We start from the raw sequence: 69,984 nt of genomic DNA, 5'->3' as shown, positions 1-69,984 counted from the left end.
AGTTAGCCGGGCGTGGTGGTGGGCGCCGGTTGTCCCAGCTACTCGGGAGGCTGAGGCAGGAGAATGGCATGAACCCGGGAGGCGAAGCTTGAAGTGAGCCGAGCATGCCACTGCACTCCAGCCTGGGCAACAGAGGGAGACTCTGTCTTTAAAAAAAAAAAAAAAAAAAAAAAAAAAAAAAAAAAAAAAATCTGACAGTAGAGGACAGATTAAATAAAAAAAAATTATTCTCTGGAGAAGTGGAATAATATCAATTGATTGCATCAGTGACAGTGTCCTAGTTGTGGTATTATACTGTAGTTCAACCATCATTGGTGTAAATCAGGTAAAAGGTAAACAGAATCTCTCTCACTGTATCGTCTCTTACAACTGCATGTGAATCTTTATCTCTATTCTAAAGAAAATTCACAGATAAAAATTTCCTGAATATTCTTGCACAAACATTTGTGAATGACTGTAGTTGTGTCCTTCAGATAAATTTTGAAGACCAGACTTTTGAGTCAAAATCAGACTTTTTAAGTGTCTACAGTACACCAAACTCTGTGATATTAGCACAAAGAATGAGAGAATAACTAAAAGGACACAGCTGCTACCTGTATGTTTTTTATCACCCAGCCGGGGGGGAAACTGAATAGAAGCAGCTCAGGGCCGCCTGTGATCACGGATTGTGGAGAATTCCAGGTGATATGCCCTGAGAGGTGCTAGGAAGGGAACATCATTCTGACAGCACCCGCTCGGGTAGGCCATTCTTACCTTGCTATCAAGAAATCCCTGAGACTGGGTCATTTATAAAGATTATATTGGCTCGTGGTTCTGAAGACTGATAAGGAAGCATGGTATCGACATCTGGCATCCCACTTGGCTTCTAGGGAGGCCTCAGGAGCTTTTACTCCACTTTACTTGGAAGGTGAAGTGGGAGCAGGCATGTCCCACATGGCAAAAGGAGGGGTAAGGTTGGGACACAGCGGTGGCGGGAGGTGCAGGGGGGTGCCATGTACTTTTAAATGACCAGATTTTGCAAGAACTCACTCACCATGGCCAAGACAGCACCAAGCCATGAGGGATCTGCCTCCATGACCCAAACACCTCCCACCAGGCCCCACCTCCAGCACTGGGGGTCACCGCTCAACTTGAGATTTAGACGGGGCAAATATCCAAGCCCACGGATGTTGAGTTACAACCAATTAATTCTGAATTCACAGGTTCCATGTGTGGGTAAATACAATTTGTTTTATAATTTGTATTTTTCTAAGAATGTTTGATGCAAAGGGAAGACCAATAGGGTAAGGTGAATTGATGCTTCTCTGCTGGGCCATCGTGGCTTGAAGGACAAGTTCAGAAGTAAAATTCACACTCCCCTCAGACGTAAAAGGAAGCAACCTCAAAACAACTGTCGGTATGCACAAGCATCACTTGGCATTTTGGCCATTTTTGCCAGTCAGTGCTCCAGCACATGTGGAAATATGTGTCTATGTGTACATGTGCGTTGACATCAGCAGGGGTACCCGGGACCTGATGTGCGAGTAGAAGACACACTTGCGTGGGCGTGTGTGGGGTTGATGTGCCTGCTCTGTCCCCATAGTTGTCTTGGCGGCAATGGGACCCATGCAGGGTGACCATCCATATACAGGGAGGACAGCTACACAGTCTACAACCTGTTAATACAATGTAGACCCCAGGAATCTCTGAAACACTCTCTCCCAGTGCCCTCTGACTTCTGATTGTTATAGATATGGCCTGAGAGCAGGTGTGCCTTATGAGGTATTTTCTTTTTTTTTTTTCTGTGGCCCAGGCTGGAGTGCAGTGGCCAGATCTCAGCTCACTGCAACCTCCGCCTCCCGGGTTTACGCCATTCTCCTGCCTCAGCCTCCCGAGTAGCTGGGACTACAGGCGCCCACCACCTCACCCGGCTAGTTTTTTGTATTTTTTAGTAGAGACGGGGTTTCACCATGTTAGCCAGGATGGTCTCGATCTCGTGACCTCGTGATCCGCCCGTCTCGGCCTCCCAAAGTGCTGGGATTACAGGCTTGAGCCACCACGCCCGGCCGAGGTATTTTCTAATGTAGGCTGTGCACCTAGAAAGACCCTAGCTTCTCATTTTTATCCTCCTCTCTCCCCTAAACCAACATCCTTCCGAAAAAGCACCCCTTGAGAGGAAGAATCATTTACCCATCTTAAAATCAAGGTTCAAGTGAGTTACCTTTTATTCATTAAGCGATTAGTGTTTATAAGACAGGACTACTTTCCTTGCCCCTAAATATTCTCACTATAACAGCTTATCCCAGTCATCCTTTCCAAAGAGCTGTGGGGGTTTCATACAGGGATATCCCTCAATGTACTCCCCATTGACCAAGTCTCTCTTCTCAGTGTTATCCACGTGCCCCTTTGACAAACTGTGTAGCGCTTTCTGTGTGCCCTGCTCTTCTAAGAATCCGATGGTACAGAAAAATACCTCCGGGAGCTTAACATTAGTGCTTGATATTAGAATGTGGTTTGCCGAGGAAAGGATTCATTTTTTAAGTGGAATCAAACACCACCTATCTTTAGTCTTTTCCCTAGGCCTGATTTTCATATCACAGCCAGAAAGTAGACGGTTTGACTATGTGACAAGGTTGTCAGCTTTGTGAGGCTTGTAAGAGTGGAGTTTGAGCAAACTTCTGTGTCATCAAAGGTATAAATGTTTTCCAAGTAATCAATACATTGAAATTTGTTCTGTTTACTAGGTTTTCTTTGAAGCTGACAGCTTCAGAGTTTTTTTTTTTCCCCACTTGTTTTGCGTGCACAGTGAGAAGCAATGTGGTTTGATTTTGAATATGAGTTCTGGATCTAGGAGAGTTGGCAAATTTTTTCTGTAAAAGGTTCGGCAGTAAATATTGTGATTTATGGGCCACATATAGTTCTGTATTTTTCTTTTTATTTAATTATTTGGGTTATTGTTGTTTTGTTTATTAAAATGACATCTTTTTTTATTTTTATTCAATAGATAACAAATTATGTGCTTATTATGTACAACATTATGTTTTGATACGTGTTTGCATTATGGAGTGATGAAACCAAAGTGAGTAACACATCCTTCACCTTACTAGTTATTTTTGTGATTAGAACATTTAACATCTCTCAGCAATTTTCAAATACACATTGTTATTCATTATAGTCACCAGGTTATAAAACAGATATGCAGAATTTATTCCTCCTCTCTAGCCTTTGTAGCCGTTCATCTCCCTGTTCCCACCCCTGTCCAGCCTCTGGTGACCATCATTCCACTCTCCACTTATATGAGTTGAGCTTTTTGACACTTACACAGGTGAGATAATGCAGCTGGACCTTTCTATGCCTGGCTTATTTCACTTAATATAATGTCCTCTAGGTTCACCCATGTTATCACCAATGACTGGATTTTCTTGGTTTTTAAGGCTGAATAGTATTTAATTGTGATATATACCACATTTGCTTTACCCATTCCTCTACTGATTAACATGTAGGTTGATTTTTTTTTTTCCCCCTTGGGTATTGTGAATAATACTGCAGCAAATTGGGAGTATTCCTTCCTCTATAACTTTTTGGAAGAGTTTCAGAAGTGGTATTTTGTGAATATTTGGTAGAATACAGCAATGAAGCCATCATCAAGTCCTAGACTGTTCTTTGATCAGAGATTCTGTATTACTTATTCAACCTTTTTACTCATTACTGATCAGATTTTTCTGTTTATTCATGATTCCATCTTGGTAGGTTGTGTGTTTCTAGGAATTAATCTTCTAGGTTATCCAATTTTGGGGGCATCTAATTGTTCATTGTAGTCTCATGATTCTTTGTATTTCTGTGGTATGAGTTGTCTCCATTTTCATTTCTGGTTTCATTGATTTTGAGTCTTCCCTTTTTTGTCTTTCAAAGTCTCATGGTTTTTCAATATTGTTTATCTTTTCAAAAAATCAACTCTTAGTTTAGTTAATCTTCCCATATTGTTTCTCTAGTCTCCATTTATTTTTACTCCGACCTTTATTCTTCCTTCCATTTACTATGAGCTTCATTTGTTCTTTTTCGGGTTCTTGAGAAGTAATGTTTGTTTAAGGTCTTTCTCCTTTCTTAATGTAGGTGTTTATTGCTATAAACTTCCCTCTTAGAACTGCTTTTCCTGTGTTTCTCAAGATTTGGGATGTTGTTTCCTTTTGCATTTATTTCAAAATATTTTTAAATTAAACTTTTAACTTCTTCCTGGACCTACTGGTACATATTATCATGTTGTTTAATTTCCACATATTTGTGAATTTACCTAAATTCCTCCTGTTATTGATTTCTAGCTTAATACCACTTGATTGAAAAAGATGCTCGATAGGATTTCAGTTGCCTTAAGTTTCTTAAGGCCTGTTATTTGGCCTAATATGTTATCTGTCCTGGAGAATGTTTCATGTGTGCTAGAGAAGAATATGTATTCTGCTGCTGTTGGGTACAATGCTCTGTATACATCTGATAGGTCCGTTTGGTCTAAAGTAAAATTCAATTCCAGTGTTTCCTTATTGATTTTCTGCTGAATAAGTTGTCCTTTGTTGAAAGTAGGATTTGAAGTCCCCTTCTATTATTGTATTGCAGTCTGTCCCTTCAGATCTCGTAATGTGTGCTTTATATATTTACCTGATCCAATGTTGGGTACATACGTATTTACAATTGATACATCTTCTTCATGAATTGATCCCTTTATAATTCTATAATGACTTTCTTTGGCTTTTCTTATAGTTTTTGACTGAAATTCTATTTTGTCTGATATACGTACAGTTGACTCTTGAACAACATGGAGCTGGGGCAACAACCCACCATGCAGTCAAAACTCCACGTTTAACTTTTGACTCCCTAAATATTTACTAGTCTGCTGTTGAATGGAAGCCTTATTGATTACATAAAGTCGACTAACACATATATAGAATGGTATATGTGTTATGTGCAATACTCCTACAATAAAGTAAGTTAGAGAAAAGAAAATGTTATTAGGAAAATATGCCGGGCGCGGTGGCTCATGCCTGTAATAGCAGCTATTATAGCAGCCAAAACGAACTAAGACAACTGTATTGCTGAGACACAGTGAAAGGTCATTCAAGATCGGGGGTGGCATCTTAAGTCCTAGAAGTCAAAAGTCTAAAGTGGGTCTCACTGGGCTAAAACCAACAAGTTGAAGACTGTGTTGCTTTTTGGAGGCTCTAGGAGGAATTCTTTTTCAGGCTTTTCCCAGCTTTTAGAGGCTTCCCAGACTCCTTAGCTCCTGACCCCATCCTGCTTTTTTTTTTTTTTTTTTTTTTTGGATACAGAGTCTCACTCACTCTGTCGCCCGGGCTGAAGTGCAGTGGCACCATCTCAGCTCACTGCAACCTCCACCTCTCAGATTCAAGCAATTCTTCTGCCTCAGCATCCTGAGTAGCTGGGATTACAGGCGTGCACCACCATGCTCAGCTAATTTTTGTATTTTTTTTAGCAGATGGGGTTTCATCATGTTTACCAGGCTGGTCTCGAACTCTTGACCTCAAGTGATCCACCCGCCTCGGCCTCCCAAATGCTGGGATTACAGGTGTGAACCACTGAGCCCCGCCCCATCCTACACCTTTAAACCCAGAAAAGACAAGTCAGGTTCTTCTTCTATCACCTCATTCCCCACCTGTTTCTGTCATCACATGTTTCTCTTCTTCAGAACTCCCTCCTCTGCTTTTAAGGAACTTTGTAATTGCACCAGGCCCACCTGGATAATTCAGGGTAATCTCCCTGTCTGAAGGGTGGCTGGTTAGCACCCTTTAAGTTCATCTGCAACCTTATTTATCTTGCCTTGTCACATAACACATTCCCAGCTTCCAGATGTAGCATGTGGATATGTTCTGCCGGTAACAGGCCTGTCCATCAGACTTTCCTGAATAACTAGAATGTACCCACTCCCCTATAACAATGGTCCTTTTTCCTTGCTAATCTTTTTTTAAATTTGGGGCTCCCTATAATTATATACTTTATAATGGGATTAATGAAAGCCTGTATCCAAAAAAAAAAAACATTATTCCCCTGAAAGCACACAAAGAGGAAACTAAAAATTACCCTTATTTATTTATTTATTTATTTACTGAGACAGAGTCTTGCTTTTATCACCCAGGCTGGAGTGCAATGGCACAAGCTCGGCTCACTGCAACCTCTGCCTCCTGGGTTCAAGTGATCTCCTGCCTCAGCCTCCTGAGTAGCTGGGATTACAGGTGTCTGCCACCACATTCAGCTAATTTTTGTGTTTTTAGTAGAGATGGGGTTTCGCCATGTTGGCCAAGGCTGGTCTCGAACTCCTGACCTCAAGTGATCCACCCGTCTTAGCCTCTCAAAGTGCTGGGATTACAGGTGTGAGCCACTGTCTGGCTGTAATTACCCATATTTATACCATCCAAAGATAATTCCTGTTAACACTTGGTATGTATGTTTACTGTCTTCCCCTCCACCTCTAAGCATGTGAGTGTTTTGTTTCAGGAACATTGAATCCTATTAGTCATGTAAATGAGGCAAAAACTCTCCAAATCATAGTTTGTAAAAGAAATCCAGCCCAGCCATAGGTCACATTATGTCTGTGTGCATGTGGAGAGAGGAGAGATGCCAGTCATGTTTCCTTGCTTTGAAAAATTAATCATTGATGAATATGAAAATACTCACTGGATACCTTACAAATATGGACTTTAGAAACATTCCCAAGGTTATATGTGCAAGTGACAAATATTGACTGTAACATTTCAAAGGTATATGAAATAAAATGAGATAGCACTAGTTTAAAATGTTCTTTTTTTTTTTTTTTGAGACAGAGTCTTACTCTGTCACCCAGGTTGGAGTGCAATGGCACAATCTCGGCTCACTACAACCTCTGCCTCCCAGGTTCAAGCGATTCTCCTGACTCAGCCTCCTGAGAAACTGGGATTACAGGGACCCATCACCATGCCCGGCTAACTTTTGTATTTTCAGTAGAGACAAGGGTTCACCATGTTGTCCAGGTTAGTCTTGAACTCCCGACCTCAAGTGATCCGCCCACCTCAGCTTCCCAAAGTGCTGGGATCACAGAAGTGAGCCACTGCGCCCAGCTAATAAGAATCTTTAAACTAGGCCGGGTGCGGTGGCTCACGCCTATAATCCCAGCACTTTGGGAGGCCGAGGCGGGCGGATCACGAGGTCAGGAGATCGAGACCATCCTAGCTAACAAGGTGAAACCCCGTCTCTACTAAAAATACAAAAAATTAGCCAGGCGTGGTGGTGGCGCCTGTAGTGCCAGCTACTGGGAGGCTGAGGCAGGAGAATGGCGTGAACCCGGGAGGCGGAGCTTGCAGTGAGCCAAGATCGCGCCACTGCACTGCAGTCTGGGAAACACAGGGAGACTCCGTCTCAAAAAAAAAAAAAAAAAAAAAAAAAAAATCTTTAAACTAGATTTTTAAAGGAACTATCATGTCTGTCTCCCTAATTAAAAGGAAATAGCAGACTTGTTACTTTTATGAAAATGGATTGAGATACGTTGTTGATTTTTAATAATAACAGCTACCTTATCTTAATTGTTATATATGACTGTGTGTTTCATGTAGATGATGCTGTTCCAACAATCATACATTGTACTATCTTTCTTGCAGTTTTACCAGTGAGGAAATTTTACCACACTGTGAAGTTAATAACTATCAGAGCTCAGATTAATACCCTCAAATCAGACCACAGAGCCTGTGTTAATTTCGCCAAAACATCTCTGCTCAAATTATATGTACCTTTTTAACCTACCCTTTTCACTTGTTGATTCATCAGAACTTTTCTCAATTAATGAGTCAGTATTATTAGAAAATGTACTTTATGTGTCATTGTATAACAGACCATGATTTAATCTGATTTTCCTTTATCCTCCACTGCAAGATTTTCATTTTTAAAAATTATTCTCTACTGGGTGCGGTGGCTCACGCCTGTGATCCCAGCACTTTGTGAGGCCAAGGCGGGCGGATTACCTGAGGTCGGGAGTTCGGGACCAGCCTGACCAACATGGAGAAACCCCGTCTCTTTTAAAAATACAAAAAAAAAAAAAATTAGCCGGGCGTGGTGGCGCATTCCTGTCATCCCAGCTACTGGGGAGGCTGAGGCAGGAGAATCGCTTGAACCCGGGAGGTGGATGTTGTGGTGAGCCGAGATCGCACCATTGACTTGAGCCTGGGCAACAAGAGCGAAACTCCTTCTCAAAACAAACAAAAAAAACATTATTCTCTAGAAATTCTGGGTAACGTCAGTGGATTACATCAATGTTAATCTTCCGGTTGTGGTATTATGTACTACAATCACCAGCCGGGGTAACCAGGTGAAAGATACGAAAGATCTCTCAATTTTATTTCTTGTAACTACATATGAATCTAAAGTCTATCTAATTAAAAGAGAAAAACATTTTCAGAAAAAAAGTATTTTGTGAATATACTTCAACATTGTGTACGACTATAGCTACTTCCTTGGCATAAATACCAAAAAGTGGGATTTTGAGTCAAAATGAGACTGTGGTTAAGTACCTGCAACATCCTGTAGACCCTGTGACATTAGTACTTGGAATGAGAGCGTGACTAACCGGGCATAACTGCTGCCTGCCCATTGTTTACAATCTAGCAAGCAAGGGACACCGAAAAGCAGCTCCGGCAGCCTGTGCTAGCTGGTGGCCTGCAGAGAATTCCAGGTGATGCTCTTGAGGGGCTAGGAGAGGATACCCTTCTGAGGACAGCCATGGCTCGCCCAGCATCACCCCACTCAGAGGCCAGACAGGGTCCCAGCTGGGGTGACACAGCCCGTCTCCCAGTCGGGAAGGGGCGTCTGCAGGGAGCAAGATGGATTCAGTGTGGGGCTGCCTGCCTGGAACGCGCCCTAAGGCCCTTGCCTAGGACCGTCCCGGACTACGTTTCCCAGAGACCATCCAGGAGTACGCCGTGCTGCATGCTGGGACATGGGGCTTGGGGCTCTGGTCCCGTGTCCTCCTCCAGCCTCACCCCCTCAAGAGACCCCAGCATTGGGGGACCACTGGGTGCGTCTGCTGCTTTGAGAGAAGCAGAGGAGGGAAAGAGATGGGAGGGGTGCACACACACGTCTCAGTGTGTAAGCGTGTTGGAGTCTGTGCACGCGCACATGCGTGTCGGGCTCCATGCACACATGCGTGTCGGCGTCTGTGCGTGCGCACACGCCTGTCAGGGTCTGTGTGCCCACACAGGCACCTCAACGGCTGAGCACACTATGTATCCGGGGTCTGTCGTCGCTCACATACGTGTAGGGGTCTGTGCACACATGCGTGTCCGGCTCTGCTGCCGCTTGCGCGCTCCGGCAGCTCAATGCGCGAGGCGCCGCCTGGGTCCGGGGTGCGCATGCGCGCTGGCCTCCATGGGTGGCGGGACCGAGTGTGTGACGCAGTTGCGTGGGAGTACGAGGCTGACGCGGCGGCCCTGTCCCCGTAACTGTGACACGGGTGCACGCGAGCGTCATTGGGGGCAATGGGGGGCGTGCTGGGTGCGTGTTTGCACCAGTGACGCAACCGCTGCATCTCCGCCAGTCCGCGCAGGTGAGATTGGCGCCCAAGGCTCCCAGGGGAGACGGGCACTGAGCTTCTGACGGTGACGCACTTGCTGGAGAGTGTGGGGTGACACAGCCGGGCTCGCCCCATAACTGGTGACCGGGGGTGCTTCGGAGGCTTTGGGTCGATGGAGCCCACACCTGTGAACCTCGGCGGTGCGTCCCGGGGACTCTGCTCTGTGAGGTGCACTCTGGGGGTTGTGTGGGGCAGCGGTCAGGACGGGTCTCCGTGGCCCACGAATGCACCTTTGCACTGTGTGGGGTGGCGGGGCCCACAGCGTGGCCGTGCTGGGCGTTAGTGGGTATGAGGGGCGCAGATGTGTCTCGGGACAGCGTGTGCTGTGGTGAGGCTGCGCCGTCCGTGCGGGCTTGTGCTGGGATAGGTGATCGGGCCTTCTGGGTGACGCAGGTGTGTGTGACAGCACAACCTGTGGCTCCAGCGCCTCTACTGCTTCACCTCCTAACCAAGTGGTACCTGCCTGAGAACAAGGGCCGCAGAGGGACGTGAGTGCCTGAACCTCGCCGGAAAATTCACCAACAACAAGGCAGAAACAGCCATGAGGTGACGCTTTCAGAGCCAGAAGTGCTCTCCATGCAGGCCTCATGAGTGACAGGAGATGGTGGCCTCGGGAGTAGAATTCCTCCTATAGAGGAACACGTGCCTGATGTGGGAGACAGGGGGAGGGGCAGCTCCACACTTCATCATCTCAGTCATCTCAGCTTGCTCTTCAGGAATCTCCCAGAAACTCCATCTCGGGGCCTTGCATTTCTCTTTGGTTTTATTAGCTATGGCAGGTGTTACCCTTCTGGTTCTGTTTCCCCCAGGCCAGCATCCTTCAGGAAAAGCATCCCCAAGGAGGAAGACGAATCGTTAAACATCTTAAAGGGTCAGGTGAGTATCCTTTTTCTTTTTTTTAATTAAATGATATGTGTTTATAAAACTTAAGACCAAACATTAAATGTAGATGACCAAGATCTGAGTCCTGTTTCTGCCTGTTAGCTTTTTGAGCCTTCTGAAGATAGGCTTGTGAGGAGGGTGAAATGCGTTAACATGTGTAGAACCCATAGACCCGCACACTGGAGTGTGAGTGCGCAGCAAGTGCTGCTGTTATGTGCTGAGCCTGGATGTCTGTACATCAGGAGCAACGTACATATGAAGGTAACTGGGATGGGTGTTTGCAGGTTCACAAAATGAACCACAGCCTCAAATGGTCTAGAACTGTTATCCTTAACCTGAGGGCCTTCCTTTAACTCCACTTACAACTTTCCAAGGGATGTTGTGTATATATTTACTGTATGTGTTTATCCGTGTTAGTGTATTGGTCCCCCACCACCACCACCCTAAGGAGATACTCTGTAATTTCATGGCATTAAGAAGAGTGTACATGCCCCAAAGACATTTAGACCCATTGGTCTAGAATTGAAGACTGTGTACCTTGACCACAATTACTGTTCAGGATGGTGGAAATGTTTAAGTAATTATACCACATTCATTTCATGGAATACTCTGCAGCTACAAAGAAGTAACTTTAGTTATAGCCATAAGAAAGAAGAATGCACCTGACATAATATTAAACACTACTAATAGTTATTAACAACAGTAAATGAAGAAAATCCTTCGATTGCCTAGAAATTCCATTGAATAAGATTTTTGTAAATACCTTATCCAACATGACATTTTAATATATTATTTAGGATTATTCCTGAATCCTTCAGAAGAGAGGAGCCTGGCCACATTTATTGAGCACATGTTTGTACCATAGTCTCTTGTGTTTTGCACACACTCTTTAATTTATTCTTACGTTAGTCTGTTTCAGCTGCTATAACAAAGTACCATAGACTGGTGGCTGAAACAACAAACATTTATTGCTCACAGTTCTGGAGGCTGAAAGTCTGAGAAGAGCGTGCCGGCATGGTCAAGTTCTATTGAGGGCCCTCTTCCAGGTTGGAGACCTTCACCGTCTTGCTGTGTGCTCTCATGGAGGAAAGAGATGCGAGCTCTCTGGGGTCTTTTTCATAAGGCACTAATTCCATTCCTGAGGGTTCCACCCTCATGACCTAATCACCTCCCAGAGGCCCCACCTCCTAATAGTATCGCATTGAGGGATAGGATTTTAATGTAAGAATTTGGTGGGGAGGGGACAAAATACTCAGTTAATTAAGATGCCTACAGAGGCAATTTAGCTACATTTTTGTGTTGAGGGTCTGATTGTATTACTGAAACCGAGCAAAAACATGTTTTAGAACAGGAAGGTTGTACCTGTTTCAGTGACACTTTTTTCAATACTAAGCCTTATATCAGTTTATTTTTCCTGCTTTAACAAATTACCACAGATTTATTAATACAACACAAATATATTATCTTGCTATCCTAGAGGTCAGAAGTCTGAAGTGGGTCTCACTGGGCCAAAACCAAGATGTTGGCAGGGATCTAGGAGGTGTTTGTGCTTGGAGGCTCTAGGATTTTTTTTTTTTTTTAATTGAGATGGAGTCTTGCTCTGTTGCCCATGCTGGAGTGCAGTGGCACAATCTTGGCTCACTGCAACCTCCACCTCCCAGATTCAAGTGATTCTCTTGCCTCAGCCTCCTGAGTAGTTGGGATTGCAGGCGTGCACTACTATCCGCAGCTAATTTTTGTATTTTTAGTAGAAGCAGGGTTTCTCCATGTTGATCAGGCTGGTCTCGAACTCCTGACCTCAGGTGATTAATTAGCCCACCTCAGCCTCCCAAAGTGCTGGGATTGCAGGCGTGAGCCACCACCAAGCCCGTCCTGTAGGAGGTGTTTTATGTCCTTGCTTTTGCTGGCTTCTAGACACTGCCCACACTCCTTGGCTCATGACCCCTTCTTCCATCATCAAATCTGCAAAGACAAGTCAAGTCCTTTTTCCATCACATTACTCTGACCCTACTTCTTTCTGTTCATCTGACCCTCTTCTAACTTTGAGGACCCTGGTGATTACATTAGGCCCACTGAGGTAACTCAGGATAATCTTCGCTATCTTAGTGTCAGCCCATTAGCAATTTTAGTCATCTGCAACCTTAATTCCCCTTTGCCATGTAAGGTAATGTAATCGTAGGTGCCAGCATTACCATATTGACATATTTGAGAGGCAGTGATTTTGCCAATCCATTCAGAGTTTCCTTCGTGACAACAATATACTAGCTCCCCCATAACTATAGTCCTTTTTTTTTAAATGTGGTATAATCATAATCATGTTCTATTTCTTTTTTTTTTTTTTTTTTTGAGATGGAGTTTCGCTCTGCCCAGGCTGGAGTGCAGTGGCGTGATCTCGGCTCACCATAACCCCTGCCTCCTGGGTTCAAGCAATTCTTCTGCCTCAGCCTCCTGAGTAGCTGGGATTGCAGGCATGCCCCGCCACGCCCAGCTAATTTTGTATTTTTAGTAGAGACAGAGTTTCTCCATGTTGGTCAGGCTGGTCTCGAGCTCCCAACCTCAGGTGCTCTGCCTGCCTTGGCCTCCCAAAATGCTGGGATTACAGGCGTGAGCCACCGGGATGCCTGGCCTATATTTCTCTTTTTATATGTTTTTGTTTTGTTTTGTTTTGTTTTTTCCTTATAGACAAGGTTGTGTTCTGTTGCCCATGCTGGAGTGCGGGGGGGTTGCTAATAGTTCACAGCAGCCTCAATCTCCGGGGTTAAAGTGATCTTCCCACCTCGGCCTCTCAAGTCCCTGGGATTACAGACACCCCCACTGTACCCTGCTCCTATCTTGTTATGTTTCTTATAATAGGATTAATGCAGGCCTGCTGGAGGCAAAAAAAAAAAAGTCCCTAAGGAGCCCTTAAAGAAGCATCTCCAAATTACCTATAATTGTACCCTCCAGAGATAATCACTGATTAACATGTTAAATGGCCAGCACTTTGGGAGGCCAAAGCGGGATGATCACTTGAGGTCAGGAGTTTGAGACCAGCCTGGGCAACAGTGAGACTCCATCTCTACTAAAATAAAAAATTGAAAAAAAAATAGCCAGGCATGGTGGTGCATACCTATAGTTTCAGCTACTCAGAAGGCTGAGGTGGGAGGATCACTTGAACTTAGGGGTTCCAGGCTGCAGTGAGCCATGATTATGCCACTGCACTCTAGCCTGGGTGACAAAGGGAGACAATGTCTCAAAAAAAAAAAAAAAAAAAAAAAAACCAAGAAAAAAACATTTGAAACGGTATTTATGTTTCTAGTCCTCTCCTTTGCCTCTAAGCTTGTGCATGTTTTGTTTTTGGAGTATTGAATCTTGCTAATTAATCATAAGTGAGCCAAAGACTCCAAATCTTCATCTATGAAAGGAATCCAACCCAGCTATGAATCTCATTACAGCCGTGTGTGTGTTGGGAGGGGAAGGGCTATGCCAGTGATCTTTGCCTTGCTTTGAAATATCTCTCACATATTTCTACCTTATAGATTCACAGAATCTAACCTATGGCAACAACTGTTCAACAAAGAGCCTTTTAGAATTAGATTACAGAATGTTAATGTTCCTTTTCCAGGACATCACAATAATCACTGATGAACCCTAATCACTGGGTGCCTTGCAGATAGGACTTTCCATGTAACATTAGCAAGATTATTTGTACAAGTAACGAATATGGGCTGTGTAAGTAACATTTCCATGATAGAAAATGAATTAGATGACAGTATCTCATATGTATCTCCCTTATCCTGTGGAACACAAGATTCAGCCTCCTGCTGATGTTCTCAAATTGGCATCTTCTCAGATTAGAGTCGTTAAATTAGATGTTTTTTATGCAGAACAATGCCTCTGTCCCCCAGCTGCTGATGGAACATTTCCTCTTTATATTTCTTAGAATCTCTTTTGCTAATGTATTCGTTTTGTTAAACGAAATGAATTTCATTCATAACGTCAGACTCTGAATGTTATTTTTGGTTAATACTGATTACGCAGACAGCGGGTTCAAGGAAGGCACTTTTGTTTTTTTTTGAGATGGAGTTTCGCTCTTGTTGCCCAGGCTGGAGTGCAGTGGCACAATCACGGCTCACCGCAACCTCCGCCTCCTGGGTTCAAGCGATTCTCCTGCGTCAGCCTCTTAAGTAGCTGAGATTACAGGCAAGTGCCACCACGCCCAGCTAATTTTGTATTTTTAGTAGAGACAGGGTTTTTCCATGTTGGTCAGGCTGGTCTTGAACTCCCGGCCTCAGGTAATCCACCTGCTTCAGCCTCTGAAAGTGCTGGGATTACGGGTGTGAGCCACCACGCCCTGTGGCACATTTTACCATTAGGAAAAAGAGGGAGCCAGGCATGGTGGCTCACACCTATAATCCAAAGCCCTTTGGGAGCTGTGAGGCAGGAGGATTGCTTGAGCCCAGAAGTTCAAGACTGGGCAACATGGCAAGACCCTGTCTCTATTATGAGTTTTTTTATTTTTTTGAGATGGAGTCTCGCCCTATCTCCCAGGCTGGAGTGTAATGGCGCAATCTCGGCTCACTGAACCTCCACCTCCCAGTTCAAACAATCGTCCTGCCTCAACCTCCCGAGTAACTGGCATTACAGGCGCGTACCACCATGCCCAGCTAGTTTTTTGTATCTTTAGTAGAGATGGGGTTTCACCACGTTGGCCAGGCTGGTCTGGAACTCCTGACCTCGTGATCCGCCTGCCTTGGCCTCTCAAAGTGCCGGGATTACAGGCATGAGCCACCACGCCCAGCCTCTATTATAAATTTTTTTAAAATAAAAATTATAAAAAGAAACTTTTTAAAAGAAAAAAAGGGAGATTGGCTGATGTGAGTTGGTCTTCAATAATAACAGGTAACTTCTAGTACACGAATGTTACATATTATTGAGTGTTTTACATAGATTATCTTATTTGCCAGTTGTAACAATCATGCCCTGTAATATTTTTATTCCATTTTATCAGTGTTGAAACAGACACTATGAGGCTAACTGCCAGAGTTCAGATTCACATCTCAAAAGTCAGACCACACAACCTGTATTCTTAATTTCACCAAAACATCTCTGCCCAAATTATATACACCTTCTTAATCTACCTTCTTCACTTGGTAGTTCATCATAAAAATTTTCTCAGTAAGCCGGGTGCGGTGGTTCACGGCTGTAATCCCAGCACTTTGGGAGGCCAAGGCAGGCAGATCACAAGGTCAGGAGATCAAGACCGTCCTGGCCACCATGGTGAAACCCCATCTGCACTAAAAATACAAAAATTAGCTGGACATGGTGACGTGTGCCTGTAGTCCCAGCTACTCGGGAGGCTGAGGCAGGAGAATCACATGAACCCGGGAGGCAGAGGTTGCAGTGAGCCGAGATCGCACCACTGCACTCCAGCTTGGCATCAAAATGAGACTCTGTCTCAAAAAAAAAAAAATTCTCAATAAGAATCAATATTATTAGGCCGGGTGTGGTGGCTTATGCCTGTAATCCCAGCACTTTGAGCAGCCAAGGCGGGTGGATCACTGGGTCAGGAGATCGAGACCATCCTGGCTAACAGCCTACAGTTAAATCTGTGAAACCCTGTCTCTGCTAAAAATACAAAACATTAGCCGGGCAAGGTAGTGGGCGCCTGTAGTCCCACTACCCCTGTAGCTACTCGGGAGGCTGAAGTAGGAGAATGGTGTGAGCCCGGGAGGCAGAGCTTGCGGTGAGCTGAGATTGCGCCACTGCACTCCAGCCTGGGCGATAGAGCTCCGTCTCAAAAAAAAAAAAAAAATCAATATTATTAGTATTCCTTGCCATCACATAGCAGACCATAACTTAATCTATACTGTGAGATATTTCTATTTTTTCATTGCTGAAACAGTAGTCTCTGGAAATCATAGATAAGATCAAGGTTGGAATCTATGTCAGTATCCTGACTGTGATATTGTACTGTAGTTTTGTTTTTTTCTTGTTTGGTTTTTTTTTCTTGTTGTTTTTTGAGATGGAGTCTCTCTCTGTCACCCTGGCTGGAGTGCAGTGGCGCAATCTCGGCTCACTGCAACCTCGGCTCACTGCAACCTCCACCTCCTGGGTTCAAGCAATTCTCCTGCCTCAGCCTCCTGAGTAGCTGGGATTACAGGCTCCCAACACCATGGCCAGTTAATTTTTGTATTTTTAGTAGAGACGGGGTTTCACCATGTTGGCCAGGCTGGTCTCAAATTCTGCCTGCCTTGGCCTCCCGAAGTGCTGGGATTACAGGCATGAGCTATCGCGCCTGGCCTGTGCTGTAGTTTTACAAGCTATCACTACTGGTGTAAGTCAGGTTAAGGGCATACCAGATCTGTCTCTATTATTGTTTACAACTACATGTGAATCTACAGTTACCTCAGTTTTTTAGAAAAAGAAATAACTTTCCTAGAAAAACATTTTTCTTGATCAGTCTGTCACGTACATTTGTGTACTTCTGTTTTCTTGTCTTTCTAACCGTTTCCTCCTCCTGGACCCATAAATTCCAAATGTGGAATTTTGAGTCAAAATTAGATGTTTGTGAAGGGCCCGCACTGTACCACACCCTGTGACGTTAGTACTTGGAATGAGAGCGTGACTAACCGGGCATAACTGCTGCCTGCACATTGTTTACAATCCAGCAAGCAAGGGACACCGAAAAGCAGCTCGGGCAGCCTGTGCTGGCCGGTGGCCTGCAGAGAATTCCAGGTGTCGCTCCAGAGGGCCTAGGAGAGGATACCCTTCTGAGGACAGCCATGGCTCGCCCGGCATCACCCCACCAGAGACTAGATGGGGTCCCAGATGGGGTGACACAGCCCCTGTCACATCCACTCATGGACACAATAGGCCACGCTCCCGATCACCCAGCCACAGTCCTAGACCAGTCACTGACTCTCAGTCTGCCACTGGTATTTCCGTTGTCTCTGGGCTTCCTCTGCCTTCACCTTCCAACCGTGTGGTACCTGCCTGAGAGCAGCAGCCCCTAGTGGGACATGAGAGCCAGGACCCTGTCATTAACTGAACCAACACAAAGGGCACAGCCATCGCCGTAGATAACAGTGTTCAAGCCAGACGTGTTCTCCGTACAGGCTCCTGTGTTGCAGTAACAGGAAGCCTCGGGAGTGGGAATCCTTGTGGAGGGAGAGGTGACTAACTTGGTAGGTCAGTGTTGGGAGAACTACATGTTCTAGAATCCAGTAAATACAGGTTAGTCCCCAAGAACTCTGAAACTCACAAATGCCAGTGTCCTCTCAGTTTGGATTGGTTTCGGCCATGGCCTGGGGGCAGGCGTGCCCTGGAGGGTATTTGTTCATGCAGCCAGTGCTCCAGAAAGACCCTAGGATCTCGTTCTTCCTTTCCCCTAGGCTGGCATCCTGCAGAAACAGCATCCTGAGGGGAAAAAATTATTATTTAGGTTGGTGCAAAAGTAATTGGGGTTTTTGCCATTACCTTTAACGTCAATTACGTTTGCACTGATCTAATATATTATATGTCTTCAAGTCAACTCTCCACATGAGGTACCTTTTTTGTTCATTAAATGATTTGTGTTTATATGACTTAGGACTCTTTGCTCTTTATGGCCCCAGATATCCTCCCTAATAGCAGTGGATCCAGTAATTCCTTCCCAGGGGGTGTGGCAAGGACCAGGCAGGTATATTCCTCCCCATACCCCTGGTTGACCAGCCCTCTCCTCTGAGTATTCACAAACCCATTTGTCAAACTGTTGATGTCCTGCTGCGTGCTCTGGTTTTCTAAGATCTGATGGTACAGAAAAATCCCTCCTAGAGGTTCATGTTAGCACTTTATTTTACGGCGTGCTTGGGTAAGGAAGGGATTCGTTTTTAGGTGGAGTCAAACACAGATATCTTTGGTCTTTTCCATGGGGCTGATTTTTACAGCACAAGAAAAGAGAAAGTTAGCTTGTTTAGTCTGTACCTGGCAAAGCTGTCAGTTTTGTAAGACTTTTAAGAGTGGGGTTTGAGCAAATTTCTGTGTCACCAAAGGCAGGGATGTTTTTCAACATGCAGTAAATTGAAATTTGTTCTATTGACTTGGACTTCTTTGGGCGGACAGCTGCCGTTTTTTTTTTCAGTTCCCCCTTTGTGTGAACTGTGAGAAACCATATGGTTTAATGTTGAGTATGAGTTGCAGAGGTTGGCACATGTCTTCAGTGACAATTTATGTATGTTTATGGTCTACAGATGCTTTGATCTGTGTATACACTGCGGATTAAATCAAGCTGACTAACATATCCCTCAACTCACTGATAATCATACTTGCAATGAGAACATTTAAATCTACTCTCTTGGCATATTTAAAGTACACAATGTTACTCATTATATTGAGTCACCATGCTAGACAATAAATCTCCAGAAATTATTCCCACTCCTTTCATCTTCTCATTCCCCACCACCCTCCCAGCCCCTGACAACCACCTCTCTTCTTCTGTGAGTTTGATTTTTTTTTTTTTTACACTCCACATGTAAATGACATCATGCAGGATTTGTCTTGGTCTAGCCCATTTCACTGAGTACAATGCCCTCCAAATTTATCCATGTTGCCACAATAACAGGATTTCCCTCTTTGTAAAAGCTGGATAGCATTGCATTGTGTTATCTTGACCACACTTTCTTTATTCATTCCTGATGAGTATGTAGGTTGATTCCTTATCTTGACTACTGTGAATAATGCTACTGCAGTGAACATGGGAGCACAGGTATCGCCATTGCATACCAATTTCATTTTCTTTGGATATATACCCAGAGTGGGATTGCTGCGTCATCTGATAGTTTTAGTTTTTTGAGGCATCTCCATAGTGTTTTCCATACTGGCTATACTAATTTACATTCTGACCAACAGTGTACAAGGATCCTCTTTTCCTCACAGCCTCACCAACATGTTATTTTTGTTTGTTTGTTTTTTAATAAAAGCCATTCTTACACGTATGGGGTGATATCTCATTGTGGTTTAACTTTGTGTGGCCCTGAATAATAGTAGTGATCTTGAGCAATTTTTCACAGACTTATAGCAATTTGTATGTGTTCTATCAAGAAATAGCTGTTCAAGTTTTCTGCCCATTTATTATCAGGGTTATTTGGTTTTTTGCTGTTGAGTTGTTTGAGTTCTGTGTTTTGTCGTTTTTGTTTGTTTGTTTGTTTGTTTGTTTTCTAGACAGGGTCTTGCTCTGTCATCCAGGCTGGAGTGCAGTAGTCACAGCTCACTGCAGCCTCTACCTCCTGGACCCAAGTAATCCTACCTGTAGCTGGGACTACAGGCACATGCCATCATGCCCCGCTAATTTTTCTTTTCTTTTCTACTTTTTTTTTGAGATGGAGTCTCTCTCTGTCACCCAGGCTGAAGTGCAGTGGCGCGATCTCGGCTCACTGCAACCTCCGCCTCCTAGGTTCAAGTGATTCTCCTGCCTTAGCCTCCGAGTAGCTGGGACTACAGGCGCCCGCCACCACGCCCAACTAATTTTTTTTTTTTTTTGGTATTTTTAGTAGAGACGGAGTTTCACTGTGTTAGCCAGGATGATCTCGATCTCCTGACCTCGTGATCTGCTCGCCTCGGCCTCCCAAAGTGCTAGGATTATAGGTGTAAGCCACCACGCCCAGCCCATGCCCAGCTAATTTTTCAATTTTTTGTAGATATGGGGTCTCACCATGTTGCCTAGGCTGATCTTAAACTCCTGGGCTCAAGCGATCCTCCCACCTCGGCCTTCCAAAGTTCTGGGATTCCAGGTGTAAGCCACCATGCCCAGCCCTATTTTGGATATTAACCCCTTATCAGATATATGGTTTGCAAACAGTCTCTCCCAGTCTATAGGCTACCTTTTCATTTTATTGTTTCCTTTGCTGTACGGGGACATTTTTAGTGTGACACAGTCCCATTTACTTATTTTTGCTTTTGTAGGATGGTCTTCTGGTGTGATAGCCAAAAACTCATTGCCAAGGGCGATGCGAAGAATTTTCCCTATGTATTCTCCCAGTAGTTTTACAGCTTCTGGTCATACTTTTATGTCTTTAATCCATTTTAACTTCATTTTTCTTTTTTTCTTTTTTCTTTTTTTTTTTTTTTTTTTGAGACCAAGTCTCACTCTGTCACCCAGGCTGGGTGTGGCACAATCTCGGCTCACTGCAACCTCCGCCTCCCAAGTTCAAGTGATTCTCCTCCCTCAACCTCCTGAGTAGCTGAGACTACAGGCTCCTGAGAGTACAGCCACCACACCTGGCTAATTTTTGTATTTTTAGTAGAGACGGAGTTTCCCCATGTTGGCCAGGCTGGTCTTAAACTCCTGACCTCGGGTGAGCCACCACGCCTGGCCTCATTTTACTATATGAAGTAAAAGAAGGGTCCAGTTGCATTCTTCTGCCTGCAAATATCCAGTTTCCCATCACCATGTATTTAAGAGATCGTCCTTTCCCCGTTGTGTGATTTTGGCACCCTTGTCAAAGATCATTTGACCATGAGTTTGGATTTGTTTCTGGGCTCTATTCTTCCATTGTGTGTTTTCGTGCCAATGTTGTAACCGTAATAGGTCTGTTGCCCCGTGAGCACAGCATGTCTATACAGCAGGTTGCAGCAAAGAAAGAAGGTTTACTGTCAGGCTGCAGAACAAGGAGGTGGGATGAAAACGAAATCCGTCTTCCCAAGGAGTTTGGAGCTAGGGTTTTTAAGGGTTTTAAAGTGTGGAAATCACTGGTTGAAGAGTGCAGGGTGCAATCATGAGAAAGGAAGATGAAGAAATTATTCTCATGCTGATTCTGTTGCTCTGTGGATGTCTTCAGATTGCTTGGCATCAGCTATTTCGCTGGAATTTGGGACCTGAGAAACATCTTACGCAATTCTTAAAAGCCTAATGATTCTAACATTAGAAATTCTGTCTATGGGAACAGTGGGAACTCTGTCTCCAAAAAAAAAAAAAAAAACTTAAAAATCTTTTCATATTGTTTTCCAGTCTGTATTTTACTTATTTTTTGCTGTAATCTTTATTATTTCCTTCCTTCCTATCGTTGGACTCCATTTGTTCATTTTCTGGTTCCTTGAAATGTTTGTTTGAGATCTTCCTTCTTTCGTGATATAAGTATTTATTGCTATAAACTTCCGGCTTAGAACTGCCTCTCTTGCATTCTTCAAGATTTGAGAATGCTGTGTTTACATTTACGTTTGTTTGAAAATATTTTTACAGTTTCTTCCCCGGCCCATGGGTTGTTTAGCATCACGTTGCTTAATATCCACATATTTTTTAATTTACCTAAATTTCTCCCGTTATTGATTTCTAGCTTTATGCCCTTGTGGTTGGAAAAAATCATTCATATGATTTCAGTCATTCTAAATTTCTTAAGATTTGTATCACGACCTAGCTTGAGAAGAATGTAATGCTGCTGCTGTTAGAGAGGTGGTGCAGAATACAACCATTAGGCGCATTTGGTCTAAAGTGTAATTCAAGTCCAGTGTTTCCTTGTTGATTTTCTGTCTGAATGATCTTTCCTTTGTTGAAAGTAGGATCTGAAGTTCTCTTCTATGGCTGTATTAAAATCTAACCCTCCCTTGAGATTTCTTAATGTTTGCTTTATGTATTTAAGAGCTCCAATGCTGGATGCATACATATCTATAATTAATATATCATCTTGACTGATGGACTGATTTTATTATATAATGACATTCTTTGCCTCTCTTTACATCTTTACAGTTTTTGATTTAAAGTCTATTTTGTCTTTTTTTTTTTTTTTTTTTTTGAGATGGAGTCTCGCTCTGTCACCCGTGCTGGAGTGCAGTGGCCTGATCTTCACTCACTGCAACCTTCGACTCCCAAGTTCAAGCGATTCTCCTGTCTCAGCCTCCCGAGTAGCTGGGATTACAGGCTTCTGCCACCAAGCCTGGCTAATTTTTGTATTTTTAGTAGAGATGGGGTTTTGCCATGTTGGCCATGCTGGTCTCAAACTCCTGACCTCAAGTGATCTGCCCACCTCAGCCTCCCAAAGTGCTGAGATTACAGGCGTGAGCCACCATGCCTGGCTGTTAATCTTTTTTTTTTTCTTCTTTTTTTGAGACAGAGTCTTGCTCTGTTGCCCAGCCTGGAGTGCAATGGTGCAATCTCGGCCCAACCTCCGCCTCCCGGGTTCAAGCACTTCTCCTACTTTAGCCTCTGGAGTAGCGTGCACCACTATGCCTGGCCAATTACTGTCTTTTTTAGTAGAGATGGGGTTTCACTATGTTGGTCAGGCTGATCTTGAACTCCTGACCTCATGATCCACCCACCTTGGCCTCCCAAAGTGCTGGGATTACAGGCTTGAGCCACCGCACCCGGCCAATCATTTTTAAAAATTAGGACTCCCTTAACTTTCATTTCTTGTAATGGGATTAATGCAGGCCAACTGCAAAAAAATTCAGTCCTTTAAGGAGTTCATAAAGAAGAATCTCAGAATTAATTACCCATAATTCCATCTAGAGATAATTACTGTTAATCATATTTTGGTATATATGTTTATAGTCCTCCACTTCCCATCTAAACATGTATGTGCTTTTGTTTCTGGAACATTAAGTCTTTCTAATTGATAAAGTAAATGAATCAAAGACTTTCCAAGTGGTGGTTTGTAAAAAGCATCCAGCCCAGCCACGGGTCGCATTAGACCTGCGACCATGTGGGGACGGGAGGGGCGTGCCAGTGATCTTTGTCTTGTTTTGGAAAACTTCTCATATGTTTATACCTTATAGGATTAGAGACACATCATTTGAAATTAATCCCATGGCAACAAATTATTAAAAAATATAGTACACCCTTGGAATGAGTTCTGCATCTGTGGATTCAACCACAGATGGAAAATATCCTTGGGAAAAAAAATAGGATGTTTGCATCCTATTTTACAGATGCAAACATCTGTATTGAACGTGTACAGACTTTTCTTCTCATTATTCTAAACAATACAGTATGAAAATTATTAGCATTAGATATTTATAAAGAATCTAGAGATGATCTAAAATGTACAGGAGGATGTGGATAGGTTATGTGCAGATACTACACCACTTTGTATAAGGGTCTTAAGCATTCAAGGATTTTGATATCCAGGGGGGTTCTGGAGCAAATCTGGTTCTGGAACAAATGGCTCTACAGCCTTTCAGAATTAAATTTTCTGTGATTTTAATGGTTCTTTCAAAGACTGTGACAGTAATCACTGATGCCTGTTGTCTTACAAATATGCTTGTACAAGTAACGTTTCCATGATTATATGTACAAGTAAAAAATACCCACTAGACAAATAACAAATCCAAGATAAGTGAAACTGAGTACGATGGCAATTAAAATGGTTTGCGTGAATGTCCTGTAACACATAGAACACATGATTCATCCTCTTGCTAATGTTCCCAGTTTAGCATCTTCTAAGATCATATTATTTGAGCACAATTTTTGATGCAGAATCATCTCTCTTTTCCCCTGCTTGCTTGTCAGAGGGAACATTTCCTCCTTATGTGTCCTAGAATCTTTTCACCTAATGTGCTTAAACAAGACAAATTTCGTTCTTAACATCAGGCTCTGAAAGTTCTTTTTGGTTAGCATTCACTATATTGACAGCTGGTTTGGCAAGTACATGTTTTAGTATAAGGAAGAAACAGCAGGCCAGGTGCAGTGGCCCTTGTTTGTAATCCCAGCACTTTGGGAGGCCAAGGAGGCAGATTGCTTGAGCTCCGGAGTTCAAGGCCAGCCTGGGTAGCATAGCGAGACCCCGTCTCTACAAAAAGAAAAAAATTACAAAAACTAGCCAGAGGTGGTGTTGTGCACCTGTAGTCCCAGCTCTTAGGAGGCTAAGGTGAGAGGATGACTTGAGCCTAGGAGGCAGAGGTTGGAGCCTAGGAGCCTAGGATCAGTGTTTGAGATCGTGCCACTGCTCTCCAGCCTGGGTGACAAAGCGAGACCCTGTTTCAAAAAAATTAAAATAAAAACTGCAGATGAGTTTCTTTTTTAAAACTGGATTCAGGATCAGTGTAATGTTACTGATCTTCAATAGTAACCGCAAACTTAAAAAATCTTTACATATTACTGTATTAGATATTCTGATAATTAATAGTTGAGACAGTCATACCTTACAGTATTATTATCCCAATTTTATTAGTGAGGCAACCAGCAGTTATTAACTGTTAGGGCTCAGATTCACATTCTGAAAGTTATACTATAGAGCCTGTGTTCTTAGTTTCACCAAAATATCTCCTCCCAAATTATACATACCCTTTCAAACCTACCTTCCTCTTAGTAATTAATGATACATTCTTTCAATTTACATGAATCAGTATCACTATTAGTAGATGTATTTTATGCCATTATATAGCAGACTAATTCATTCTGTACTCTACTGTGATATTTTCCTCTATCTTCTGCAAGATTTTCATTTTTAAAAATTACTGTCTTGGCTGGGTACAGTGACTCATGCCTGTAATCCTGGCCTGGGCAACAAGAGCGAAACTCCGTCTCAAAAAAAAAAAAAAATACTGTCTTGAAATTTGCATAACATCTATGGATGATGTGACTGTCCTGGCAGTGATGTTATACTGTATACTGCAATCACCAAATGGGGGTAACCAAGTGAAAGTTACATAGGCTTTCTCAGTATTATGTGAACAACTACCTAAGACTCTACGGTTGTATCAATTTCAAAGAAAAACTTCCAACACACAAGATAATCTCCAAACATATTGGGCATACATGTGTGTACTACTATAGCTGTTTCCTTGGGATAAATTCTAAAAAGTGGGATTTTGAGTCAAAATGAGACTGTGGTTAAGTACCTGCAACATCCTGTAGACCCTGTGACATTAGTACTTGGAATGAGAGCGTGACTTTACAATCCAGCAAGCAAGGGACACTGAAAAGCAGCTCGGGCAGCCTGTGCTGGCCGGTGGTCTGCAGAGAATTCCAGGTGACGCTTCAGAGGGCCTAGGAGAGGATACCCTTCTGAGGACAGCCATGGCTCGCCCGGCATCACCCCACTCAGAGGCCAGACGGGGTCCCAGATGGGGTGACACAGCCCGTCTCCCAGTCGGGAAGGGGCGTCTGCAGGGAGCAAGATGGACTCAGTGTGAGGCTGCCTGCCTGGAACGCGCCCTGAGGCCCCTGCCTGGGACCGTCCCGGACTACGTTTCCCAGCGGCCCCCAGGAACTTAAGGCGCTGCATGCTGGGACACGGGGCTTGGGGCTCTGGTTTCCCCAGACATGGTCCGGCGTGCTCCTCAAGCCTCACATCCCTTCCTGAAGCCTCTGTGTGTTTGGGCCTGAGTAGGGCATTCGCTTCCTGGGAGGAACCCAGGGGTACATGCCAAGCACTGGGGTAGGGGGACCGCCGAGTGCGCCCGCGGCTTCGGGAGAGGCCAAGGAAGGAAGGAGTGGGAAGAGTGCGCGCACGCGTGTCGGTGTGTTCATGTGTCAGCGTCTGTGCACGCGCACATGTGTGTCGGGGTCTGGTTGCACATGCGTGTCAAGGTCTGGCCACACACATGCGTTGGGGGTCTGTGTGCACGCACACATGCGTATCGGGGTCTGGGTGTACATGTGTGTCGGGATCTGTGTGCACGCACATGCGTGTCGGGCTCTGCTGCTGCTTGCGCGCGCTCGCAGCTAGGTGCTCGAGGCCTCTCCCGGGTCCGGGGTGCGCATGCGCGCTGGCCTCCATGGGTGGCGGGACCGAGTGTATGACGCAGTTGCGTGGGAGTACGAGGCTGACGCGGCGGCCCTGTCCCCGTAACCGTGACACGGGTGCACGCGAGCGTCATTGGGGGCGATGGGGGGCGTGCTGGGTGCGCTTCTGCACTGGTGACGCAACCGCTGTGTCTCCGCCAGTCTGCGCAGGTGAGATTGGCGCCCATGGCTCCCAGGGGAGACGGGCACTGAGCTTCTGACGGTGACGCACTTGCTGGAGAGTGTGGGGTGACACAGCCGGGCTCGCCCCATAACTGGTGACCGGGGGTGCCCCAGAGGCTTTGGGTCGATGGAGCCCACACCTGTGAACCTCGGCGGTGCGTCCCGGGGACTCTGCTCTGTGAGGTGCACTCTGGGGGTTGTGTGGGGGCAGCGGTCGGGACGGGGCTCCGTGGCCCACGGATGCACCTTTGCACTGTGGTGCATCACAGCGTGGCCGTGCTGGGCGTTAGTGGGTATGAGGGGCGCAGATGTGTCTCGGGACAGCGTGTGCTGTGGTGAAGCTGCGCCGTCCGTGCAGGCTTGTGCTGGGATAGGTGATCGGGCCTTCTGGGTGACGCAGGTGTGTGTGACAGCTGCAACCTGTAGCTCCAGCGTCTCTACTGCTTCCCCTGCCTTTACCTCTTAACCAAGCGTTACCTGCCTGAGAACAAGGGCCACGGAGGGACATGAGCCCCTGAGCCCCGCCAGGAAATTCACCAACAAGAAGGCAGAAACAGCCATGAGGTGACGCTTTCAGAGCCAGAAGTGCTCTCCACTCAGCCTGAGCGACAGGAGACAGTGGCCTCAGGAGTAGAATTCCTCCTATAGAGGGGCACGTGCCTGATGTGGGAGACAGGGGGAGGGGCAGTTCCACGCTTCATCTTCTCAGTCATTTCAGCTTGCTCTTCAGGAATCTCCCAGAAACTCCATCTCGGGGCCTTGCATTTCTCTTTGGTTTTATTAGCTATGGCAGGTGTTACCCTTCTGGTTCTGTTTCCCCCAGGCCAGCATCCTTCAGGAAAAGCATCCCCAAGGAGGAAGACGAATCGTTAAACATCTTAAAGGGTCAGGTGAGTATCCTTTTTTTAAAAAAATTAAATGATATGTGTTTATAAGACTTAAGACCAAACATTAAATGTAGATGACCAAGATCTGAGTCCTGTTTCTGCCTGTTAGCTTTTTGAGCCTTCTGAAGATAGGCTTGTGAGGAGGGTGAAATGCGTTAACATGTGTAGAACCCATAGACCCGCACGCTGGAGTGTGAGTGCGCAGTGAGTGCTGCTGTTATGTGCTGCGTCTGGATGTCTGTACATCAGGAGCAACGTACATATGAAGGTAACTGGGATGTGTGTTTGCAAGTTCACAAAATGAACCACAGCCTCAAATGGTCTAGAACTGTTATCCTTAACCTGAGGGCCTTCCATAAAGTGAACCACAGCCTCAGATGGTCTAGAATTGAAATCCTTAACCTGAGGTCCTATTTTTTTGTTGTTGTTCGTTTTCGTTTTGTTTTGTGGGATTGTTTTTGGAGACAGGGTCTCACTCAGTCGCCCAGGCTGGAGTCCAGTGGTGCAATCACAGTTCACTGCAGCCTTAACCTCCCAGCCTCAAGTGATCCTCCCACCTCAACCTCCCAAGTAGCTGGGACCAATTTTTGTATTTTTTGTAAAGATGGGATTTCACTATGTTGCCGAGGCTTATCTCGAACTCTTGAGCTCAAGCAACCTGCCCGCCTCAGCGTCCCAAAGTGCCAGGATTAGAGGCATCAGCCACCATGCCCAAGCTGTTTTGTGTGTGTGTGTGTGTGTGTGTGTTTTTTTTTTTTTTTTTTTTAAAGAGATGGGGTCTCACTTTATCACCCAGGCTGGAGTACTGTAGTGCAATCACAGCTCACCATAGCCTTGAATTCCGGGGCCTAAGGGATTTTTCTCTCCTTTCCCACCTGAGTAGCTGGGGACTATAGACGTGTGCCTACAGGTCCAGCTGATTTTTTTTTTTTTTTTTTTTTTTTTTTTTGAGACGACGTTTTGCTCTTCTTGCTCAGGCTGGGCTGGAGTACAATGGCATAGTCTCAGCTCATTGCAACCTCTGCCACCTGGGTTCAAGCGATTCTCCTGTCTCAGCCTCCCAAGTAGCTGGGATTACAGGCACCCACCACCACACCCAGCTAATTTTTGTATATTCAGTAGAGTCAGAGTTTCACCATGTGGGCCAGGCTTGTCTCGAACTCCTGACCTCAGGTGATCCTCTCACCTGGGCCTCCCAAAGGGCTGAGATTATAGGCTTGAACCACTGTGCCCTGCAAGGTCTAGCTGATTTTTAACTCCATTTATAATTTTCCAAGGAACATTGTATATACACTTACTGTGTATGTTTATCAATGTCCTTTTTTTCCCCTCCGAGGAGATATTCTATAATTTTGTGGCATTAAGGAGGCCATGAAAGACATTTAGACTTTTTACCTGTCCCAAAGACATTTAGACCATTGCTATAGAATCAAGGACATTTAGACCACTGCTGCAGAATCAAGGACTGTGTTACCTTGACCACAATTACTGTTCAGGATGATTCAAATGATTAAGTAATTATACGACATTCATTTCATAGGATACTCTGCAGCTACAAAGAAGTAAATTTAGAGATAGCCATAAGAAAGAAGAGTGCATACTGCGTAATATTAAGCACTGCTAATAGTTATCAACAACAGTATGTGTCAAAATTACCTAGAAATCCCATTGAATTAGACATTGGAAATATCCAACATGACAATTGATTATTCAGTGAAGGAAGAGAGGAGCCTGGTCACATTTATTAAGCACATCTCTGTACTAAACTGTCTTTTGTCTATTTTGCATACACTTCTTAATTCTTGTCTTGGTTGATTCAGTCTGTTATAACAAAGTACCATAGACTGTATGACCAAAAGGGCAAACTTTTTCTTTTTTTTTTAAGAGACAGGGTCTCACTATGTTGCCCAGGCTGGTCTTGATCTCATGAGCACAAGCTCTCCTCCCACCTTGGCCTCACAAAGTGCCTGGATTACAGGTGTGAGCCACCGCGTTGGGCTTTTTTTGTTGTTTTTGTTTTGCTTTGTTTTGTTTTGTTTTTGAGACAAGGTCTCACTCTGTCATCCAGGCTGGAGTGCAGTGGCGTGATCATAGCTCGCTGCAATCTCAGCCTCCTGGGCTCAAGCAGTCTTCCCACCTCAGCCTCCCAAGTAGTTGGGGCTACTGGTGTGTGTCACCACACGTGGCTGTATATTTTTATTTTTATTTTGAGGCGGGATCTCACTTTGTCATCCAGGTTAGGGTGCAGTGGCATGACCTCGGCTCACTTCAGCCTCTGTTTTCTGGGCTCAAGCAATCCTCCCACCTCAGCCTTCTGAGTAGCTGGGATTATAGGTGTGAGGCACCAAGTCTGGCTTTTTTTTTTTTTGGTAGATACGGTGTTTCACCATGTTGCCCAGGCTGGTCGTGAACTCCTGAGCTCAAGCAATCTGCCTACCTCAGCCTCCCAAAGTGCTGGGATTATAGGCGTGAGGCGCCACACCCAGCCAATTTTTAAATATTTTATAGAGACAGGGTCTTGCCATGTTGCCCAGGCTAGTATCAAACTCCTGAGCTCAAGCAGTCCTTCCATTTCCACCTCCCAAAGTGCTGGGATTACAGGCATCACCCACTGTGTCCAGCCACAACAAGCATTTATTTCCCACAGTTCTGGAGTCTGGAAGTCTGATACCAGGGTGCCAGTGCAAGCAGATTCCGGTGAGGCCCTCTTGCAGGTTGCAGGCGACCACCCTTGTGCTATGTCCACACATGGTGAAAGGGAGCCAAGAGCTCTCTGGGATCCTTTTTATAAGGCACTAATCCTATTCCTGAGCACTCCTCCCTCATGTCCTGATCACTTTCCAAAGGCCTTATGTCCTAATACCATCACACTGGGGTACAGAATTTCAATATAGGAATCTGGGGAGGAATAAAATACTTAGTTTATCTGGTATCTTCAGAGGCTATTTAGGTACAGTATTGTGCTCAGGGTCAGTGTGTATAAAACCAACTCATTTTTCTTCTCTCACACCACAACAATAATCAACACAGAAAACTCTGTGACTTGGCCAGGCGCGGTGACCCACCGCCCACCCCTGTAATCCTAGGACTTTAGGAGGCCGAGGTGGGTAGATCACTTGAGGCCAGGAGTTCAAAACCAGCCTGGCCAACATGGCGTAACCCTGTCTCTACTAAAAATACAAAAATTAACTGGGTGTGGTGGTGCATGCCTGTAATCCCAGCTCCTCAGGAGGCTGAGGCAGGAGAATCGCTTGAACCTGAGAGGCTGTGAACCTGTGATGAGCTGAGATCACGCCACCACACTCCAGCCTGGGTGACAGAGCAAGACTTTGTCTCAAAAAAAAAAAAAAAAAAGCTTTGTGACTAAATGTGTGGGGAGAGGCAAGCTGTAGTGGGCATCAGCTGGTGTCCTGCAGTTCAATTCTGACACCATCTACCTGGATATGGCATCAGATTCCACAGGTTGTGAGCAAGACTGTCCCACTCTGCCCCACTAGCCACAAGACCAGGCCTCTGGGACATCTTGCCAACCCTCTGCAGGTTGGGGTTCTTATAACATACTCTTTGGCTTCTATTAATGTATTTGATTGACTCATAATTCAGGGAAACACATATACCAGTTTATTACACAGGATATTTTAAAGGATACTAATGAACAGCCAGATGAAGAGATACGTAGGGCTAGGGTTGGAAGAGTCCCAAGCACGGGAGCTTCTGTTCCCATGGAATTGGGGTGTGAGTGAGTTATTTTATACCTTCCTATCAGACGCCTCTTGTTCAGCAGTCCACAAGCTCTCCTCACCCTGTCTTCTCAGGCCGTTTATGGAGACTTCATTGGATCGTTGTGACTGAAGCATGCACGAATGTGTTGAAATGTGATTGGACAACTAGAGTTGATCTAATGGTAATAGACTGAAGGGGGAAACTCAAGGCCCATCTGTTCAGATTCTTCTCGGCCTCTCAGTGCAGCATTCCTTTCTACAGGTATAGGGCAGGACCTTCTCTGGAGTGAGAGTCCTATTTTGGGCAGGTGAAAGGAGGACAAGAGAAGATGAGAGAGAGAGAGACAGAGATTCTGCTTCCTGAGGCTTGCTTCTGAGGCTAAAAGTGCCCTAACATTAAGATTGTATGAAGGGTTATGGGATTATGAGCCAGGAACCATGGACAAGAACATACACACACACACACACCCCCCCCATATATACACACCTACATATATATACATCATACACACATATACACATACCTCATATGTACACACATATACACACCTACATATATACACACACCATACACACACCCCATATACACACACACACACACCTATATGTATAGACACACATATATACACACCACACACACCCCATATATACACACATATACACACCTACATATATACACAGATATATACATCATACACATATATATACATATACACACCTACATATATACACCATACACACATGTACACACACCATATATACACACATACACATACTCCATATGTGCATATACACACCTACATATATATACACATATACACGCCATTCACACACACATACCCCATATACACACACACCCCATATGCACACACACATCCCATATAGGCACCTATACACACCTACATATATACACATATGATATAAAAACCATACACATACACACCCCATATGTACAGATATACACACCTACACATATACACACACACACCCCATATATACACAAATATACACACCTACATATATACACACACCCCATATATACATATACACACATATATACACACATATACACACGCATGCATATACACACACCATAATGCACATATACATATACACACATATACATACACCATACACACATGAGCATATACACACACGCCATACACACACACATACACACCATACACACACACATACACACCATACACACACACCATACACACATATACACCATATATATACACACACACACCCCATACACACGCATACCTCATATATACAAACATATACACACCTACATATACCCACACACACACCATACACATGCATATATACACATATATACCCACACCATACACACACACATACACATACACACATATATACACACACCATATATATACGCACATATACACACATCCACACCGTACACACTACACCATACACACACACCATATATATACACACATATGTATACACCCACACCATATACACCATATACACACACACACACTATATATACACACACCGTTTGTATGCACACATATATGCACACCCACAGATAGACACACATATACACAAACATACACACAATTATATCACAAGGTCTGATTGTATTACTGAGACACAGTGAAAGGATGTTGCATAACAGGAAGGTTATGCCTGTTTCAGTGACACTGCTTTTTTAATATTAGGCCTTATATCAGTTTATTTTTGCTGTTTTAACAAATTACTGTAGATTATTAGCTTAATACAACACAAATGTATTATCTTACTGTCATAGAGGTCAGAAGTCTGAAGTGGGTCTCACTGGGCTAAAAGTCTGAAGTGGGTCTCACTGGGTGTTGGAGGCTCTAAGGGGTATTCTATGTCCTTGTTTTTGCTAGTTTCTAGACGCTACCCATACTCCTTAGTTCATGACCCCTTCTTCCATCACCAAAGCCTACAGAGACAGGTCCTTTTTCCTTCACACCACTCTGACCCTCCTCTTCCAAGTTTAAAGACTCTGGTCATTACATTGCGCTTGCTGCTTTTTTTTTTTTTTTTTTTTTGAGACGAAGTCTCTCTCTGTTGCCCAGGCTGGAGTGCAGTGGCGTGATCTCGGCTCACTGCAAGCTCCACCTTCCGGGTTCACGCCATTCTCCTGCCTCAGCCTCCCGAGTAGCTGGGACTACAGGTGCCCGCCACCATGCCCAGCTAATTTTTTGTATCATTAGTAGAGACGGGGTTTCACCATGTTAGCCAGGATGGTCTCGATCTCCTGACCTCGTGATCCGCCCGTCTCGGCCTCCCAGAGTGTTGGGATTACAGGTGTGAGCCACCGCGCCCAGCCTGCGCTTGCATCTAATAAGAGAATCTTCCGTATCTTAGAGCCAGCTGATTAGCAATTTTAAGTCCATTTGCAACCTTAATTTTCCTTTGCCATGCAAGGTAACATATTTGAAAGTACTGGAATTACCATAGAGACACATTTGAGAGGTGGATAAAATGGCAAGATCCCATCTCTACAAAAATACAAAAGTTAGCCAGCCATGGTAATGCGCAACTGTGGTCCCAGCTACTAGGGAGGCTGAGGTGGGAGGATCTCTTGAACCCAGGAGATCGAAGCTGCAGTAAGCTGTGTTCACGCCACTGTACTCCAGTGGGGAGAGCGTGAGACCCTGTCTGAAAACATATGTACACACATACACCCATTTGAGAGGTAGGCCTATCCTTTCAGAGTTTCCTAAATGACTACAGTATGCCTGCTCCCCCATAACTATGTTTGTGTTTGGTATTTTCTTTTAATTTGGGACTATCTCATTTAATTTCTTCTTTTTTTTTTTTTTTTTTTCTTTTTTTTGAGACGGAATATCGCTCTGTGGCCCAGGCTGGAGTGCAGTGGCGCGATCTCAGCTCACTGCAAGCTCCACCTCCGGGGTTCACGCCATTCTCCTGCCGCAGCCTCCCTAGTAGCTGGGACTATAGGCGCCTGCCACCTTGCCCGGCTAGTTTTTTGTATCTTTTAGTAGAGGCGGGGTTTCACTGTGTTAGCCAGGATGGTCTCAATCTCCTGACCTCGTGATCCGCCCGTCGTCTTGGCCTCCCAAAGTGCTGCAATTACAGGCGTGAGCCACTGTGCCTGGCCTTGTTCAGTTTATTATAATGGGATTAATGCAGGCCTGCTGGGGAAAAAAAAAATTGGTCCCTAAGGAGCTCTTAGAGAACACTCTCTAAATTACCCGTAATTGTATAATCCAGAGGTAATTACTGTTTCTAGTCCTCGTTTTTGTAATTAGTGTTTGTAGTCCTCCTTTTTGCCTTTAAGCATGGATGTGTTTTCTTTCTGGAGCATGGAATTTTGCTAATTAATCATGTGAATACACCAGAGACTCTTTAAATCTAGTTTTAAATCTAATCTATAGCAGTAAATTATCAAGAAAGACAGCCTTTAAAATTAGATTCTAAGGCGGAATGATTGCTTGAGGCCAGGAGTTTGAGACCAACCTGAGCAACATAGTGAGACCTCATCTCTCCAAACATTTAAAAAACAAGCCAGGCATGGTGGTGTGCCTGTGGTCCTAGCTACTTAGGAAGCTGAAGTGGGAGGATCCCTTCAGCCCAGGAGGTTAAGGCTGCAATGAGCCGTGATCCCACCACTGCCCTCCAGCCTGGGTGAAAGAGTGAGACCATCTCAAAGAAAAAAAAAAAAAACTAGAAGGCCAGGTGCAGTGGCTTACAGCTGTAATCCCAGCACTTTGGGAGGCCGAGGTGGGTAGATCACCTGAGGTCAGGAATTCAAAACCAGCCTGGCCAACATGGTGAAACCCCGTCTCTACAAAAAACACAAAAATTCGGCAGGCATGGTGGCGCACACCTGTAATCCCAGGTACTTGGGTGACTGAGGCAGGAGAATCGCTTGAACCTGGGAGGTGGAGGTTGCAGTGAGCCTAGATTGTGCCATTGCACTCCAGCCTGGGTGACAGAACAAGCCTCTGTCTCAAGAAATAAAATAACTAGAGATTCTAGAATTTTAATGTTTCTTTCCCAGAACATGACAGTAATCACTGATAAATTCTAAGTAATCATCGGGTGCCTTACAAATATGGACTTTCTGGATAACATTAACAAGGTTATAGATACAAGTAACAAAAACTGTATAAGTAACATTTGCAAGATAAAAGAATAAGGTGATAAGATGACAATAGTTAAAAATGTTCACATGTATCTTCCATTTCACATAGAATACAAGATTCATGCCGGGTGCAGTGGCTCATGCCTGTAATCCCAGCACTTTGGGAGGCCAAGGCGAGTGGATCACTTGAGGTCAGGAGTTCCAAGACCAGCCTGGCCAACATGGCAAAACCCCGTCTCTACTAAAAATACAAAATTAGCCTGGCATGGTGGCACATGCCTGTAATCCCAGGTTCTTGGGAGGCTGAGCAGGAGAATCGCTGGGACTCAGGAGGCAGAGACTGCAGTGAGCTGAGATCGCGCCACTGTACTCCAGCCTTGGCAACAGAGCAAGACTCCATCTCAAAAAATAAAATAAAAATAAATAAATAAAATAAAACAAGGTACATATAATGTGGAAAGAGATGTTTTGGTGAAATTAAGAACACAGGCTTGGATGAACCGGCCCAGGTCAGAAATAGAGGAGGTCAAAACTCCTGTGCTGATCAGTAGTGGGATGGTACCTGTGAACAGTCACTGTACTGCAGCCTGGGCAACTGTCAGACCCGGTCTCAAAAAAAAAAGAAAAAAAAAAAAAATGTAGGCTCTGTGGTCTTTTTTTTTTTTTTTTGAGATGAAGTCTTGCTGTGTTGCCAGGCTGGAGTACAATGGCGGGACCTTGGCTTACTGCAACCTCCGCCTCCCGGGTTCAAGCGATTCTCCTGCCTCAGCCTCCCGAGTAGCTGGGACTACAGGTGCATGCCACCGTGCCCAGCTCATTTTTGTATTTGTAGTAGAGATGGAGTTTCACTATGCTGGCCAGGATGGTCTCAATCTCTTGACCTCGTGATTCGCCCGCCTCGGGATTACAGGCATGAGCCACCATGTGAGCCACCGCACCCGGACTATACATAATTTTTAAAATCTACCTTCTTCCCTTGGTATTTCATAAATTTTTTCTCAATGTGCATCAATATCATTAGTAAATGTATTCCGTATCATTATGTAACATTATTTATGTATGTGTTCTCTACCATGAGATATTTCAATTGTTTTCCTTTTTAAACATTATCTGCTGGAAAATCTGGATAAGATCCATGGGTTATCATTGTCCTGGTTGTGATATTTTACTGTTGTTCTGCAGGGTGTCACAGTTGGTGTAAATCAGGTCAAGGGTACAAAAGACCACTCTATTATTTCTTATAACTACATGTGTGTCTACATTTATCTCAGTTTAAAAGACAGTCTTTCCTAGAAAAAAGCTTATTTTTTGAACATTCTTAGGCATGCATTCATATACTACTATAGCTATTTCCTTGTCATAAGTTCCAGAATGTGGAATTTTGAGTCAAAATTAGACATTTGTTCAGTGCCTGCGATAAGCCACACACTGTGGCTGTTAGTACTTGGAATGAGAGTCTGATTCAGTGGACTCAGCTGCTGCCTGTACAGCGTTGATAATCCAGCAAGGGAAACTAAATAGAAAAAGCTCAAGGCAGCCTGTGGTCAAGGCCGGCTGAGACTTCCAGGTCACACACTCAGAGAGGTGCCAGGAAGGGGACGTCATTCTGAGGACAGCCCCCTGATAATTCACGACCAGATAATTCTGAATATACTGACTGTTTGTTGGGATAAATGGAATTTATTTTCTAGGCTTTATACTTTATGTAATGTTTTTCCTTCTTTAGTTTTTTGTAGAGATGGGGTCTCGCTGTGTTGCCTAGGCTGGTCTCAGACTCCTGGCTTCCAGCAGTCCTCCTACCTTGGCCCCACAAAGTGCAGTGTTGGCATTACAAGCGTGAACCCCTACGTCTGGACTTTTTTTGTCCTTTATCCTTTTTTATTTTTATTTTTATTTTTATTTCTGAGACAGAGTCTCACTCTGTCACCCAGGCCAGAGTACAGTGGCGTCATCTGGGCTCACTGCAAACCCCACCTCCTAGATTCAAGCAATTCTTGCGCCTCAGCTTCCTGAGTAGCTGGAATTACAGGCACGTACCACCACACCCAGCTAATGATTGCATTTTTCTAGTAGAGATGGGGTTTCGCCATGTTGGCCAGGCTGGTCTCAAACTCCTGACCTCAAGTAATCCGTCCGCCTCAGCCTCCCAAAGTGCTGGGATTACAGGCCACGGTGCCTGGCTAGGAGTAGACTTATTAAGAGAAAAAAGAAACCTTCTTTGTCTTTTGAGAGTCTGATTGCCTCTGACTGCATTTCAAATCAATACACATTTGTATATGATGAGGTCATGCATGCCTGTTGTTGCAACACATAGGTGCACTTAAGAAACTCAGGATCACAGGGTGTGTCAGGAGTTGTCAAGACCACCACCAGGATCCTTGTTTCTCTAGATGGACTCACAGGACCCACCATCTAGATCTACTCGTGACTGATTTATTCCAGCGAAGGGATACAAAGCAAAATCAGCTGAGGGAGAGGTTGCCTAGCCTGGCTCATCCAGCATCGCATGGTGACAACACCCGTTCCATGTTGTCAACCAGGGAAGCGCACCAGAGTCCGGTGGTGCAAGGTTCGGTTTGGTTTGATTTGGTTTTGAGTCGGAGTTTTGCTCTTTCGCCCAGGCTGGAGTGAAGTGGCGTGATCTCGGCTCACTGCAACCTCTGCCCCCTGGGTCTGAGTGATTCTCCTGCCTCGGCCTCCCAAGTAGCTGGGATTATAGGCGCCCGCCACCATACCCAGCTAATTTTTGTCTGGTAGCGAAAGGTTGTGATCAAGGTTCATGCACACGCTGCCTCGCACAATCTGAATCTTCTGGACTCCCGGAGGAAACCAAGGGTTCCGGGTAAACCACATCGTTTTCTATACTGAGTTATTCCACTGAAGGGATACAAAACAAAATCAACAGAGGGAGAGGTTGCACAGGACAGGTTAGCAGGAAACCAGGCTCAGTTTAGGTGCAGCGAGCCACTTTTACACGTGAAAGAAGAGCGAGAACTCTCAGATCTGGTTTTCAGACGCCACAGGCCGGTGTTGTGAGCAGACCGAACGGTGGCAGTTTCCAGTTCACTCTGTTAACTGTTCTGCATTGGGGTCGTAGAACTTCCCAGCTTTTCCTTTCTGTTTCTCTGCTTTCTATTTCTCTGTTTTTATGTCTCTATTTTTTATATTTTTCTACTGATATCTTACGGTTGGTTTGTCAGCGTGTATGTGTCTGCGTTCCCTCCTTCCCTCTCTCCTCCTCTCCCTCTCTCTTCATATATATACATGTGTGCATATGTGTATATACAGACAGATGCGTGTGTGTGTGTGTTTTTATATAGGGAATTTTATAAATGTTATTGTGTCAGTCTGTTTTGGTAACCTAAATTTTCTACTAAGAGTGTGTCTGAAATATCTCTTATGTCTTTAAATAGTTTTTCTAACTTAACATTCAGTAACCATTTACTATTTTACTTGGATATTCTGTGTGTAGTTATGCTGTCAGCTTTTCTGGACCCACAAGTGCTCTCAGATATCACCTCTGGTATACAAAAAAAAAAAAGTTGGGTATATTGACTGAGCAGTTCCTTGTCCACCTGCCATATTTTGAGTAACATCACCCAATCTAGAGGCCAGAAAAGGTCCAAGTTTCGATAATACAGCCCCTCTTCACCCTGGAAGCTTGTCTGGGGGGACCAGGGTGGGCTCAGAATGAGATTAAATACTTTTAAACACCCACTCTCAGATCCCAGAGCACAATCTCCCCGTCCAGAGTTAGCTGATCTATGAGGCTCATGGGCACAGTCTGATAGAAAACCACCCTCACTTCCAACACCACTGCGAAGTTGGGGGGATTCCCCAAACCACCTTCAGGTTCAACAGTTCACTAGAGCCAGGCATGGTGGCTCATGCCTATAATCCCAGCACCTTGGGAAGCTAAGGTGGGAAGATCACTTGAGGCCAGGAGTTCAAGACCAGCCTGGGAAATACAGTGAGACCCAATCTCTACAAAAAAAAGCAAACAAAATTAGCCAAGTGCAGTGGTGTGGTGCAACCTGTAATCCCAGCTACTCGGGAGGCTGAGGTGGGAGGATTGCTTGAACCCAGGAAGTCAAGGCTGCAGTGAGCTGAGATTGTACCACTGCTCTCTAGCCTGGGTGAGAGTGAGACCCTGTCTTAAAAAAAAAAAATTCTCTAAAAGTACCCACAGAATTCACTGAAAGATGTTACGCTTATGGTTACAGTTTATTACAAGGAAAGGATACAGATTGTCATCACTCAAGGAAAGAAGTACGTGGCCAGGCGCAGTGGCTCGCGCCTGTAATCCCAACACTTTGGGAGGCCAAGGCAGGCAGATCACAAGGTCAGGAGTTCGAGACCATCCTGGCCAACATGGTGAAACCCCGTCTCTACTAAAAATACAAAAAATAGCTGGGCATGGTGGCGTGTGCCTGTAGTCCCAGCTACTCAGGAGGCTGAGGCAGGAGAATCACTTGAACCCGGGAGGCAGAGGTTGTGGTGGGCCGAGATCGTGGCTCTGCACTCCAGCCTGGGCAACAGAGCGAGATCCGTTCGAAAAAAAAAGTACAAGGCCATGAGTGGATCACAAGGTCAGGAGATCGAGACCATCCTAGCTAACAGGGTGAAACCCTGTCTCTACTAAAAAATACAAAAAACTAGCTGGGTGAGGTGGCAGGCGTCTGTAGTCCCAGCTACTTGGGAGGCTGAGGCAGGAGAATGGTGTAAACCCGGGAGGCGGAGCTTGCAGTGAGCTGAGATCCGGCCACTGCACTCCAGCCTGGGCCACAGAGCAAGACTCCGTCTCAAAAAAAACAAAAAAAAGTACATAAGTTGAAGTCCAGGAGGGTTCCAGACACAGAGCTTCTGGTGTCCTTTCCCTGTGGAATCAGGACTCATTACTCTGCTGTCTTTGGTGTGTGACAATAGGCACCAACTGTCACCAACTAGGGAAGCTCACCTAAGCTCTGATGTTGGAAGTTTTTATTGGGCTTCAGCGTGTAGACATGATTGACTGGTTGGTTGGTTGATTGTCTGCATGGTTAAGGTCAGTTTCCAGGTCAGCTGGTACTGCATGACCGAGAGCTCCTACCCTGAGTCACTTGATTAGTATTTCTGGCGCAGCAAGCCCCCATCAGAAACAAAGACGCTCCTCTTAGATGTAATATTGATTAACTTTCAGCACCAGAGGGCAAAGGCCAGACTACTTTTCGGGCAAGTCCACATTCTTTACTACATCCCACCCATCAGTCCCCGATAGGGAGCTGGCCAGAAATGAAGTCCTCCTGTTAAACTGTCTGGGCCTGTCTTTGAGGCAAAAAAAAAAAAAAAAAAAAGTAAAGCCTCCTCTGCTGCGTGCAGCTAGGTTTCCTGAGGTTTCATTGAGAGCTTGGTTTAGGTTTGATCCATGATGCTCTTTTTTTTTTGAGACGGAGTCTTGCTCTGTTGCCAGGCTGGAGTGCAGTGGCGCAATCTGAGCTCACTGCAACCTCCACCTCCCGGGTTCAAGCAATTCCCCTGCCTCAGCCTCCCAAGTAGTTGGGACTACAGGTGCGCACCACCACATCCGGCTAATTTTTTGTATTTTTTTAGTAGAGACGGGGTTTCACCGTGTTAGCCAGGATGGTCTCGATCTCCTGACCTCGTGATCCGCCCACCTCAGCCTCCCAGAGTGCTGGGATTACAGGCGTGAGCCACCGCGCCCAGCCTGATCCATGATACTCTTCACCTTTCCCAGATATGTCACGGTTATGTCTTTGTGTTGGGAAGCCAAGACAGGAGCCAAAAGGTCATATTACATATCACATCCCCGGGGAATATGGGGACCCCGGGTGCACCTGGTTTTAATCTCTCTTTTTCCGCCCCTAGCTCTAGCCTCTCAGAGTTTGTGTCTTCTTCAGTGGAAACCCCAAGAAGACTGATCAGTTCTTCATTTCTAAAACAATGGCCCAGGTAAGTGTGTATTTCTCTTTCCTTCTTGAGCTGTGAGATTTGCGTTTGGTGCATCTGCTTGTGAATTATCTGAAGCCTTTTATCTAGTCAAGCTCTTCATAATTACCTATTTCCCAGTTCTTTCTGTTCCAGTGAATGATAATGCCATATAACTCCGCATTGCCTTTTGGGGAAATCACAGAGCACGTGATTCAGTATCTCCTATTTGCTCCCTTTTGGGGCCAGGGTAATGTTGGAGCAGTGAGGTAGCAAAGTCCTTTGAGGGACATATTTAAGTCAAGTCCGTGATTCGATGAGTTAGATATGTTGGTCCCATTTGACCACGTGAGAAACGAATCCTCCACTGAGCGTGCTTTCTGCGTAGATAAGAGGGGACGCTCATATTCACTGGTCTTATTATGTGCTCAGATCCCAAGCTTGATGGGACTTTTGGAAGGGGTTGGGGCTGTGATTAGGACCTTTGAACAGAGGTCGTGTTCCTGCCGGGGAAGCTGGGGGGTAAATTTTATTATTGAATGGATCTCTCAGACCGCAAGATGATTCTAAATCATCTGACATCCTTATCCTCTAATTCAGGAACAGGGGGCCAGGCATGGTGGCTTACGCCTGTAATCCCAGCACTTTGGGAGGCCGAGGCAGGTGGATCACAGGGTCAGGAGATCGAGACCATCCTGGCTAACATGGTGAAACCCCGTCTCTACTAAAAATACAAAAAAAAAAAAAAAAAAAAAAAAAATCAGGAACAGGGGAAAGACTGGGTTGGGGATGGTAAGAAACATGAAGATCTTCCAGTATGGAAGTAGGAGATGATCGCATACCCCAGAATTGGAGAAAGCCTTAGGTGTTTTGGTCAACCTAAGTGAATAACTATAATGAACAGTCTGACTTAACCTGTGTGGGAATTTTTTTAAATGCTTAAAAGGAAGACTGCTTAAAATGTAGTTTGGCATGATGAACCTGAGGCTTGAAAACATTCAAACATGCAAACCCTATTTTCTTTTTTTTTTCCTTGGGATAGAGTTTCGCTCTTGTCGCCCAGGCTGGAGTGCAGTGGCGCAATCTCGGCTCACCGCAACCTCAGCCTCCCGGGTTCAAGCAATTCTCCTGCCTCAGCCTCCTGAGTAGCTGGGATTACAGGCACTCACTGCCACGCCCGGCTAATTTCGTATTTTTAGTAGAGACGAGGTTTCTCCATGTTGGTCAGGCTGGTCTCGAACCCCTGACCTCAGGTGACCCACCTGCCCCGGCCTCCCAAAGTGCTGGGATTACAGGCGTGAGCTGCCACACCCGGCAAACCCTATTTTCTAAAATAAAAGATCTTAAACAAAAATCTTGGTTTTTCTTCCCCCCTTAAAAGAAAAAATGCTGTAGGAATCCACACTTGTTGAGAACTTACAAGGCAGACATATAGCAGACACTGCTTGTCAACAAGAAGAAAGCTTGGATTGTTTTATCTACTTCCCGGCAGGTTTGACTAATTGAGGATTCTGCACAGTACAAGCCATTTTCTCTGCAGCGGCAGAGCTCTTCAGTGGCATGCAGGCATTCTGCTTCCATCACAGTTACGCTGATGTCCTTACCGCCCCCTGCCCATGTCACAGGTGTTCACCCTACCCAGAGGGGGCCTCTTGTCTCCTTCATCTGGAAGCTGTTTCTTTTCATTTCATCATGCATATGTGGGTTTCTGTTTCAGGGTTTGGTGACATTCGCCGATGTAGCCATAGACTTTTCTCAGGAGGAGTGGGCCTGCCTGAACTCTGCTCAGAGGGACCTGTACTGGGATGTGATGCTGGAGAACTACAGTAACTTGGTCTCACTGGGTGAGTTGCACACGTCAGATAACTTAGACTGCCTCTTGGAATATCCGCTCTCCACTGTGAATTTCAGGACCATCTTTCAAGAAACTAGTTGAATTTCTTCTTCCTGTTCCCAAGGAATGTATTGAGCCTTGCTGGTGTGGCCATGAGCATCAGACACCTTCCCCTCCCATCCGTTGGTTACCTTCCCACCTTCATCGACTCCCCCTGTAATCATCTCTCTTCCTTAATGTCCGTGGAATGTGTTGGAGTTCTGGGATGTTTATTTCATGACCATCTTCAGAGGAACCAGTTTGTCCTATGAGGTTACGTTTATACCCAAATTGCTATTGGTGGTCTGTGGTACTCTAGGGACCCACATCTAGGGAAAACACGTGGACACAGTGCCCTGAATTGTTCTAGTAAAGCAGCCTATATGTTTGAAGTAGAGTAGATTAGACAAACAGAATTTGTATAAAACCAAAGTGGGCGTATTTCATGTCTTACGTATCATACCCGAAGTGAGGTTGGAAGTTACAATCCCTGAACTTTGAGTTAAACATTGAATGACAATATCTTGTATACATCTCTGGAAACTTATTTTTCTTCTAGCAAAATAACAACAATGATATTGATAGCTAAGCCGTCTATGGTGACACTGCCTGTAATCCCAGCTACTCAGAAGACTGAGGCAGGAGGATCACTTGAGCCCAGGAGTCAAAGGCTATAGTTATACCACTGTACTCCAGGCTGGGTAACAGATCAAGACCCCATCGCTAAAACAATAAATAAACAAATAGGAATTTATATATGTTTTATATATATACAGACACACACATATATACACGTATTTTATATATATATATATGCTTACTCTGTACCATGTACTGTTCTAAGCACTGTGTGTGTAAGTACATTTCATTTCATTCTCACAAGCAGATGAGATAGGCACAATCATTGTCTATTTTGGAGATGAGGATACTGAGGCACAAAGTGGTGTGGTCAGACAGAGGGAGCAGGAGCTAGAATCAAATCTAACAATTTTGGTCCCCAGGTTCCATCCTGCCAGCTGCCATGTCCCGCTTGGCGCCAGGCATAATGCCTACAGAAACTTAAAATAGGACCTTTTCTCGGCCAGGCGCGGTGGCTCATGCCTGTAATCCCCAGCACTTTGGGAGGCTGAGGTGGGTGGATCACTTGAGGTCAGGAGTTAGAGACCAGCCTGGCCAACGTGGTAAAACCCTGTCTCTACTAAAAATATAAAAATTAGCCAGGCATGGTGGCACATGTCTGTAATCTCAGCTACTCCAGAGCCTGGTGCAGAAGAATCATTTGGACCTGGGAAGCAAAGGTTGCAGGGAGCCAAGATCGCGCTACTGTGCTGCGACCTGGGCAACAGAACGAGACTCTGTCTCAAAAATAGTGAAAAATAAGGCCGGGTGCAGTGACTCACTCCTGTAATCACAACACTTTGGGAGGCCAAGGCGGACAGATCACAAGGATAGGAGTTCAAGACCAGCCTGGCCAACATGGTGAAACCCCACCTCTACTGAAAATACAAAAATTTGCCAGGTGTGGTGGCACATGCCTGTATTTCCAGCTACTTGGGAGGCTGAGGCAGGAGAATCACTTGAACCCGGGAGGTAGAAATTGCAGTGAGCTGAGATCACGCCACTGCACTCCATCCTGGGCGACAGAGCAAGAATCTGTCTCAGAAAAATACATAACTAACTAACTAAATAAAATATGACCTTTTCCCTACCTATCTAGTTTCCTGTTTGTTCTTTATTCCTTTCTCTTTATAAAGTCTTTATTAATAGCGTTTCCTTTCCTTTTTTTTTTTTTTTTAAGATGAGATTTTTTTTTTCACTCTGTCACTCAGGCTGGAGTGCAGTGGCGCCATCATGGCTAACTGCAGCCTCAACCTCCTGGGCTCAAGCGATCCTCCCGCCTCATCTCCCTGAGTAGCAGGGACCACAGGTGCACACCACGACACCCGGCTAATTATTGTGTTTTTTTGTAGAGATGGGATTTCGCCATGTTGCCCAAGCCGATCTTGAACTCCTAGGCTAAAGCAACTCACCCACCTCAGCCTCCCAAAGAGGGTGGATTACAGGCATGAGCCACTGCACCCGGCTCAATAGCATTTTGACTTCTGGTTGTTATAAATTTGATTAATAATCAAAAAATTTTTAAGGCCAGGCATGGTGGCTCACGCCTGTAATCCCAACACTTTGGGAGTCCGAGGTGGGCGGATCACCTGAAGTCAGGACTTCAAGACCATGGCCAACATGGTGAAAACCCGTCTCTACTAAAAATACAAAAATTAGCCGGTGTGGTGCTGTGTGCCTGTAATCCCAGCTACCCAGGAGGCTGAGGCAGGAGAATCACTGGGACCTGGGAGGCAGAGGCTGCAGTGAGCCAAGATCATGCCACTGCAGTCCAGCCTGGGCAACAGAGCAAGTTTCAAAAAGCTGGGCATGGTGGCCGTGCCTGTAATCCCAGCTGCTTGGGAGGCTGAGGCAGGAGAACTGCTTGAACCCTGGAGGTGGAGGTTGCAATGAACCGAGATCACACCACTGCACTCCAGCCTGGGTAACAGAGCAAGACTCCCTCTCAAAAAATAAAAATAAAAATAATTTTTAAAGAATTTTTAAAGTTTTGAGCTTGAAATTTTTCCTCAAGTTCTATGTCCTCTAGCATTTTGTTTTTTTAAAGGAGGGCATATCATTTCTAAGCCAGATGTACTGTCTTACAGAATTAAGGGAAAGAGCCTTGATGGTTGTGAGGGAAAAGACAAGACAACAATACCGAGGAAAGTGAGAGCCAGTTAGCCACCCGTACAAAGGGCATCCCCGCTGGGCAGGGAACGGGCACACCCTGAGGTGTTGGAGAAGCCTTCTCCAAAGGTTCAGGCCTAAAGCCTCTAGGAAAGAAAGATCTTAGCCGGGCGTGGTGGCTCATGTCTGTAATCCCAGCACTTTGGGAGGCCGAGGTGGGCAGATCAGGAGGTCAGGAGATCGAGACCATCCTGGCTAACACAGTGAAACCCCGTCTCTACTAAAAATACAAAAAGTTAGCCGGGCATGGTGGTGGGCGCCTGTGGTCCCAGCTACTCGGGAGGCTGAGGCAGGAGAATGGCGAGAACCCGGGAGGCGGAGCTTGCATTGAGCCGAGATCGCACCACTGCACTCCAGCCTGGGTGACAGAGCGAGACTCCGTCTCAAAAAAAAAAAAAAAACTTACCACGAACTTGATCTTCACCCCATTTCCCTGTCACCTTGTTTTTCCTTTCATATTTAACCCCATTTGATGTGCTGCTGGTGCTGTGGGTCTGTGGGCCACGCCTTTAGTAGCAGGGGTAGAGGTGACGTGATCCTCTGCCCTTCATCATTCCTGAAAGTGGGTTAGCCCCACTTTAAGCGCCCGTTTTCTTTTTCTTTTATCTAGGTGTTGGCAATACCGCTTCCTGGGTGCTGGTCATGTACCTCCACCATGAGGCACCTAGTATCTGGTTGTAGCTCTTTGCCGTTGGCGGTCATTGGCAGTGCTCACATTCGTTACACTGGGGCTCAAATGCTGCGTGCCTATCACTGCCCCTTGATTTATTAGCCTATAATTTAAAGAGAAGCTTTGTTTCATCTGCTAATTGCTCATGCAGTGGCACTGTTCATATTGGATAACGAGGATAAAAACTTTGCTCTTTTCCTTTGTTGGTTTTTACGTTGTTTTTGTTTTTTGTTTTTTTGAGACAGGGTCTTACTCTGTCACCCAGGCTGGAGTGCAGTAGTGCAGTCTGGGCTCACTGCAGCCTTGACTTCCCAGGCTCAAGCCATCCTCCCACCTCAGCCTCCTGAAGAGCTGGGACTGTAGGTGCACACCACCACGCCTGGCTAATTTTTATATTTTTTTTTTGTAGAGCCAGGGTTTTGCTGCTTCCCAGGGTTTTGCTGTTTCCCAGACTGGTTTTGAACTCCTGAGCTCAAGTAATCCACCTGCCTCAGTCTCCCAAAGTGCTGGAATTACAGGCATGAGCCACCGCACCTAGCCAATTGTCAGTTTTTATAATAGAGGATTGGTTTCCTAGCATGCTCCAAAGCTGGCCATTTAACATTTTGTAGTATCATTATGAACTCATAGATTTAAACGTTTGCTGTTTCTCAGTCCTTTGCAGTTAGCCTCCTTCTTGATGCTCAAGTTCTAAACTTTTTCTTATTATTGTTCTAAACTTTTTCACATTTTTAATTAAATGTAGTCTTGTAGATTATCTTTTTTGTTGCTTTTGAATGTTGTATTCTTTTACCCAGTTGCTTTTTTTTTTTTTTTTTTTTGAGACGGAGTCTCGCTCTGTCGCCCGGGCTGGACTGCAGTGGCCGGATCTCAGCTCACTGCAAGCTCCGCCTCCCGGGTTCACGCCATTCTCCGGCCTCAGCCTCCCGAGTAGCTGGGACTACAGGCGCCCGCCACCTCACCCGGCTAGTTTTTTTTTTTTTTTTTTTTTTTTTAGTAGAGACGGGGTTTCACCGTGTTAGCCAGGATGGTCTCGATCTGCTGACCTCGTGATCCGCCCGTCTCGGCCTCCCAAAGTGCTGGGATTACAGGCTTGAGCCACCGTGCCCTGCCGACAGTCTCTCTCTGTCGCTCACTGCAACCTCCACCTCCCGGGTTCAAGCAATTCTCCTGCCTCAGCCTCCCAAGTAGCTGGGATTATAGGCACATGCCACCATGCCTGGCTGATTTTTGTATTTTTAGTAGAGATGGGGTTTGTTTCTTTGTTGTTTTTTCTTTTGAGATGGAGTCTAGCTCTGTCACCCAGGCTGGAGTGCAGTGGCACAATCTCGGCTCACTACAACCTCCACCTCCCGGGTTCAAGCGACTCTCCTGCCTTACCCTTCTGAGTAGCTGGGATTACAGTCTCCCACCACCACGCCCAGCTAATTTTTGTATTTTTAGTAGAGACAAGGTTTCACCATGTTGGCCAGGCTGGTCTCGAACTCCTGACTTCATGATACGCCCACCTCGGCCTCCCAAAGTGCTGGGATTACAAACGTGAGCCACCGCGCCCAGCCTGTTTTTTGTTTTTTTGGTTTTTTTTGAGACAGAGTTTCATGCTTGTTGCCCAGGCTAGAGTGCAATAGCATGATCTCAGCTCACCGCAACCTCTGCTTCCCAGGTTCAAGCAATTTTCCTGCCTCAGCCTCCCAGGTAGCTGGGAATGCAGTCATGTGCCACCACACCTGGCTAATTTTGTATTTTTAGTAGAGACAAGGTTTCTGCATGTTGGTCAGGCTGGTCTCGGACTCCCAACCTCAGGCGATCCGCCTGCCTTGGCCTCCCAAAGTGCTGGGATTACAGGCGTGAGCCACCACTCCCAGCCCTTTACCCAGTTACTTTTAGTAATACTGCTGACATATATGTGTATCAGTTTCAGAATGCTTTACACACAGCTATCCAACTGCATATTGTTTTGTTACAGTACTTCTATATTTGATTTTCTTTGATTTTCCAAGTATATCATCACATCATCTACAAATACTTGTTTTCATCTTCAAAATAGGAAATAATAGGACTAATTGTGGGGACCTTTTTCATGTTTGACTTTAAAACAGATGTCTCCAAGGAATTCTCATTAAGTATTGTGCCAGAAATAGAATCTACATTTTAACAAGAGCCCTGGGTGATTCACATTTATTCTACTGGCTAATTTTTATTACTATTAGACAAGTTTTTGGTTTGTGGTTAGGTTTGTTTGTACTTGTGTCCCTCTAAAGGAAACAAACTATGTTCTTTTTTCCCAGATTTGGAGTCAGCATATGAGAATAAGAGTTTACCTACAGAAAAAAACATTCATGAAATAAGGGCTTCCAAAAGGAATTCAGATAGAAGAAGTAAATCCCTTGGCCGTAACTGGATATGTGAAGGTACGCTTGAAAGACCACAGCGCTCGAGAGGGAGGTATGTCAATCAAATGATCATCAATTATGTAAAAAGGCCTGCTACTAGAGAAGGTACCCCTCCTAGACCACATCAGAGACATCATAAGGAGAATTCCTTTGAATGTAAGGAGTGTGGGAAGGCCTTTAGTCGTGGCTATCAACTTAGTCAACATCAGAAAATCCATACTGGCGAGAAGCCTTATGAATGTAAAGAATGTAAGAAGGCCTTCCGTTGGGGCAATCAGCTTACTCAACATCAAAAAATTCATACTGGGGAGAAGCCGTACGAGTGTAAAGACTGTGGGAAGGCTTTTCGATGGGGCTCAAGCCTCGTTATTCATAAGAGAATTCATACTGGTGAAAAACCCTATGAATGTAAAGACTGTGGAAAGGCCTTTCGGCGTGGTGATGAGCTCACTCAGCACCAGAGATTCCACACTGGGGAGAAAGACTACGAATGCAAAGACTGTGGGAAGACCTTCAGCCGTGTGTATAAACTTATTCAGCACAAGAGAATTCATAGTGGGGAGAAGCCTTACGAGTGTAAAGACTGTGGGAAGGCCTTTATTTGTGGTTCAAGCCTCATTCAGCATAAAAGAATTCACACAGGTGAGAAACCCTATGAATGTCAAGAGTGCGGGAAGGCCTTCACTCGAGTCAATTACCTCACTCAGCATCAGAAGATCCACACCGGTGAGAAGCCTCACGAATGTAAGGAGTGTGGGAAGGCCTTTCGCTGGGGTTCGAGCCTCGTGAAGCACGAGAGGATACACACGGGCGAGAAGCCGTACAAATGCACAGAGTGTGGGAAGGCCTTCAACTGCGGCTACCACCTCACTCAGCACGAGAGAATCCACACGGGCGAGACCCCGTACAAATGTAAGGAGTGTGGGAAGGCTTTCATTTATGGGTCCAGCCTCGTGAAACACGAGAGAATTCATACCGGGGTGAAACCCTACGGGTGTACAGAATGTGGAAAGAGCTTTAGTCACGGCCATCAGCTTACACAACATCAGAAAACGCACAGTGGGCCGAAATCCTACGAATGTAAGGAATGCGGGAAGGCATGTACCCACCCGAACCATCTCCGAGAACATCAGAGGATCCACAACAGTTGAAGAGCCTCTTGAACACCGTAGCCCGCTCGTATCTGTGGTTTCGCGTTCCACAGTTGGTTATCTGCAGTCCACTGCAGTTCAAAAATATTACATGGAAAATTCCAGAAATAACGAATGCGTAAGTCTCAAATGGTGTGCCCTTCCGAGTAGCGTGATGAAATCTCTCTGTCCAGCTCCACCCGGCCAGGGCTGTGAATCGTCCCTCGGTCCAGCACAATCACGCTGTCTGCGCTACCCACCCTGCTCGTCACTTAGTAGCCGTCTTGGTGATCAGACTGACTGTCATAGCATCACAGTGCCTGTGCTCAAGCAGTCCCTGCTTTGCTTAACAGCGGCCCCAGAGCAAGAGCAGTGATGCCAGTGATTCGGATATGCCAAAGAGAAGCCACAAAGTGCTTCCTTTTAAGTGAAACGGTGAAAGTTCTCAATAAGGAAAAAGAAAAAAAATCATATACTGAGGTTGCTAAGATCTACATGACAATAAGATATTTTGGGAGAGAGAGATACCTACGTTCATGTAATTTTATGACAATATATTGTTACAATTGTTCTATTTTGTTAGTTACTGTTGGTAATCTCTTACTGTGCCTAATTTATAAATCAAACTTTAGATACCGTATGTACAGGAAAAAATGTAGTATATAGTATCGTCTATATGTACAAGAAAAAAACAGAGTACTATCTGTGGTTTCAGGTATCCACTGGGGGTCTTGGAACGTATTCCCCTCAGGTGAGAGGGGACTGCTGTACAAAGAATGCAGGAAGGCCTCTAGACTACATCCATTCCTTCCTCAACACGAGGAAAAATCATGGTACAGTTTAACATAAGAAAGCCTTCACTGATCACTGTTTTGTTTTGTTTTTTTTTTTTTTGGAGACAGAGTCTCACTCTTGCCCAGGCTGGAGTGCACCACCACGCCTGGCTAATTTTTGTATTTTCAGTAGAGACAGGTTTCACCATGTTGTCCAGGCTGGTCTTGAACTCCTGACCTCAGGTGATCCACCTGCCTTGCCCTCCCAAAGTGCTAGGATTACAGGCATGAGCCACTGCGTCCAGCCCACTGATCACTCTTCTGCTTACAGAATATCAGAAGTCATTCTAGAGGCAAATTTGAATTGTGGAAAAATCACTTTTTCTTAATGATTGTGTTTTTGGTGTAGACGTTTTTATTGAGTAGGTTAGTTTAATGAATACATAAAGACTACCGATACCATTCTGTCTTTATTCCATGGCATCTGTGGAATAACCCTGCTAATGTAACATGTGAAAAAGCCTTTAGTCATGGCACCCACTCTCTCAGTGGTCCCCACCATCCCTCGCCCTCCTCCCTGTGAGACACTGGGCCAAAGGCTCACTACCCCTGTGCGTTGTCCGGCACACAGACACTTGTGCATTATTTGTACATAAGGATAGTCACATCTACCTGAGACTGCTATTGTGGAAATTAAATGTTTGGTACATGTAAAGTCTTTGAAAGTGTAACTGGAATATTGTATAAGTTCAATAAATATTAACTGTTGTTTTTATGATCATTACTACCATTTGTGTTGCCATTCGTGAATTTTTACAAGAAAACCCCCTGTGGGTGCAATGAGTCTGGAAAAGACCATTGAGCCTTCTAGAAGAAAACATTAAGAGATTATTGTCACAACCGTGGGTTATGCAATGATTTCTTAGTACACAAAACACAGCAAACATAAAAAGTTGTTACACTTCATCGAAAGTACAAAGTTCTGTTCATCAAATGATGCTGTTAAGATACGGGAAAGACAAGAAACGGGACTGGAAGAAGATATTTGCTCTACAGTACACCCGACAAAGGAACTCTCATAGAAAATATAAAGAATCCCTCAAGTTGAAAAAAAAAAAAATCAATTTAAAGGGGAGAAAACTTAAGCACGTCTCAACAGAAAATCACCAAATGGCCAATAAGTAAGTGAAAGTGTATTCAATGTCATTGCTCCTCAAGGAACTGTAGAGTAAAACTACAATGTGCCGTCACTGTAGACAGTCACCAGGATGATTAGATTAAAATCACAGTAACAAGGTCGGTTTCTGATGTCTCACCACAAAGAAGGAGGATAAGGGAGTGAGGTGATGGATGTTAATTAGCTTGATTTAATCATTCCACATTGTATACATGTATCGGAACGTCACCTTGTACTCCATCAATATAATGCAATTATTATTTGTCAAATATTAATAAAATAAAAAATGAGCAGGTCTCTTGGTTGGATATTGAAACATGACCTATTCAAGAAGGAACCCCGCCAGCAGACTGCACCTCTGCCAAATCCTGGCGGTGCCCCACAGCAGGGACAGGGCGGGAGGGAGGTGAGCGGACTGGTCCTGGGGAAGGGGTAAGGGCCCGGAGTAGAGTTGTTACAGGAAAGGGGTGCCAGTCCAGGCCCCAGGAGAGAGTTCTTGGATCTCACACAAGAAAGAATTCAGCGGCCGGGCGCGGTGGCTCACCCCTGTAATCTCAGCACTTTGGGAGGCCGAGGCAGGCAGATCACAAGGTCAGGAGATCGAGACCATCCTGGCTAACACGGTGAAACCCCCGTCTCTACAAAAAAATTAGCCGGGCGTGGTGGCAGGTGCCTGTAATCCCAGCTACTCCAGAGGCTGAGGCAGGAGAATGGTGTGAACCCGGGAAGCGGAGCTTGCAGCGAGCCGAGATCGCGCCACTGCACTCCAGCCTGTGGGATAGAGCCAGACTCCGTCTCAAAAAAAAAAAAAGAATTCAGGACAAGTCCTCAGTGTAAGGCAAAAGCAAGTTTATTAAGAAAGTAAAGTGGTAGGGCCAGGTGCGGTGGCTCACGCCTGTAATCCCAGCACTTTGGGAGGCCGAGGCAGGTGGATCACCTGAAGTCACCAGCCTGGCCAACATGGCAAAACCCCATCTTTACTATAAATACAAAATTAGCCAGGTGTGTTGGCTCGCACCTGTAGTCCCAGCTACTCGGGAGGCTGAGGCAGGAGAATCACTTGAACCCGGAAGGCAGAGGTTGCAGTGAGCTGAGATCACGCCACTGCACTCCAGCCTGGGTGACAGAGGGAGACTCCATCTCAAAAACAGAAAAGAAAAAGTGGTGAAAGAACAGCTGCTCCACAGACAGCGTCGGACACTCCTGAAATTGGGAGGAAGGCATCCACCCTAGGTCCAATGCGCACATGTATGGGGAGATGTGCTCTGCTACGAGGGTTTGTGATAAAGGATTCCTTTTTTTTTTTCATTATTTTGCAAGAATTGATATTATCTTTAAAGCAAAACTAGGAATGCCTTTGTTCTCCAGAGATCAGGATATCTGAACACGCCCACGTCTGGGTCTGTTCAGTAACCATTATTAATTTGTCCCTTAACCGTAAACATCCAGAGGCTCAGAATGCAGCCCAGCAAGTCTCAGCCTCATTTTCCTAACCCACACTCAAAATGGAGTCACTCTGGTTCAAACACCTCTGACAGAGTCCTGGGGGAGGTGAGGACACAGACTCAGGGGAGAGACCTGAACTATCTTAAGATGGTCCTAGGCTGAGGGTAGGATTATCTTAGGGAAAGGACCAGAGCCCATAGTAGGAATCGGAGAATATAGATTGGGGAGGACTCGAGACACCATGGGAGTGAGTTCGAGGGGGCAGAGGAGTGGCTAATGGGCATGGGAGGGCCTGGCGCGTGGGAAGGGGCGGTTAGAGCTCGGGGATGAATTCTGGGAGAGAAGGGATAGAGTCCTGGAGAGAGGCCTTAGGACTGAGAGAGGACTGGAGTGCTCCTGAGAGCAGCTGCGGAGATGGAGGGCAGACGCTACCTCCTGCAGGAGGACCTTAGGCACGGGGGATGGCGGTGTGGTTAGAGCTCAGGGGTGTCCTATAAAGGTTGGCAAAGGATGCAGAATATAGGGTTAAAGTCCTGCTTGTTTGGTTTACCTCAGGGGTAGGGTTACATTTCAATCAAAGCTGCTTAGTTCTCAGATTCCAAATACCTCAGCATTAGGTTAAGGATTCAGATGCTCCAGGGGTGGTGGGGAAGTGAGGGAGCATGTTCATGGGAAGGGGTTCCAGACCCAGGTTTCAGAGCTGAGTATCTTTCTGGTCTAGGCTTCAGTACCCTTAGGAATCAACCTCATACGCGGCATCATCCTGCTTAGTGCCCCTTTCCCCTGTGGACCCTACGCCAACATCAGCAGAAGGGGCCCAGGGTCCCCTCCTCGCCACCAAGAGCAACACGCATGGTGGGGTCACTGCCCTTCCCGGCATTCCCGTGTAAACAGAGGAGGAGCTGGGTGGGGTAGGAAGAGAAGAGCAAGGGATGGAGTATGAAGAGGAGAAGCAGGTGGAAGATAGTGACAGGAAGCTGGAGGGATGTGGGGGTGGGGATGGGGGTGGGGAGAATACTGAGAAACAAGGAGACTGTGCAGAAAGGCAGCACTGGCCTGGCCTTAGGGGACGCAGCCAAGGCACAGGAAGACAGCCTGGGAGGACAGGGTTAGTTCACAGAAGGAAACATGGGAAGAATGTGTGTCAGGCAGGACTCTTGGTTCAAGGAGCAAAATCCAAAGTCTACATAAAAAGCCCAGAGGTGGGCCGACGCGGTGCCTCACGCCTGTAATCCCAGCACTTTGGGAGGCCGAGGGGAGTGGATCACTTGAGGTCCGGAGTTTGAAACCAGCCTGACCAACATAGTGAAAATCTGTCTGTACTAAAAATGCAAAAATCAGCCTGGCACGATGGTGCACACCTGCAACCTCAGCTACTCAGGAAGCTGAGGCAGGAGAATCGCTTGAACCCAGGAGGTGGAAGTTTCAATGAGCCGAGATCGTGCCACTGCAGTCCAGCCTGTGCAAGAGTGAGTGTCTCCAAAACAATTTTTTAAATTAAAAAAATTACATATGTATTATATATATAAGATCTAAAAAACAAAATACAAAAGTAGCCTGATGTGGTGGCACCCACCTGCCGTCCCAGCTACTCAGGAGGCTGAGGTGGGAGGATCACCTGAGCCCATGAGCCCAGGAGGTCGAGGCTGCAGTGAGCTGTGATTGCGCCACTGCACTCCAGCCCGGGCAACAGAAGGAGACCCTGTCTCTAAATAAATAAATAAAAGCTAGAAGGGTTTTGAATGTTCGAAATACAAATAATAAATGTTTGAGGTAATGGATATGCTAATTACTCTGATTTGATCATTACTCATTGTGTACAGAAATCAAATTATCACTCTGTATCCCATAAACACATGTCATTATTATGTGTAAAATAAAAAATAAAGAATTTATGAGAAAGTATTTACTGCAGAGCAGACATCATTTTCTAGAGAGGCAGTAATTACATAGTTACGGAAGCCAAAGGGCAATGGGGAAGGTTCTGAGCTCTTTTAGGCACCTGTGGCTGAGTGAAACTCATCACCCAAAGCCGCCCCATCTGAACTACATGCACACAGCAAGACCAACAGAATAACTGCACACATTCCACTTGCTCTTTGGACAAATGTATGGGGTGACCTCACCTGAGTTTGCACTAAACCTGGAGTCATTTATTTCACAAGTTTTCACAGCACCAAGGGTCAGCAAACTGTCTGTTAAGGGCCAGTTAGTAAATCTTTCACTAGACACGTATTTTGCAGGGTGCATGTGTTCTCTGTCACATATTCCTCTTTATTTTTACAAGCTTTAAAAAATGCGAAAACTGGTGGGGCATGGTGACTCACGCTTGTAATCCCAGCATTTCCGGAGACCAAGGCGGGAACTCAAGAGACTAGCCTGGACGGCATTGAGAGACCTCGTCTCTACAAAAAATGGAAAACTTAGAAGGGGGTGATGGCGCTCACCTGTAGTCTCAGCTACTCAAGAGGCTGAGGTGGGAGGATCCCCTGAGCCTGAGAGGTCAAGGCTGTGGTGAGCTGTGATTGCAGAACTGCACTCTAGCCTGGGAGTCAGAGTAAGACCATGTCTAAGAAAAAAAAAAGAAAAAGAAAATAAAAATGTGAAAACCGCTCTTATCCCCTACAATGTACAAAAAGATCCTGGAACAGTGGTACACACCTGTAATCTCAGCACTTCAGAAGGCAAGGCAGGAGAATCACTAGAAGACAGGAGTTTGAGACCAGCCTGGGCAACAGAGCAAGACTCTGGGCCGGGTGCAGTGGCTCATGCCTTTAATCCCAGCACTTTGGGAGGCCCGGGCAGGCAGATCATCTGAGGTCAGGAGTTTGAGACCAGCCTGACCAACATCACGAAACCCTATTAAAAATTAAAAATATAAAAACTATTAAAAATATAAAAACTAGCCGGTTGTGGTGGCGGGTGCCTGTAATCCCAGGTACTCAGGAGGCTGGGGAAGGAGAATTGCTTGAACCAAAGAGGCGGAGGTTGCAGTGAGCCGAGATTGCACCACTGCACTCCAGCCTGGGAGACAGAGTGAGACTCCCAGCTACCGGGGAGGCTGAAGCAGGAGAATCGCTCGAACCTGGGAAGCACAGGTTGCAGTGAAGTGAAATAGGAAAGAAAAACAAAAAAGATGGGGGCTTGTTATTTTACCCAGGCTGCTCTTGGACTCCTGGGCTCAAGCCATTCTCCCACATTGGCCTCCTGACCTCAGGTGATCCGCCCACCTTGGCCTCCCAGAGTGTTGGGATTACAGGCTTGACTGCGCCCAGCCCACTCCAGGATTTTTATAGTTTGACATCTCACATTTAAATCTTTAGTCTTGAGTCAATTTTTCAATATGGTGAAAGGTAGGAGTCCAGTTTCATTCTTTTTTGTTTGTTTTTTAGAAAATCCTAGGCCAGGCACAGTGGCTCACGCCTGTAATCCCAGCACTTTGGGAGGCCGAGCTGGGTGGATCACTTGAGGTCAGGAGTTTGAGACCAGGCTGGCCAACATGGTGAAACCCTATCTCTACTAAAAATACAAAAATTAGTTGGTTGTGGTGATGGGCACCTGTAATGCCAGCTACTCAGGAGGCTGAGGCAGGAGAATCACTTGAACCCAGGAGGCAGAGGCTGCAGTGAGCTGACATTGCGCCACTGCCCTCCAACCTCGGTGACAGAGTGAGACCCTGTCTCAAAAAAAAAAAAAAAAAAGAAAAGAAAAGAAAATCCCATTAATTGTTCTACCAAAAAGACGAGTACTCATATGTTGATTGCAGCACTAAGAGTGCTGGCAGTCTCACTCTGTCATCCAGGCTGGAGTACAGTGGCGTGATCTTGGCTCACTGCAGCCTCTGCCCACCAGACTCAAGCAATCCTCCCACCTCAGCCTCCCGAGTAGCTGAGACTGTAAACACGCACCACCACTCCCAGTTAATTTTTCTTTAATTTTTGCAGAGACAGGATCTGGCCATGTTGCCCAGGTTGGTTTTGAACTCTTGGACTCAAGCTATCTCATCTTGCCCTCCGAAAGTGCTGGGATGACAGACATGAGCCACACTACACACTGCCCAGTGTCAGCCTTCTGCATGTGGCTAGCCAGTTATTCTAGCACCATTTATTGAATAGGAAGTCCTTTCCCCTTTGCTTGTTTTTGTCAGCTTTGTCCATCATCAGAAGGTTGTAGGTGTGTGACTTTATTTCTGGGTTCTCCATTCTGTTCCATTACTATATGTACCTTTTTTTTTTTTTTTTTTTTTTCCGACAGAGTCTCACCCTGTCACCCAGGCTGGAGTACAGTGGCGCAATATCAGCTCACTGCAACCTCTGCCCCCAGGTTCAAGCAATTCTCCTGCCTCAACCTGCCGAATAGCTGGGATTACAGGCACGCACCATCACGCCCAGGTAATTTTTGTACATTTAGTAGAGATGGGGTTTCACCATGTTGGCTAGGCTGGTCTCAAACTCCTGATCTCAAATGATCTGCCTGCCTCTGCCTCCCAAAGTGCTGCAATTACAGGCGTGAGTCACTGCGCCTGGCCTATGTGTCCATTTTTTACCAGTAACATGGTGTTTTGGTTACTGTATACTTTTTTTGTTTTACATTTACTGGCTTATTATAAAGGACATTACAAATGACACAGATGAAAAGATGCATAGCGCAAGGTATGGGAGAAGAAGGGGTGAAGAGTTTTTGCGCCCTCCCTTGGCACACTACTCTCCAGGAGCCTACAAGTCTTCAGCTATCAGGAAGCTCCTAGTTACTGTATCCTTGTACAGTTTGAAGCTGGAACATCATGCCTCCAGCTTTGTTCTTTTGCCTTAAGATCACTTTGGCTATTGGGCTCATTTTAGGCTCTATATGACTTTTACAACGGTTTTTTTTTTTGAAACAGAGTCTCACTCTGTCACCCAGGCTGGAGTGCAGTGGCGTAATGTCAGTTTACTGCGACCTCTGCCTCCCAGGTTCAGGCAGTTCTCCTGCCTTAGGCTCCCGAGTAGCTGAGATTACAAGCACGTACCACCACACCTGGCTAATTTTTGTATTTTTAGTGGAGACGGGGTTTGGCCATGTTGGCTACGCTGGTCTCAAACTCCCGGCCTAAGGTGATCCGCCCACCTTGGCCTCCCAAAGTGCTGGGATTACAGGCATGAGCCACCTTGCCCAGCCTACAATCGTTTTTTATAATTCTGTGAAAAATAATATTGGTAGTTTGATGATTCTAGATTGCTTTGGGTAAATGGCCATTTTAAAATTATTTTAATTATTAAACTTGGGGGTACATAGTAGGTGTCCGTGTTTATGGGTTACATGAAATATTTTGAAACAAGTACACAATGTACAATAATCACGTCACTGTAATGGGATATTCATCACCTCAAGCATTTATCCTAATATGGCCTTTTGTTTATCAGATGGAGTTTCTCTCTGTCGCCCGGGCTGGAGTGCAGGGGCACAATCTTGGCTCACCGCAACCTCCGCCTCCCAGGTTCAAGCGATTCTCAGGTCTCAGCCTCCAAGTAACTGGGATTACAGGTGCCCGCCACCACGCCTGGCTAATTTTTGTATTTTTAGTAGAGACAATATTTCACCATGTTGGTCAGGCTTGTCTCTAACTCCTGACCTCATGATCCCCCGGCCTCGGCCTCCCAAAGTGCTGGGATTACAGGCGTGAGCCACCTCGCCTGGCAATGTGGTCTTTTTAATAATGTTAATTCTGCTAATCCATGAGCAAGGAAAGTTTTTTCATTTGTTTGTGTCAACGATTTCTTTCAGCAGTGTTTTGTTTGTTTTTTGAGACAGAGTCTCACTATGTCACCCAGGCTGGAGTGCAATGGTACAGTCTCAGTTCACTGCAACCCCCGCCTCACAGGTTCAAGTGATTCTCCTGCCTCAGCTTCCTGAGTAGCTGGGACTACAGGTGCACAGCACCACGCCCAGCTAATTTTTGTATTTTTAGTAGAGACGGGATTTCACCATGTTGGCCAGGCTGGTCTCGAACTCCTGACCTCAAGTGATCCACCTGCCTCAGCCTCCCAAAGTCCTGGGGTTACAGGCATGAGCCACTGCACCTGGCCTCTTTCAGCAGTGTTTTGTAGTTCTCCTTGTAGAGACCTTCCAGTTCCTTGGTTAGATATGTTCCTAGGGGTGTGTGTGTGTGTGTGTGTGTGTATGTGTGTGTGTCTATTGTAAATGCGATTGCGTTCTTGATTTCACTCTCAGCTTGAACATTATTGGTGTATAGAAATGCTACTGATTTTCATACACTGATTTCATATCCTGAAATTTTACTGAAGTTGTTGATCAGTTCTAGGAGCCATTTGGCAGAGTAGAGTTTTCTCGGTATAGAAATATGAAGAGAGATGACTTGACTTCTTCATTCCATTCCCTTTGGGGATGCCTTTTCTTTCTTTCTCTTGCCTGATTGCTCCGACTAGGGCTTCCAGTACTATGGTGAACAAAAGTGGCGGGAGTGGCAGCTTTGTCTTTTTCTTGTTCTTAAGGAAAATGCTTCCAGCTTTTGCCCATTCAGTACAATGTTGGCTGTATGTTCGCCATAGACAGCTCTTATTATTTTGAGGTATGTTCCTTCAATGCCAAGTTTGTTAAGGGTTTTGATCATAAAGGGATGTTGGATTTTTTTTTTTAATTTTTTTTTAAAGATGTAGTCTTGCTCTGTTGCCCAGACTGTGGCACAATCTCAGCTCATTGCAACTTTCACCTCCCAGATTCAAGCAATTCTCCTGCCTCAGCCTCCCAAGTAGCTGGGATTACAGGCACACGCCACCATGCCCGGCTTATTTTTGTATTTTTAGTAGAGACAGAGTTTCACCATGTTGGCCAGGCTGGTCTCAAACTCCTGACCTCAGGTGATCCACTCGCCTCGGCCTCCCAAAGTGCTGGGATTATGGGAGTGAGCCACCACGCCCAGCCAGGTGCCAGAATTCTTAACACTGGTTCCTTCTCATCTGGAAACGCTGGCAATTCTGATTTTTGTAATTATTTTCATGCAGATAGAACCTTTTTCTTTTTGTTTCCCTATATTATTATTGTCCCCCTCCCCTTTCCCCTACTCCCTAGGGAGTGTGATTGTAGAGAACGTTGGGTAGGGTTTTTGGCCTCGTTTCTATAGCCCTATGCACTTTTTTTGGCAGGTTCTATTTATTTATTTAGAGATGGAGTCTTGCACCCGCCACACGGGCTGGAGTGCAATGGTGCCATCTCAGCTCACTGCAACCTCCACATCCCGGGTTCAAGCGTTTCTCCTGCCTCAGCCTCCTGAATGACTGGGATTATAGACGCATGCCACCACACCTGGCTAATTTTTGTATTTTTAGTAGAGGCAGGGTTTCACCATGTTGGCCAGGCTGGTCTCAAACTCCTGATCTCAGGCAATCCACCCGCCTTGGTCTCCCAAAAGTGCTGGGATTACAGGCGTGAGCCACCGCGCCCAGCCTTTGGCAGGTTTATATTGGGCTGTGCAGTTCAACCTACAGGCCAGGAGATGGCACTTCGGGTTGAATGTTGCCTGCGACAGAAGCAGGTGGGCTTGTACCTGATCTTGGTTTTCTGGGAAGTACTGTCTGTTGTTTCAGGTGCTGGGCTGGAGCATGGAGTGCCTGGTGCCATGAGCTTCCTGTTCCCTGGGGTGGGGGACACAGCTGGGCAGAGCCGGAGCCCATAGCTTGCAGAGGAATACCCCAATGATGAGGGCAGGCATCAGGCCTATGAGGGTGGCTAAGAGGAACTCCAGGTGAAATGTGCTGAGGCCTATGTGTAGGGCTGGGGGGTGGGGGGTGAGGACATTGCACCAGCTCCTCATCTAGACCGGCAGGAACATGAATCGTGTCCCGTCACACCCCTATCATGGGGTTCATGGCTCCTAGTTCAGATGCACACTGTACTCCTTTCTTTCTTCTTCTTCTTTTTTTTTTTTTTTTTTTTGTGAGACAGTCTTGTTCTGTCGCCCAGGCTGGAGTGCGGTGGCATGATCTCAGCTCACTGCAACCTCCGCCTCCTGGGTTCAAGCAATTCTCCTGCCTCGGCCTCCCAAGTAGCTGGGATTACAGGTGCCAGCCACCACGCCTGGCTAACTTTTATATTTTTAGTAAAGACAGGGTTTCAGCCAAGCTGGACTCCTGACCTCAGGTGATCCACTTGCCTCAGCCTCCCAAAGTCTTGCGATTACAGGCATGAGCCACTGAGCCCAGCCACTGTACTCCTTTTTTTTTTTGAGATGGAGTCTTGCTCTGTCACCCAGACTTGAGTGCGGTGGCACAATCTCAGCTCACTGCAACCTCTGCCTCTGGGGTTCAAGCAATTCTCCTGCCTCAGCCTCCCGAGCAGCTGGGATTACAGGCATGTACCACCACACCTGGCTAATTTTTGTATTTTTAGTAGAGACGGGGTTTCACCATATTGGCCAGGCTGGTCTCGAACTTCTGACCTCAAGTGATCCACCCGCCTTGGCCTCCCAAAGTGCTGGGATTATAGGCATGGGCCACATCACCCAGCCAGCACACTGCAGTGTGGTGGAGAGCCTCGGGAAATGCCTGTTTCACGGCTCTCTGTGGAGTGGTTTTGGAGCTGCACATGGTCACTCAGCCTGGTCCAGGGAGATTGAGGGCTCACCTGGCCTCTCAGGCACTGGCACTGCGGCTTCATGTAAAAGGGGCACCACCTCTGGAGCTGTGCAGGTGTGTGTCGTGGTGGTGGCCAGCTGGCTGGGCCTGACCTCAGGCCCTGAGGGAAGTGGTCAGGCACCAGCAGTGTTGGAATGGGGTGGGCAGTTCCCCAGTTCCCTGAGCTCCATGGCCCCTTGGAATGCGTGTGTGAGTCCCAGTGGGGCTGGAATGGAGGTGGGGCTGGCGCAGCATTCAGGTGCTGACTCTAATGGAGAGGGGCGGGCTGGTCCCCGGCTCCCTGGCCAACTCTCCAGCGGGTGCAGGCAGGGCACTCTGGCAGTAGGAGCCTGGGGGATGATCCCAGGCCTGTTGGATAGGGTTGGCAGACGGGCACTCTCTGGGTCACAGCTGAAATGCCTGGGGGGTGTGGGGGTGAGCACTGGAAGCCAGCAGGTAGTGAGCCCCTCTGGGCAGGGAGCCTGCAGTAGACAGTCGGGAGCCACAGAAAAGTTGGGGCCCCAGCCTGAGGGCAGCAGGGGCAGGACCCCAGTGGCAGCCACCACAGAGGGCCTGTCAGTTACCTCTGGGAGTTCCCTGCCAGAGGAATGTGGAGAGGCCACCGACCAGGGTGCTGAGGCTGGGATGGGGCAGCTGTGCTGGGGGCCCAAGCCAGTCAGCCTGGCCTGGCAAGGAGCAGCAGAGGCAGGGCCTACAGCCCATCCATCCCGTCCTCAGCATGATCCTAGCGTAACTTCACCACGGGTTCTTTCCGCCCTCTGCATAAAGACAGACCAGAGCATGGCAGGAGAGAAAGAGTTTGATAGACACGAGGCCGGTCATGCCACATGGGAGATGGAGTTCATACTCAAACCATCCAAGGCTCACAGGTTAGGTTTTCAAAGGCAGTTTGGAGGAAGTAAAATCAAAGGCAACTTGGAAGGGGTGGGGGTCCGCAGGTTACAGATGCTTGCTGCTGACTGGTTGGGGCAGAGATGAAATCCTAGGCCTCCTGGGGGCCGATTCGCTCTTAAGTGGGGCCACAGGAGCGGGGCTGTTGGTCCAGGTGCAGCCAAGGGTGTCAGACATGCAAAAAAAAAAAAAAAAAACCTGGAAAGGTATCTCAAAAGACCAACTGGGGAAGCTGTTTATCTTCCAACCTCTGGAATGTCAGCGCCTTAGCAGGATTGGGTTCTTCCCCCTGCCTCAGCCTGATGGGCTCCTATTAGCTTTACAAAAGCAGTCGAGTTCAGAGTAAAGCCTATGGTCATTTAAACTGTAGCCTAAATGTCTTCAAAAATTAGCTTGGCCCAACAGCCTAGGGTGAGTTAGCTTAGCTTACTGTTCGCATTTTCCCACTGACAGGCGGCTTCACTAGCAGGGGGACAAAGGGCCTGGCCTTCCTTGTTGCTGGGGCTGTGGCAGCTGACACCAGGGTGCTCACGGGGCGTCCAGGGGTCCAAGGCCTGTGGGGTTCCACACGGGGTTCCACACGGGCTGGAATGCTGCTCTGCAGACACTCCAGGCTGCCTCCAGCTTGCTCTGGAAGCTCAGGGGGTCCGGGGGGCTCTTCTCTGCCCAGGATTGCAAAGGACTGTGTCAGAAGTGTGGGTCCCTGGCCGGGCGCGGTGGCTCACGTCTGTAATCCCAGCACTTTGGGAGGCCAAGGCGGGTGGATCACCTGAGGTCAGGAGTTCAAGACCAACATGGAGAAACCCCCTCTAATAAAAATACAAAAAAAAAATTAGCCGGGCATGGTGGCGAGCGCCTGTAATCTCCGTGACTCGGGAGGCTGAGGCAGGAGAATCGCTTGAACCCGGGTAGCAGAGGCTGCTGGGAGCCGAGATCACACCAAAGGAAAAAAAAAAAAAGAAATGTGGGAACCCCAGGGGCTCTCACTCTCACCCTTTCTCTGCATCAGGGAGCTTCCCCCAGCTCCGCTCCAATCCCAGGAGGGCAGCTGCCCAGCCTCGCCTGTTCTCCAAGTCCCACCACAGCCCTGGTGAATCCCAGTGTGGTGTCCTGGTCTATACCCTTGAAGACCAGGCAGTTACCCTGTTTCTTCTCCATGAGGGCAGCATACGCTAGCTGCGTCCATCAGCCGTCATGAACTGCAACCCACAGTCACATCTGTTAATAGTCAAATATTTTCATACTTTATTTTATTTATTTGTATATTTAATATTATGTTAATATTTTATTTTTATATTGATTATATATTAATGCTTTCTGTTGATTAATGTTAACATTTTGGGTATTAGAATTTAGGTATTTTGGGTTAGAATTTCAAGTTATTTTTGCTTTTTTTTTTTTTTATCGAGACTCTGTCTCACTCTGTCACCCAGGCTGGAGTGCAGTGGCGTGATCTCGGCTCACTGCAAGCTCCGCCTCCCAGGTTCACGCCATTCTCCCGCCTCAGCCTCTGGAGTAGCTGGGGCTACAGGCGCCTGCCACCACACCGGGCTAATTTTGTTTTTGTATTTTAGTTTCACCGCACCCGGCCTATCTTTGCTTTTTTAATGTGGCTACTAGAAATATTGAAATTACATACTTGGCCAGGCGCGGTGGCTCAGGCCTCTAATCCCAGCACTTTGGGAAGCTGAGGAGGGTGGGTTGCCAGAGGTCAGGAGTGTGAGACCAGCCTGGCCAACATGTTGAAACTAAAAAATACAAAAATTGCCGGGCGTGGTGGTGCATGCCTGTAATTCCAGCTATTCGGGAGGCTGAGTCAAAAGACTCCTTTGAGCCTATGAGGCAGAGGTTGCAATGAGCCAAGATTGCGCCACTGCATTCCAGCCTGAGCAAGGCTTGCTCTGGGCAAGAGCAAGATTGTCTCAAAAAAAAAAAAAAAAAAGAAAAAAAAAGAAATTACATACTTGATTCTCATCGTATTTGTTTGGACAGCACCAGTTCTAGATAAAAATGTGGCAGTATTTTTCAAAATCTTTTATTTTGAGACAGTCTCACTCTGTCGCCCAAGCTGGAGTACAGTGGTACAATCTTGGCTCAATGCAACCTCTACCTCCTGGGTTTAAGCGATAATCCTGTCTCAGCCTCCTGAGTAGCTGGGATTACAGGCATGCACCACCATGCCCAACTAATTTATGTGATTTTAGTAGAGATGGATTTTCGCCATGTTGGCCAGGCTGGTCTGGAACTCCAGACTTCAGGTGATCTGCCTGCCTCGGCCTCCAGTGCTGGAATTACAGACGTGAGCCACCATGCCAGGCCAAAAATCTTCTCCTGTCTATTCCTTTGAGTCAACATTTCCACTTATTACACTTTTTTTTTTTTTTTTTTTGAGATGGATTCTAGCTCTGTCACCCAGGCTGGAGTGCAGTGGTGCAATCTCGGCTCGCTGCAACTCAACGTTCACCTCCTGGGTTCAAGCAATTCTCTGCCTCAGCCTCCCGAGTAGCTGGGATTACAGGCACTTGCCATCCTGCCAGACTAATTTTTGTATTTTTAGTACAGACTGGGTTTCACCATCTTAGTCAGGCTGGTCTTGCACTCCTGACCTCCTGATCCACCCACCTTGGTCTCCCAAAGTCCTGGGATTACAGGCGTGAGCTACTGCGCCCGGCCACACCATTTTTATAGCATTAATTTAACTTTCTTCCATGACACACATACATGGACATTGTCATTTACTCAAGGAACTTCCTGTTATATCCTCAGGATCTCCTTTGTAAAAATTACATTGATCACTGACTTTCTGTGAAGTATGTGGCAAAACCCATGAGGATATTGGAGGAACAATCTACCTTCTCTCATTTGCCAGACTGGACTCTCAGTCATTCAGCTATAATGTAGCAAATGAACTAGACAACTGAAACTTTAAATAAGGACACAAAATGAGAGAGTAAGTGTTTTGACAAAAGTCTCAGGTGAAATCAGGCCAGCTGCCCGCAGGCAGGGACCTTAATGGAAAGATACATCCTGAGTAAACAGGTGGAATGTCGTTGTGCTTCAAGCCATGCCGGAAAACAGAGGAGAAGCCGAGGACAGGAAAGACTGAGGGCATCTGTGGAATTTGCAATTTTACTCAGGATGTCAGGTTAAGTCTTGCTGAGAATGTGACTTTCAGTAAAGATCAGATACAAATCTCTTAGAAGATGCCAGAGAAAATCTGTTTAAAGTAAACATGATGGCCGGGCACGCTGGCTCACGCTTGGAATCTCAGCACTTTGGGAGGCGGAGGCAGGAGGATGGCTTCAGCTCAGGAGTTTGAGACCAGCCTGGGCAACATGGTGAAACTCCATCTCTACTATAAATACAAAAATTACCCTGGTGCGGTGGTGCATGCCTGTATTCCCAGCTACTCGGGAGGCTGAGGCAGGAGGATCACTTGAGGCCAGGAGTTCTAGACCACACCCGGCTATTTTTTTTTTTTTTTGAGATGAGTTTCATTTTTGTTGCCCAAGCTGGAGTGCAATGGCACAATCTCAGCTCACTGCAACCTCCGCTTCTGGGTTCAAGCAATTCTCCTGCCTCAGCCTCCCAAGTAGCTGGGATTACAGGCACCTGCCACTGCGCCCCAGCTAATTGTTTGTATCTTTAGTAGAGACGGGGTTTCACCACGTTGGCCAGGCCTGACCTCAGATGGTCCACCCACCCTGGCCTCCTAAAGTGCTGGGATTACAGGCATGAGCCACCACACTTGGCCATTTTCAATGTTTTCACCACAAAAAAAAAATGGTATGTAAGGTAATGAATATGTTAATCAACCTGATTTAGCAATTCCACAATGTATACATATTTCCAAGTATCATGTACAGCATAAACATAGACAATTTTAATACATACAATATATGCAATTGTATACCATAAACATACACAATTTTTATTTGTCAATTTTTTAAAAAATGTAAGTTTTTAAAGTTATTTTGGCTAGGCACAGTGGCTCAGGCCTGTAATCTCAGCACTTTGGGAGGCTGAGGCAGGTGGATCACTTGAGATCAGGAGTTCAAGACCAGTCTGGCCAACATGGTGAAACCCCGTGTCTACTAATAACAATTAGCCGGGCACAGTGGCACGTGCCTGTAATCCCAGCTGCTCTGGAGGCTGACGCAGGAGAATCACTTGAACCCAGGAGGCGGAGATTGCAGTGGGCCAAGATCACACCACTGCACCCCAGCCTGGGCGACAGAGCGAGACTGTCTCAAAAAGAAAAAATAATAATAATAATAATAAAGTTATTTTGTTAAGCTGGGCATAATGAGGTGCCTATAGTCCCAGCTACTCGGAAGACTGAGGCAGGAGGATCACTTGAGCCCAGGAGTTCAAGTTCCACCTGGGCAACAGAGCAAGTCTTCATCTCTATAACAAACAAACAAACAAAAAACAAAATAAAGTTTTTAAAAAAGCATTTGCTCACTGGCAATGCACATGGGGCTTTAAATGCATCCCACCTTCACACTCTGCAGAGCTTCACTCTCCCTTCATACAGAGGACACCTCCAGTGGACTGGTCCATCCCTTTTCTGTGGTTAAACTAGTTCAGCGAGGGACTAGGGATGTTTTCATGAGGAGTCTGGGAGCTTGACGCAGGTGGCTGTTGATCGTTCTCCAAGCTGTGTCGGATCCCATATCCAAAATATACAGCAAATCCTAACAGGGAAATGAGACAATGAGAGGAAATGTAGTCACCCCTTCCCTTATAAATGCCCTATAGCGATTATACTGTGGGTCTGTTTATTTGGAGGTTTTCTTGTTTCTTTTATTTAGAGATAGAGCTTCGCTCTGTTGCCCAGGCTGGAGTGCAGTGGCATGATCATGGCTCACTGCAGCCTCGACCTCCCGGGTTCAAGCAATCCTCCCACTTCAGCCTTCAGAATAGATAATGACTACAGGCGGGTGCCACTGTGCCCGGCTAATTTCTTTTTTTTTTTTTTGAGACAGAATCTTACTCTGTCACCCAGGCTGGAGTGCAGTGGCACAATCTGGGCTCCTGTCGCCTGGGCTGGAGTGCAATGGCATGATCTTGACTCACTGCAACCTCCGCCTCTCAGGTTCAAGTGATTCTCATGTCTCAGCCTCCTAAGTAGGTGGGATTACAGGTACCGCCACCACACCCGGCTACTTTTTTGTATTTTTAGTAGAGAGGGGGTTTCACCATGTTGGCCAGACTGTTCTTGAACTCCTGATCTTAGGTGATCCACCTGCCTTGGCCCCCTGAAGTGCAGGGATTATAGGCGCAAGCCACTGTGTGCGGCCAGTTTTTAATTTTGGTAGAGATGGAGTCTCGCCATGTTGCCCAGGCTTGTCTGGTGCTCCTGGTCTCAAGTGATGCTCCTGCCTTCATCTCCTGAGTAGCTGGGACTACAGGCACAGCCCACACTGTCAGCCTGAGACTGTCACTGTAGGGAAAGGTCGCAGGAAGAGTGTTGGACACCCAAGAGACCTCTTTTTTTCCAGGAAGCCACTCACCAATCAATATCCAAACTCCAAATTGGGCCCAGGTCTCAGTGGTCATCTGCATCATCAGATAAACATTCACGGAGATGCTGACCAATGGGAGGACAGGCAACAGGGGGACCTGCAGGCAAAGAGTTAACACTGAGCACACCACAAATGTCTGCAAGGGACCCTTAGCCCAAGGGGCAGGAAGACCACAGCTCTGCTCCAGTTGCATATTCAATGCCTATTCTTTTTTGTTTTTTTTTGTGTGTGTTTTTTTTTTTTTTTCAGACAGAGTCTCGCTCTGTCACCCAGGCTGGAGTGCAGTGGCATGAATCTTGGCTGAATGCAATCTCCGCCTCCTGGGTTCAAGTGATTCTCCTGCTTCAGCCTCCTGAGTAGCTGGGATTACAGACATGCACCACCATGCCTGGCTAATTTTTGTTTTTGTTTTTTTTTTGTTTTTTTTTTTTGAGACAGAGTCTCGCTCTGTCGCCCAGGCTGGAGTGCAGTGGCGCCATCTCGGCTCACTGCAAGCTCCGCCTCCCGGGTTCACACCATTCTCCTGCCTCAGCCTCCCGAGTAGCTGGGACTACAGGCGCCTACCACCACACCTGGCTAATTTTTTTGTATTTTTAGTAGAAACAGGGTTTCACTGTGTTAGCCAAATGGTCTCGATCTCCTGACCTCGTGATCCGCCCGCCTCGGCCTCCCAAAGTGCTGGGATTACAGGCGTGAGCCACCGCACCCAGCCTAATTTTTGTATTTTTAGTAGAACCGAGATTTCACCATGTTGGTCAGGCTGTTCCCGAACTCCTGGCCTCAAGCGATCCACCCGCCTCGGCCTCCCTAAGTGCTGGGATTACAAGTGTGAGCCACCTCACCTGGCTCAATGCCTGTTCTGAGTGGGTATCCCATTCGGTGTTCTGGAAGAAACAGGTTTTGGGAAGTACCGATAGGTGGGGGCTGGAGGGGATGTCCATGAACACTCCATTGGTTTTAGCAACTGCCCTTTTTTCCCCTGGTCCTGTAGAGTAGTTAGAGCTTGAGGCCTGCAGAGTCCACCGACTCAGGAGAGTGATGTGGGGACATAAGGTCACCTACCTTGAAGTAGAGAGGAGTGTTGCTCTGGGGCTGTCTCCAGATGGTGAAAGTGAATCCCACAACGAGCACCAGCAGTAGCACAGCAGCTGTGACGTAGATCGGCTCTCCAGAGAACAGGCGTTTGGGCCAATGGGCCAGTACCAGGCAGAGCACGGTCAGCAGGACAACTGGAAAAGGGTCAAGGTTGGGGAGAGCAGGTTCAACTCCAGAAGCTAAATAAGTGAAGATCCTGGGCCACGTCCTATCCCCCAAACCACATATATATACGTATATATATATGTGTGTGTGTGTGTGTCCCAGCCTCCCCAGTAAGGACTACAGGCACATGCCAGCACAACCAAATAATGTTTATTTTTTTAGATGTATTTTCACTCTTGTTGCCCAGGATGGAGTGCAGTGGCACAATCTTGGCTCACTGCAACCTTTGCCTCCTGGGTTCAAGTGATTCTCCTGCCTCAGCCTCCCGAGTAGCTGGGATCACAGGTACCTGCCACCACGCCCAGCTAATTTTTGTGTTTTTAGTAGAGATGGGGTTTCGCCATGTTGGCCAGGCTGGTCTCAAACTCCTGACCTTGTGATCTGCGCTCCCCTCAGCCTCCCCAGTTGCTGGGATTACAGGTGTGAGCCACTGTGCCCAACCTAATTTTTTGTATTT

General features: G+C 46.0%; 1 protein-coding gene across 6 annotated transcripts; it reads left to right on the top strand.

Annotated features, from left to right (window-relative positions):
• The first annotated feature begins 9,405 nt into the window (after window positions 1-9,405).
• ZNF331 (zinc finger protein 331) lies at window positions 9,406-51,780 on the top strand. 6 transcript variants are annotated; one of them, XM_007997953.3, is made up of 6 exons: window positions 9,406-9,553; window positions 10,390-10,456; window positions 27,145-27,211; window positions 40,910-40,993; window positions 42,687-42,813; window positions 48,588-51,780. In XM_007997953.3, exons 4-6 carry the CDS (start codon window positions 40,985-40,987, stop codon window positions 49,841-49,843), a joined length of 1,392 nt encoding a protein of 463 aa, XP_007996144.1. In that variant the 5' UTR covers window positions 9,406-9,553; window positions 10,390-10,456; window positions 27,145-27,211; window positions 40,910-40,984; the 3' UTR covers window positions 49,844-51,780. The 6 variants fall into 6 exon arrangements, with proteins under 6 accessions (XP_007996144.1, XP_037847383.1, XP_037847382.1 ...); XM_037991455.2 differs by lacking the exon at window positions 9,406-9,553 and adding an exon at window positions 9,598-9,720; XM_037991454.2 differs by lacking the exon at window positions 9,406-9,553 and adding an exon at window positions 9,607-9,748.
• Window positions 51,781-69,984: the final 18,204 nt, after the last annotated feature.

The sequence above is a fragment of the Chlorocebus sabaeus genome, chromosome 6 (assembly GCF_047675955.1).
Source record: "Chlorocebus sabaeus isolate Y175 chromosome 6, mChlSab1.0.hap1, whole genome shotgun sequence".
Taxonomy (NCBI): domain Eukaryota; kingdom Metazoa; phylum Chordata; class Mammalia; order Primates; family Cercopithecidae; genus Chlorocebus; species Chlorocebus sabaeus.
Note: the sequence above shows the minus strand (reverse complement) of the source record. Positions and strands in the feature narration are given on the sequence as shown.

What these genes read in the sequence shown, in the direction of transcription:
- ZNF331 (XM_007997953.3), top strand. An exon ending in CAGTAACTTGGTCTCACTGG is followed by an intron (nt 42,814 to 48,587) that starts GTGAGTTGCACA and finishes CTTTTTTCCCAG; the next exon opens with ATTTGGAGTCAGCATATGAG.